We start from the raw sequence: 72,089 nt of genomic DNA, 5'->3' as shown, positions 1-72,089 counted from the left end.
CACGCGCTTTTCTCCCCACCGACCCGGCCGACCGCGGAACCCTACCGTCATTTGCAGGCGGCTGTTTATGTATTGCATCGGTGCTGAAAAATCTATTCTATCGCGTACCTCTACCAGGAACGACCGAGAAGAAGAAGAAGATAACATACCTAATTGTAAGGCCGTCCAACACGACCCGCGGGTGATGGGCCGCGGCTAGACGACCTTTAAGAAACATCGCAGTAGTTTTCTACGCACTGAAAACCATCTTATGCTGAAGACTTCAACACCTTAGTACCTTACATTCCTGAGTCGCTCTGAGTTCTATCTCAGCACGCTAGTTTCCCTCGACCAGCAGCAACCCATCGACGGCATAAGCCACGATGTGGCAGCCGCAGGGCATCCGTAACCGCTCATCAAAGAACACCGGTATCCACGATCTAGTATTCAAATCCGTCTAAACGTAACTGCCTTTACTAGAATTTCAACCTTAGAACTCTCCACTTCGAAAGCCGTCTTATACCCTTCTTTTCTTTCTTTTCCCCTGTTTAGCCTCCGGTAACTACCGTTTAGATAATTCTTCAGAGGATGAATGAGGATGATATGTATGAGTGTAAAATGAAGTGTAGTCTTGTACATTCTCAGTTCGACCATTCCTGAGATGTGTGGTTAATTGAAATCCAACCACCAAAGAACACCGGTATTCACGATCTAGTATTCAAATCCGTGTAAAAATAACTGGCTTTACTAGGACTTGAACGCTGTAACTCTCGACTTTCCAAATCAGCTGATTTGGGAAGACGCGTTCACCACTAGACCAACCCGGTGGGTCACAGCTTACCGGTCCCAAATTAAGAAAAATATACTTCCAGAATATCGTATGAAAAGGAAAACATTTAACGTAGTTCTAGCATTTCACATATCAGTTATCTCTATAATACAGAGTGATTCACGAAGTATATAACAAAAAATTTGGACGTGAAATACTGGCGAAAATAAAGAAGAAAATTCATACGAATATATAAGCGGAAACGCTTTTTTTTTTCGACCGCATTTTTTGTATTTTACCTCATTTTTCTCGAAAATTACTAAAAAATTGAGTTCTGGGAAGTATTTTCAGGTCAAATTTAATATAAAACCGCAAAATTTACGCCTTAATATAAGCCTGAGGAAGTACAGTCTGGCATTATTTTACCGAATATGCAGAGATAGTGGTGAAAACTTTCGCCAGCCGACACCCGCTAACGAAGAGTTTCCGAACCTATGTTCATAAGAACTTTCACTTTATTTTCCTCAGTGGAACATATGCTAGAAGTCTGCTACTCTTTTCGTAAATAACCCTTTATAAAAAAGAAACAAGATAAATAAACAGAAATTTGTAAAGATTTTATCTAATTATCCCGTGTGTGCGCTGCCAGTCCCAAATAGATAACTATATACTAGAAATAGATGTACAAATAAATAACGATGGACTTATCGGATCAACACCGCGTTTTTGTCAGTCGCTCGACCAACCCCCATCTCTTAGAATATATTTCAAGATAATTTTTAACCTCTTTGCCCCGGTGAGGCGGATCTCCTTCTTGTACAAGAATTAAGTTCTCAATATTTTCATCAAGTTGAGGCGTTAGCCATTCACTTATCATGTCGAGATAAATTCCTTCAGTTACTGTGTGTTTCGAGAAAGATGACGATTCGTGTATTCATTTTCGCAGGAAGCGTAAAACATTTTCACGTTAGGCGAATCGCTTATATATGCACAGTTTCTCTAGGGTTTTCTGTTCCCGTATTCGAGCGTCGTGTCAATTGAACTTTATAATATGAATAGTACACTGGTCAACAAAAATTAAGCTATTAATCTCTTCTTTTTTTTTTCTTTTTCCTGTTTAGTCTCCGGTAACTACCGTTTAGATAATACTTCAGAGGATGATATGTATGAGTGTAGTCTTGTACATTCTCAGTTCGACTATTACGCTATCAATCTGTATACATAAAACTTTACGAAAAAACAATTATGAAAAATGGTGGCTATTTAATATTGTTTAGAGCTAATTTCAAAATTAGCCTGAAGTATTCTTAAAAGTTGCGGTCGCATTCTAATTAACAGAATATTTGAGGAAGAAATATTTATCAAATTTTATTTTTTTTACTGTTGCACTGTAGATAAATTGTTTAATCGGTACTATTAAATATATAATACGGAATTAATCAAGATGTAATGGTAGCATCTCGGCCTTTAATCCGGAGGTCCAGGGTTCGAATCCCGGTCAGACATGGCATTTTTCATTCGCTAAAAAATTCAATTTTCATATCCCGCACACAAGCTTCAAGATTTTGCGGCGATATCGTCAAACCAAAAAGAACCGTTGTAGACATTAAATAATATTAAACGTGACGAATGAGAGCCGAGCTTTCTGCTTGTATTCCTTCGCGACCAAATGATAATAACGGGCGATTCAAAACGGATTTCACAGCAAAGCATATAAATATTTATTTAGAAATTTACAGATTCGGTTGAGGTTTAATTTCGTAGAAAAACACATCAAGTTTTGACTCGCGTAGTTCATTAGTACCGAATTCGACCACCAGCGGTGTCACCAGTGTTGTTTAAACTGGAAACATTTACTGGTGCGAAACGAGCTTCCTGGGTGTTTTCATTTCACGATTTGCAGACGTTAACTGCAGTTCAACGTAATTTTCGTAGAGAGTACGGCAGGGAGCCCTCCTAGTAGGCGTACAAGTTCCTGTTGGCACCAAACCATCGTTGAAGCAGATTGTTCTGTTAAACGTACAACATCAGCAGGACGCCCAAGCGTCCTTGAAGCTGCTGTGGAACAACTCGGAAAAAGCCTTGCACATAGTCCGAAGAAATCAATTTGATGTGCGTCACGTTAGACTGGAATTCCAGAAACCATTGTTTGGTGCATATTACGTAAACGATTGCACTTGAAGCCGTACAAACTGCGGTTCAACACATTACAGATGACGATAAAGTCGTTAGGGTGCAGTTTTGTGTAGAAATGATAGATCGAATTGCAGACGACAATACATTTTTAAACGACGTAATTTTTTTTGCGGCGAGTCAACTTTTCACATCAGCGGTAAGACGAGCACCCATAATCGCCGAATGTAACGGGTAACGAAAACCCTCAAGAAACTTTACAGCACATTCGTGATAGCCCTAAGGTGAATGTTTTTAGTTTCCTAAGCAAATAAAGACTATACGGTCCGTTCTTCTTCCAGAAGGTAACCGTAAATGATATCGTTTATCTGGAAGGGCTTCAAAATTATTTAATTGCTCAGTTAGACGTTGATGTCGAAGATTTACGCCATTACTATCAGCAAAAGGAGGCAACACCTTATTACCGACTAGAAATCCGAGATTTTTTTAATACTCGATTCCTAGGTCGACGGAACGGTCGTGTAGGTCCGATTGCTTGGCCACCTTACTCCCTAGATTTGACCGCTAGATTTTTTCTTGCGGGGTTTTATTAAATATCCGGTTTACGCGCCACTCTTGTCCGCTGATCTTGTTGAACAAAGACTTCGAATTAACGCCGTAGTTGCAGAGGTTACGCTCAACTTGCTGGTTACAGTCTGGAATGAATTCGACTTCAGGTGGAATGTATGTCGGATTGAAAACGGAAACCGTATCGAACCAAACAAAATGTCGGGTGAAAAACTTGTGTGTTTTTCTACGAAATTAAATTTATTTAATCGAAACTTTAAGTTATTTCAATAAATGCTTTTTATAAGCTTTAAAAGTTGTGAAGTCCTTTTTTAGTCACCCGGTATTAGGAACGCTAACTAGATGGCAATAAAACCGATTAAGAAATTTGTTATTAAACTCATCGGCATCGTTTACTCCAATCTAAATTATTTACTTAAACAATGTATTATAATGTTGAGTTTTTACCGGTTCATTTTTAAAAAGTCCGAATTATTAGATTTTCTTTTCAAAATTTTAATAGTTTATGTCTAAAGTAAATTAAACTGAAACTTTGTCAAGTTTGACATAAGTAAATAATTTTTGCATATCTTATTTGCTATATATATGTATATATTACAACTCGTAACTCTTAGCGTTACGAAATCATTCACAGTTTCAAGATGGTGGCCGTTTTGACTTGCGGTAAAAACGAATCATGTTCCTTGCCGATATTCAACTTTACTATGGCTAAACCATTGATAAAATCGAATTCGGAGGCAACTTGCAGTATTTGAAATTAAACTTCTACAAAAAAATTCCTTTGTTTTTTCGTTACATCGTGCAGGTATCAATAAAAGTACCTTTAAAGGTGCGACAGTGTACGGCACGGCGCGGCAGTTCAATTAACATACCCACTGTTACTGTATGTGCGACGCGACTGGGTGCACCTGACTCGGTTAATTGACTAAAAAACATAAAATAAAATAGAAAATGAGATTTTACGGTCGCCGGCTATAACTGGTATTTTAATGTGGGGGGCCGACTATTCAGAAGTTCACTAAAGGTTTCGAGGAAGCTAGTAATTAAATATTATGATAATTAAAGTAAATAATATCAGTTGATTCAGCCGTTTAATTTATAGTACAGCTGAAAATTAGTTGTGTATTATTATTGCGAAGGCAATAATTAGTGTTTGAACCGTTGATTTCATTATTAACTGTTAAGAGTTTTTAATCGGACGACATTTTGAAAGTAATAAATACGTAATAAAAAAGGTTACAGCAGGGCGTTTTATTACCTTCTTGATATTTCCGTTTTTGCAAATTTAATTCCTTTTAACTCAAAAACCAAGGCGTTTATCGAGAACCGGTTTTCGCTATCGTTTTTCTCGTGAAAATTTACAATAAAATCCTGCGTCATAACGTCCGTCTTTTTATTATTTAAAAGCGACAAAAAATGTTAATTCAATATGGAGGATAAAAATGTCAAAACACACAATAAAGTAGTAATTTTCTAATTAGGTAGATCCGAAAATCGATGTGACACTTCAGGAGTTACAACGGCTTAAATGAAAATGCTAAGCAAATAAATTTTTGTTTTCATGGAGCGGTCGCGTGATTTAATTTTATATTGTTCATCTTTATAGAACACAGCATGTCCTAATGTTAATCAAACTTCTGTCAGGGCTCCGGAAAAAGCAGCGTGAATTAACCTCACCGCGCCTACGGTGAAGGGAGAGTTTCTACCAAGATTGACAGATAGGTGTATAAACAAAACGTCACGGAAACGATGTACCTTGATGTGATCACTCGATTCTAGCAAACTTATTACGCGAGGAAGAAACGCCTTTTCGATTAGCTACCGACAAAAACAGAACTGACAAGCCTGAGTATACCTTTTACGTAGTACGAACCAGTTGTGACTTATTAAATGCTCAAGATAAAGCATCTGTTTAAAAAAGTTAAGTTGAAACCCGTGTAGATCATATAAAACCTGCTATGACTGAAATAAACTATTATTATCTTTATTAGTTCAAATATTTATTTACCGAAAACAAAGTGAAAATTTTGACGTTATTTTTAGCTAACAGTCTCTAATGGATTTTATTCTCGGATATATAGCCGAATGGTCTACTTCCAGAATTTATTCTACCCCGCAGACCGAACTTTGAGTTTGTCCGAGAGGCTACCAAAAAATCGAGAAACACTGTATTCGGTAAGAAAAGAGTTTGTTGTTTAACCGAAATGGTTTTTTCACTCTAATGTACGCTACAACTGCTAAAATTTTACAATAAATGTTTTAAAAACGTAAAAATAAGTTTACAAATTTTATTTATTTGAGGAAAATAGTGAAAATTAAATTAACTGATCAACAGTTATAAAAATATTAATTTGAATTTTATATATATATATATATATATTATATATATATATTTGTACGACCGGCATATTTCAAAACATGCGAACAAACGAAATTAAGTGTAAAATATATTTATTATAAAAAAACATCACTTTCTTAATGCGAAATAAACTTTTCTCTTAGTAAAAAAATTGGATAATTTGTTTAAACAATAAATCTAAGATGTTATAAATTTAAATTAGATTTATGTTGTGTTGCGACGTTTTAACCAACGACCGCAGATATAAAATTATATATATATATAGCCCGAGTTCTAAAATTTATACAGGAATAAACTAGGGTGAAAAATTAAATGTATCCTTTGGAATTTTATGAAACAAATTAACTTAAGTAAATGTATTTATATTTCATTTATTTATTTATTTTGAATAAATATATGAGTATAAAAAATTAATAAAATGCCTATTAATTTTTGTTGATGATAAAAATGTAAAAATTAAATGTCGAGTAATGAAAATATATAATTTTCATAAAAAAAGAATTAATATTTTGTAGTAATCAATTTTTGACAAATATTTAAAAATAACGATAAATCTCTCTTTTTGTCAATGTGTAAACGACAGAAATTTAAAATATATAGATTTTAATATCTAAATTGAATTTCAGGTTAGGTTATAAATAATATTGTTGTAAAGTATTAAAATTTTGTTAATTAAAGTGAACGAAGAAATAGGGAAACAACTGCTCCCTTGCTACTTATTTTTAAAAAAATATTAAATAAAAAAATTTTTCGCGCAGTTCTGCGCAAGAAGACCGATTTTTCGTTAATTTAATTTGTTTTAACATTTTTTTTTAATGCGGTTTAATATTGCGTACAGTAGATACCGCAGATAAAAGAAACGTCAACGTTCCGACCTGCATCAAAACAAACAACGATTCTAACTTGCCCCGTTCAAATATTTTTAACCTTAAATTGAACGTAACTCAAGAAGAAATCAACCGATCTTCAAAGTTAATGGAATTTTTGTATCTCTCATTCCTAAAAACGTAAAGAAAGTTCACTTTCATCCCCCTCAAACTACGTGACCTAAAGTAATACTGTACTTTTCTTCGAAAAGTCGATAAAAATCTACGCTTACCGAAATAAATTTTAAGAGAAGAAAATTTTCAAACTTCGTTTATAATTTTTTATTTAAAATCAAATCGCAAGATGGTCATTTCGATTGTTAAAACAGTCATCATCAGTAGATACTAATGAAATACCGCATAAACCGGTAAATAGATAAAAGAAGAAATAAATATTAAAAATTAATACCGATCTTAGAGGAGTGGTAGTATCTTGACCTTTCTTCCAGAGGTCTTTGGTTCCAATCCCGGTGAGGCGTGGCATTTTTCGTGCCTACAAATTCCGATTTCCACATTTCCAAGTACAAACCTCTTTGTAAGTTTCTGCGATGAATTAATTCGTCGGTTAAAAAAATGTATCATATCATAGGCTATTTTTTATTTTGTGTCGGTTTAAAAATCACAATGTAAAGCTATTTCTCGGGCGAAAGGGGAACTTTTATTTCTTTCTTTAGAGAAATTCAATCAAATCGAGGACACAGGATCCTAATTAAAAAAGTTGTAATAGATTATTTTAGATCTTTGAGATAGTTGTTCGGTCGTAAACCTTGCAGACGAAGTATTGTGCATAGTATAGGCATATGTTTGTTATGAATTTTTTCCATTATCTTCGCGAGTAGAATAGGTTTTGAAAGTCCCGGAAGAAATTAGTGATATACTCCATATATATAATAAATAATTGTAAGATAATAAATAAATATAATAAATATTTATTAATATATACGTTAAATATTATATAAATAATATAATATAATAAATAATTGTGAAGATAAAATTTTATTTGAAATTCAATGCGATTCAGTCGTATCGATTCTTTTTTCTACTATCGATGAACGATTTACCACACAAGCTTACAAGAAGTTATTACAAACGAATGTGAAAGTGGAAATTTTTAGCGTAAGCAAAATGTTACACCTGACCGGTATTCGAATCTGGGACCTCCGGATGAAATGACGAGACGCTACCGCACCGCCATGGTGATCAGAAGATTGGTGGTACGCTTAATTTATTATATCGGTATATTTTTTTAAACCTTTGTTCGATTTCTAAACGGTTTTTTAATTTAATTTTTTTAATATTAATCTATTTTCTTTATTAAATAAACCATTATTTAGCTACTTAATTTTTTTGTAATAAATCAAAGTATTTATATATAAAATTAATTTTAAATTATGTTTAACACTTTATATTAGCAGGTAGTTTTAAATAGACATTGAGTGTATCTGAGAGGGTGTGCGCACGTGTGTATTTGATAATAAAACCGTTAACTATACGTTAATCTATATTATATAAATTAGCGTCCTGTAATCATACACCGAAGATCTCCGATTATACGCGGAGATTGACGATCATGTATAATCAACTCGGTCGACCATCAGTCCGCTTACTGTTACGGGCAGTAAGGTGTACGTAATGTGTGTTTTTTATTTATACAAAATAATCGTGTTTATTTTAACATTTTGGTATGTTTTCTTTTTTGCATATTTTGTTTTATCTAATATATACTTATTAAAACATAAGGATTTTAATTTTTAAGTGGTCATTTATGTTTCGCTTTTTAATTGTATGGTTAATACAGAATATAGTGTATTACCTTTTTGTATTATGTTATAAAAATAGTATTGAATAACATGTTTCAAACCTGGGGTTGTAGTGTGTGTGTGTGACCTAATACTTTATAATAATCAAATTATAGTTGAATTTTGTTTGTATTTTTGTGTGAGTTTGCGTGTGCGCGCACATCTGTGTATGTATATGTGTATGTATTTAATTTATTTTTATAACTGATTGGATAAAAGAATGGATTTCGACTTTTTTTTTTCATAAATCAAGCATACCTTAAAACACTAATTATGATATATTTTTCAGTCAACCGGTTGTAAATTATAAACCATAAAAATTAATTATTTTTTCTTATCAAAATTTGGAGGTATTGAATCGACTTAAAAAAACATATATTGTTTAAAATTTCGGTTTTTCTACATAACGTAGGAAAACAAAATAATTATATATACCTCGCCTCTTATTTTACACAATACGTCACCCGTGTGTGTAGTACAGGGGATCGTAAAAAGAATAAAGCTGATAACATAGTTGTAGGACTTTCCCGACACGCGGCTGAAGCCGCGTTCCGGTGAAAGTCCTACAACTGTGAGTTGTTTCTGATGCACACATACACACAACTTTATTTTTTTATTATTTTATACAGATATAGTATTAAAATTATAGGTAGTTCTGAGCAATTATTCTACCCAAACTCAATTTTTACGTTATTGCAATATGCTATATTAGAGGTCGACATGAAGACGAAACAAGCGAAAAAATTTTCCGGAACGTTAACAATATAATTATAAATAAAATCTAACCAAACTTATCATACGCTCGATTCGCTCGCTAACATTGATTAGAGAACGCAGGTTAAGTTTGGTTAGATTATATTTTTACTTTTAAATTTATTTATTATATATATATATATATATATATATATATATATAATAAATATAAATATATATATAATAAATGTGGCTGGATATTTAATACAACTTGTTCAATATTGACTTTCAATCGTTCAAGTGTTCGTGGTTTGTTGCTATAGGCTTTTTCTTTGAGGTAACCCCGTAGAAAAAAATCCGCCGCAGTCAAATCTGGAGATCTTGATGGCCACAAGCGTCGACCGATAACACGATTACCAAAGAATTCCTCGACGAAATCAGAAGTTGAACCTGCGTAGTGCGATGTCGCACCGTCATGTTGTAGCCAGCAGCGTCTGTCTTCCTCTTCCAAGAGTGCGATGAACTGAAATAAAATATCCTGATATCGTTCTGCATTAATGGTGTACTCGAAAAAAATAGGACCGATTATTTTCTTCCGCGATATCGCGCACCACACGTCCGACTTCTGCGGGTGTAATTGTTTTTCGTGATAAACGTGGGAATTTTCAGCGCTCCAAATTCTACTGTTTTGGCTGCTTACGTAGCCATCCGAATGAAACCGTGCTTCATCTGTGAAAAATAACGAATCCATGACATTAATTCCCTCGTGCAGAAATCGACGGAACCGTTGACAATATTGTAGTCGTTTTTCTTTGTCGGGCTCAAGAAGTCGATGATTCGTTTGAATGCGATAAGGTCGTAATTGTAATCTTTGGTCGCCCGATGAACAGTCGATTTAGACAAATTAATTTCAGCAGACAAACGTCTGATCGATTTATTTGGCGAGGCGAGTAATCGGTCTTTGATTTCAGTGACTGTATCTGTATTCAACACTGACGCATATCTTTTGTGTTCCTTGTTATTAACAGAACCGGTCTCTCTAAATTTTGCGACTAACCTTAAAACTGATGTTTTGTCAGGAGCCGGTTTATCTGGGTACTTATGGCGAAACAAATCTTGCACTGCAACCGCTGATTTCGTACTGAAGTACGACTCGACAATGAAAACACGTTCGTCTAGCGAAAACACCATCTTGTCTCTAGTAATACACTGAACGTTATGATTGCATTGTTGTTACTATCGGTAGGGTTCTACTGCGTCGCCGCGATGTTCAGATGTTGTCCATTTCAGAAACGAGTAGGGGAGTAAGCTTGACTTTTGAAATTTCATGGATGAGTGATTGATGGGTTGCGTTATATATGGGGCAACTTGTATGTATATATATATATATATATATATATACATACAGATAACCATATATATATATATGGTTATCTCATAACCGAACATGAACTTTGTGCCCTTTTCGTTATTTTCAACTGCTCATTCACGTTATCTACGAACGTTCCTGCAATTTTTTTGTCTTGTTTCTTTATGTTGACCTCTAATATAACGTATTGCAATATGGGAAAAATTGAGATTGGGGGAATAATTGCTCAGAAAATTACATATTATGTAACTAATGTAATTTCACAACTTACTTAGAAAAAAATCGCCGGTACGGTCGACAGAGTGAGTGGTTTATCCATGAGACTTAACGCACTAGGTACCGAGTCAACCGGGCATTCGATTTAAAACACCCCGTTAGACCGAGTTACATTTTACACTTTAAATATTATTCATTTATTTAATTCTACCGCTCACCTGTGACGTCAGAACAGAACAGTAAATTAGAGCAATTTTTGTGGTGGGCGTGCGATTTTAAAAATGTTTTTTGCAAATATTGTTATTTTTTAATCGTTAATAAATGCGCCTAAGTAAAATATGACCTTAATTAGGCGAAATCTCGAGACTTAGGGTGACCTTGCTTCACAGCCTCATCCCTTTTAACTTTTAAGTTCAAAATTTAACGGCATGCGCCTCATATGAAGAAGTAATCGGATCAAGTTTGGTCTAAATCGGTCCAGTAGTTCTGGTATAAGGTGATTTATATGCCGACATCGAACACATGTTTATACGAACATTAACATCCGGAAAATTTCCATTCGTTTTTTTGGATTCCTTAGGCGTCAAAACATTAAGATCCGGTGAAAACCGTATATGCCGAAATTGGACCGATTTCAACACTTTCTATTGCTGTAGCGCCATCTAAACGGGAAAGTTAAAGGCAATTTAGTAACTCTTCTTTGCGTTTGTACTGTTAAACATTGTGTGACGTATAATAACTATTTTAATTAAAAAGGTGCGCTTACAAATTTACTTATAGGAAAATTGCTCTATTTATGAAAAAGATGCAAAATATAAATTTAACTGTCTCTGGCTTCTGTATATTTTATGTCCACATTTAATAATAAATTTGGCAATTAAGTAAGTTACGGTCTCGCCTCTGATTTTGATGAAATTTGGAATATAATTTACGTAAAAGAAATTTATTCGTTACTATTAAAATTATTCGTCGGAAACGCCTTCGATCGAGTTATATCTCTTACAAGTTACGCAGCGCTCTTACCGAAATTTCGAAATATTACAAGTGTAAGATTATGTGAAAGTCATAGCTTTAAATTAAAAGTGTGTTGTTTTTACTAATATTTTCTTATGCGTGTTTGTACCTCACTCTTTAGACCACACATAAGACAAAATTAATAAAAACGTCAAATTTTTAATTTGAAGCTACGCGTTCAGTTTTCGGTCAAGGTCGCAGACATAACGTTGTTTGAGAGCCAACAGTCGACGTCGCAATACCGGGCTGGAATAATTCAACAAACCGTGAACGGTTTTATCATAAACACACCACCGATTACATCATCGGCGTAACGCAATATTATTTATTACTATATCAATACTATTCAGAGTGGGGAGTGTTATAAGTCTTCAGTACTTACATAAGTTGGCCTTCAAAAATCATCTTTGTCGTTAATAAATATTTCATTAACACTATAAGGTTTAGAACATCGCGTATTCCACTCTGTTTATAATGCAGTTTTAAATCCTTCTACAGCGCCTCGCTGATTGTCAGACCCTTTTACCCTAGTTCCTTCTTTATCCAGATGATTTACATAGCAAAAAAGTAGCTTGTTATTAACTATAAATGTCTTACCCTGTTGGAGAGATTAAAGGTATATGTAGCGATATAACTGTGAATGTTCTTTATGTCGGTGTGAATGCTTTTTTGCTTCCCAAATTATTCTTCAGTTAGGTATGTCTTTTTAATGAAAGTACATTTTTATGTTTTTGCCGTACGAGCTTGTTTGTTCAATATAATATATACAGGTGCAGTCGAAATACAAGTATTACTCGTATATGTTAGACGTTTTAAAAAAACTACTTTTTGGAGCAAAGACTAAGTTGAAGCGAAAGTACTATTATTTATACGCAACAACGGGTCGGACACCTCGACCGGTGGGGAGACACGAGGAATGTCAACACAAAGGCATGTACGCACGCACGCACGTGAATACGACCAACTTATTACTTGTTTCCCTTTATTAATCCCTCTTAATATTACGTCCTTAATCTTTTAATTTTTACGTCCGATTTTCTTAATATCTTTGTTTAATTCTGTGTTTATTTTTTGGGCAGACTGATTACTTATGGGTAAATCGTTTCGGGTGTTTCATAATAATTCTGTTTCGTTTTTAAGACGTGCTCGCATAACTGTTAACAAAATTAAGCCGGCAGTACAGAAAATGTTTTCTCAGATGTTTGTTTAATTATATTTTTCTGACCCGATACATATTCTTCGGCAACTTGACTTTATTTTCGTCCAAGTCAGCTTAATCGGGTCGAGCGGTACGGCGGCTATCTTAATATGTTGTGATCGCAATCCTGTATTTTGTTGAATTTGTACTTTTCATAGCGGTTCTTATTTAATCGCAGTAGGAAAAAAGAAGAAAACCCCTTTTCTACCGGTTTTTGAAGGTTACTCGATTTTTCGTGTGAAATACCCATAAAAAGATTCTAAAAATACGTCCTGATAACTAATCTTTCTCGTTTTCCTAGCTAAATTTAGGCGCTTTTAGACCTAACATTTTCCGAACATCGGCTATTTTAGTCAGAAATGGCTATTTAAAAAAAATAAAAATACTTTACTTATTTTTTATAAGTTGAGGAAGCGTTTTATAAGCTAATTGATATTTATAAAAATCCATTAACCGATAACGCTAAGCGTTAAAAAGTATCGGTTATTTTAAAGGTAGCGTATTTGATTAAGGCTTGGACCGGTTAAATTTAAACTGCACATATAATTTCTTTCCCCGATCAAATGTAACAAGTAACCTAATATAACACACAAGTAAGGGAAGCAAAGGAGGTCCTGTACGGTGTTAATCGCGTCTCCATCGTGTAACTTTTCAAATGACGTCCTTTACCTTACTCGTTTTCGTACTTCCGCAGAAGAGTGAAACTTTATTATTCAAGAAATAACTTAAACTGTATTTTTACAGTACTTATTAAACCTAGCAACTTGCAAATTTTATGTGCATTTAGGTGCACATTTAAAAGTTTAACCAACGTAATATGTTCGCGCGCGCGCGCGCGCGCACACACACACACACACACACACACACACAGAAATTCTCACACGAAACTGAAATAACATATTAAGAAAGCGTAATAATTGCAAGTTGTTATTACGATCAACAAATTTTAAAGATTAACTGACAGAATAACAGCGACCACAGTGACTCACTCAAGTGAGTGAATTTGCTAACTCTAATTTGCTAATTTGCTAATTTTAAACTCTATTTAAAACTCTACTCTAAAAATAGCTGAAATATTACTTTGAAAGTTATAAAAATACTACGCTATCTACTGTTCTTAACAAAAACTCGATATTGATTATTCGTTAAAAACAAAATTTTTAAATAAGATTTTTATAATTTTGATTATCTCTCGTATTATTTATATAATAAGAGATTTTTTTTTTATTAATAAGCTGGAAAATCTTTAAGTTAGAGAGGAGTTACAATTTTTTTACAAACATGACTCGTTATCTAAAAGGTGACATTGAAGCGAGATTTGTTTTGAAATTTAATAAAGAGTAATAATATAATGAAATAATTAGACTATACGTTTCTCGTATGATTGTGTAACATTATCTTACGGAAAAAGTTTCGCTTAATTTCTGTGTCCAATTGTAACACCCGGATTACCAGCAAATATGCAATTTAGTCCAGTTTTTGAACTTAATTTATTACGGACCGTAATCGATATTAAACCACACATTTTAATCGGTATTTGTTGATTTATTTTTAAGACTAACTATTACGGAAGTAGAAATTTTGTTACGAGATAAAATTTTAAAAATAATCACTTGATTTCTGATAATAAGATTCGCTAATATATATTTTAAAAGTTAAATTCTCAATCCCGTATGTATTTTTTAATAAAATTTCAAGCCTTCTCTTCATTAAAGGGACCGGTTTCGATACTTTTTTATTTTATAAAGGAAATTTCCCATTATAGTTTTCCCCTTTTAGTGGAAAAATGTCTAAACGGTAAGTTACATTTTTTAGATAGATGATGTGGAGATATTATTTTTTTTTATAACCGTATTTTCTTACGATTATCATCATATTGTTTCAGAGTAACGATAAAAACCCTGATGTCATACTGATATAAATAGCGCGAAAACTCTAGAAACTTTATCGGAGACGTTAGGGTAAACACATTCCACAAATTGTAGCTTACGCTTGTTAGAATTTTATTATTAATTTCTTTGTATTTGTTATTTCTATTAAGACGCCGGTTTAGGTAAGAGTAAGTGTTGCTATATATACGCGTGAGGTAGAGTAGAACGTGAAAAATTTTACTTTCGTAAAATGTTGTGTTATTAATGTATAAAATACCGTAAAAATTAAAAACGGTAATTAATTAAAAGCTATTAAAAGCGGAGTTTCAATTTGTTCTTTGCCGCGATGCGGAAAATTTAACGTGAAAAAGATCTACTTGCTGCTAAATAACACAGAGTTTGTCATAGAACAAGATTTTTCTTTTTTGTCTTCAGTCATTTGAGTGGTTTGATGCAGCTATCCAAGATTCCCTATCTGGTATTAGTCGTTTCATTTCAGTATACTCTCTACATCCTACATCCCTAACAATTTGTTTTACATATTCCAATCACAATTTCACAATTTTTTCCTTCTACCTGTCCTTCCAATATTAAAGCGACTATTCCAGGATGCCTTAGTATGTGGCCTATAAGTCTGTCTCTTCTTTTAACTATATTTTTCCAAATGCTTCTTTCTTCATCTATTTGCCGCAATACCTCTTTATTTGTCATTTTATCCACCCATCTGATTTTTAACATTCTCCTATAGCACCGCATTTCAAAAGCTTCTAATCTTTTCTTCTCAGATACTCCGATCGTCCAAGTTTCACTTCCATATAAACCGACACTCCACACATACACTTTCAAAAATCTTTTCCTGACATTTAAATTATTTTTTGATGTAAACAAATTATATTTCTTACTGAAGGCTCGTTTCGCTTCTGCTATTCGGCATTTTATGTCGCTCCTGCATCGTCCATCTTTAGTAATTCTACTTCCCAAATAACAAAATTCTTCTACCTCCATAATCTTTTCTCCTCCTATTTTCACATTCAGTGGTCCATCTTTGTTATTTCTACTACATTTCATTACTTTTGTTTTGTTCTTGTTTATTTTCATGCGATAGTTCTTGCGTAGGACTTCATCTATGCCGTTCATTGTTTCTTCTAAATCCTTTTTACTCTCGGCTAGAATTATTATATCATCAGCAAATCGTAGCATCTTTATCTTTTCACCTTGTACTGTTACTCCGAATCTAAATTGTTCTTAACATCATTAACTGCTAGTTCCATGTAAAGATTAAAAAGTAACGGAGATAGGGAACATCCTTGTCGGACTCCCTTTATTATTACGGTTTCTTTCTTATGTTCTTCAATTGTTACTGTTGCTGTTTGGTTCCTGTACATGTTAGCAATTGTTCTTCTATCTCTGTATTTCAACCCTATTTTTTTTTAAATGCTGAACATTTTATTCCAGTCTACGTTATCGAATGCCTTTTCTAGGTCTATAAACGCCAAGTATGTTGGTTTGTTTTTCCATAATCTTCCTTCTACTATTAATCTGAGGCCTAAAATTGCTTCCCTTGTCCCTATACTTTTCCTGAAACCAAATTGGTCTTCTCCTAACACTTCTTCCACTCTCCTCTCAATTCTTCTGTATAGAATTCTAGTTAAGATTTTTGATGCATGACTAGTTAAACTAATTGTTCTGATTTCTTCACATTTAACTGCCCCTGCTTTCTTTGGTATCATTACTATAACACTTTTTTGAAGTCTGACAGAAATTCCCCTTTTTCATAAATATTACACACCAGTTTGTATAATCTATCAATCGCTTCCTCACCTGCACTGCGCAGTAATTCTATAGGTATTCCGTCTATTCCAGGAGCCTTTCTGCCATTTAAATTTTTTAATGCTCTCTTAAATTCAGATCTCAGTATTGTTTCTCCCATTTCATCCTCCTCAACTTCCTCTTCTTCCTCTATAACACCATTTTCTAATTCATTTCCTCCGTATAACTCTTCAATATATTCCACCCATCTATCGACTTTACCTTTCGTATTATATATTGAACAAGATATTAAGTCTATACTGTACTCTCCTACCGTCATCTTTTTCACATACGTAGTATACATATTTTTGCGTTATTATAATATTCGTGTAATTTCCATCGCGTTATTATAATATACGTTCACTTTGTATTCTTTTATTTTGAAAATGTTGATCCGATATCCCGAGCATTAAAAAATCGCAAAACGATACATTAATTAGAAATTCATGAACATTAATCCAGTCGATGCGAGCGAATAGTAAAGTTTTGTTGTGATCGAGGAATAAATGATATTAGTGAAGATTACAGCGTACACAATTAGACTAGGACTTGCAAAACAGGAAGGCTGCAAAATGTTCTGTTTTATATGTATAAATTTAAAAAATATATCTTATATTTATTTCAAGTACATAAAATAATTATATATCATAGTTAGTAAATGCTATTAGGAATGAAAAAAAAATCTTTAGGAAATAGTAAAAAAACCCAAATACGTAACGCAAAAGAAAAAATATTAAAATAATAATTATAATGCAAATCTAAAATCGCAGCTTTTAAGTGTAATTTGGTTTTCGGACGATTCATGTCGAAAGTGAAATCAGCTAAAAACAGTCTAAAGCGGTAAAACTTCCGAATGAGATTGCCCGACCGATGGACTGTGTGACTCGGGCGATGAATGATTCTACTGGAAAGCGGGTCGAATCCCCGCGTAGGCTCACCGTGAGGGCAACTCGCCCCACCGATGCTCGTTCGGTGGCCTACATCCGGTCAGACGGATCTTTGATCGGTGTAGACGGTTTTTAAGCTAATTTTCCATTCCATTGGATCGATCTAAACAATGCTTAACGCATTTTAGTCGCAAATTATTGCGGATAATGATTTAATCCGTCGCGCCGTTACTGTAATAACCTCCTGCGATCGTTTTAACTATTCGGATTTCGAATAGAGTAGTACTTATGAATACGATAAAAACGTTTTCTAGAAATTTTTTTTATAAAAATTCAATATCTGAAACCTAAGAATAACTTTATTAAATGAATTTGAATTATGAGAATTATCTTTCTTTCCGAATAGTCTTCTTTAAGTTTCGCGATTAAAATACACGCGGTCTCTTTTTTAAAATAATATCGACCTTGACGATAAAAAAAAAACAAAAAAAAACAGTTTTTCCGCAATTATAACATTGATATTTCTTGAATACACTTCAAATTTTACGTGTTACCTACAACCCTTGCGTAACTTTGTTTTGAAAATATCTCAAACCCTTTAAAGTGCAAAATATATTAAAATGAAAATATAATTGAAATTTTTTAAATAAAATTTAAATAAAAAACAAAATGCAGTTTATTTTTTGAATTTCTAAAATGTTTAAATACAGAAATTACGATATTTATAGATATTACGAAATTATAGATATTTATTATGATTGTACTTACGAAATCGTCAGTTTAAGTGTGTACAGGGAAGCAGAATTTTTTCAAAATATTTTCTTGAAATTAAAAAAAAAAATTTAAAGTAAAGCGATACAGGTAATTGAAGAACAAACGTTTCCTTTTAAAATTGGTATTTTTGTGAATCAAGTTTTAAAGAAGTTCTTTTTCTTTGCAAAAATATCCGTAAAATAATACATTTTCTAGTCTCCTTCCAGCTTCACGTATTTTCCAAAACGTTAAAGCTGATTTTTACACAAAAACTAGTGGATTTTTATAAAAACAAGAAAACCTTTCCCGTGCAAAATCATCTCATGTTTTCGCGTTAACAGTTATATATTTTTTTAATCAATTTATTTCACTTTTGGGGGAATTTGTGAAAACCGGAAAACACACTTTTTCCGCAATTTTTTTTAAACACGACCGAATTGTGCAAATATTTCAAAAAAATTTTATTTCTACGTTCGGGTGAAATACTACCTGTTTACAAAAATTTGGTGGTTTTTTAATTTGTATGACGTTAAAGTCGTTGGGGTCGGACTAATCCTATCATAATTTTTGGACTTTGATTAAATTTTTACCTCGCTGACAATCGATATAATAATGACAGGCGGAGCTACGTTTGTTTAGTGATTTCCGTTTGGAAATTTAGTGAGGATTTATTAAAATCCTCAGCGATTAACCGCAAACAGAAAACATCTTACTCCGAGCGAATTATAACTGTAGCGATCTCTGCAACGATGTGATAAGCGTGTAATGTTACACCGGGTATCAAATTCGAGATATTTTGGAATCGGTCGGATCGGTAAAAAAAGTTCTGAATATTTCATTCTGAAAAAATGTAAATATATATGACTATAGGACTTAAAGAGTAGATTTTTTCGGTATTATAAAATCGTTGTGTAAGTAAAGAGAACGTTTTTTTACTGATCCGACCGATTCCAAAACATCTCGAATTTGATACCCGGTGTAGCCTTAGACGCTTATGACATCGTTGCAGAGATTGCTACAGTTATAATTCGCTTGGAGTAAGATGTTGTTTACCGTTTTCTGTTTGTTAATCGCTGAGGATTTTAAGAAACGTCATCTGTTTTCTACGTTTGAATAATTTTGTTATAGTTTTTGTTTGATTTTACTGTTATTTATTTGAAAATTAACAGTAAAAAAGCAACATCTAAAAGAATAAATAAAAGTATTAAAAAAACCATTTACTACCTGTAAAATATACATTATTAAATTCTAAATTTAAAGCGCTTAAATAATCGTTTTGCTTTTTACTTACACTTAATCCGTTTAATAGTTTTACGATAATCTCGTATATATTTAGTTTTGTAATTACGAGTTAACAGAAATCTTTTTAAAGAATACTTTTAATTAATCTATACTTTAAATACGACTTTCATCGTAATATGTTCGAAAATAGAACGGCACATTCGAATTTAATGTTACTTATGGTTAAAAGCGGTGCTGTATCTGACGGTTTAGTGAGGCCGCAATAAATAATTCAACAATATTTTAATGTTAGCGATGATACGATGCAGTTTATAGATAGCACAGCATTGAGGTCAATTGTATTGTTATCATTAAAGGTCTATGCTTTGTAATATAAAATTGTAGTAGATAATGTTATAATTTTAAGAACGGGTAACAACAAGTAAACTTGAAGCGGAGTTCGGTTGTATACTTAGTCGTGTATTTTATTTTCTTCTCTTGCAATTAAGATTGAGCTCGATTCAGATCCAAAAATTCAAATTTTTATTTTCTTTTTCTTTATTCGACTTGAGCCGTCTAAGCGAGGAAATGTAAAAAAATTAAAAAATTTCTACAATTCGAAGCAAAGTTTTTGACAAAATCGAACGGTCCTTACAACGTATTCAAGAATAACGTTTAACGAAAGGTGTTCTTCAATATATTTATATTTCATCGATTTGCTGCTTGTAAAAAACATATTTGGAGACATAAGTCCGTACTGACTTTCTTATGACTGCATGTCTTGTGACATGCAGTCATAAGACAGAAAAGAGAGTTTTAATTGTCATGTTACACGTGTCATGTTACGTGGTGTGTAAGAGGAACTTACAGTGGGATCCTTGTCGCCATCCTTGAAGAGCAATTTCAACACACCACGTTTCCAACATGCTGGGAAGCGCCCGGCGAACAACAACCTATTGAAAACCCTAGTCAATGGACCAAGAATCAAGTTGCGAACAAGGAGCTCCACCGTGATACTATCATATCCGGGGGCTCCTAGCCAGGCTACAAATTACTCGACGGACTTCCGGCTCAGTAATTTCTGAAGACAAAATCTCAGAGCGAAAAACTACAACTTCCCTTCGGACACGTCAATGATACGAGGACTCACCAACCTCGGTATCATCTGGAAGTAGATCGTCCATCAGATGAGTGAGGACACGATCTTTATCTATAACAACACCATCTTCGGTCGAGAGAGCCGATATAAGAATGTCTTTTTTCCGCTTATGACCGAGAACTCGATAAACAACACCCCGCGGGTCTTTATTCCCATGCTCTTGAACAAAAGAGCGCCAGGAATCTCGTTTAGAAGATCTAATCTTATGGAAATTGTCGGTCCTCTTCCGACGATAATCCGCAATCAAGTCTGCACGCCGATCAGGATCATCCGCACGCTGTGCGGCTCTCCTGAGCCGGCCCACAGTCCGCTTCATCGCAGTCAATTACCGAGTCCACCATCCAGCTACTCTCTCTCTCGACTCGTACTTCGAGGGATAGAGTGTTCAGCGACTTCAGCTACCGCAGAAGAGAAATTTTCTACCAGATCGTCTAATGGGACCTCGTCCAGACAGCGACTAACAACTGGCCGCAAGAATGTTAGAAAAGTTAGGTTAATCCGCCCGCCTGTGCAGGAAGCGCCCCTGCTGAACAGGAACGTTCGCCCTAAAGACATCGCGCTGCCCACCTACTCAATCAAAGACTATTAGCCGGTGATCGCTTTCGCAATCATCGACTATCGACCGATTTAGAATCCTACCGGGAATATCCTTACCGATGGTAACATCAATGTTGATACCGTGGAAGGCAGTCCCCAAACCAACTGCAACAGCAAAGGTAGCCGACGACTAGCCGGCTACGTTAAAAACATCAAACTGATGCTGTGCGATGAAACCTTCTATTAATTCGCCGCCATCGTCCGTGATCCCACTGTGCCAAAGAAGCGATTTGTCGTTCGCATCAACTCCTATAAGAATAGGACGACCCGCTACCGGCCTAACAGTTCTAATGAAAATAGAATTTCTCGTTCTGTTTTAATGCGTATTTTTGCATTTTTTAAACGATTTTCATTCTTTCTCCTCGATAGGATTTTTCTCTTACAAAAGCCTTTCTCGTCTGAAAAATATTTCTTGTACCGAGACCTTATTGTCCCGATATGCCTTAATACACACATGTGAACATTATTTAAAGCGAATTTATAAATACATTTATTTTATGAAACCTTTCAGTGCATTATCAAGAATGTGTGCTACGTAAATACCGGTATGTAATGTGTATTCTACATCATTATACACATAGGTTTTTGTAAATGTTTTTATTTTGTTACACGTAAAGTTATTCACTAACTACCGCAGTGTATATTACCAGGAACGGCAAATATTATTTCTTAAAAAATAAAAAAAAAAATGGTATAAAAACAAATCTATTCAAAATACAATTTTAAATAACTTGCAGAATTAATCACACGTAGAAAGGGTTTCGTCCCCCGACTAAATTAAAAAAATAGTCTCCTAAAGATTACGTTTCACATTTTCTCGTTTAATTTTTCTTAATCTGAAACTTTAATAAAATTAGTTCTGAGCAAGATATGAAAAATTCTTTCTTTGCTAAAAAAAGGAAGGGGATGAGGGTCAGAGCCTATTTCAAATGTTTCAACTATCTCGTTGTGTATTTAATAAAAACGATTTCACGTATTTTATTTATTTTCTTAAATAATATCGAGTAAACAAAAAATTGGGAACGCCCTCGATAAATACTTTGTGTCTAAGGATTAAAAATTTTATCTCGTAAGATAGAATCGAGGTTGGGGTTACTTCACCCTTAAAGTTTCATTAAAATCATTTGCTCTGTTCGAGTGATAGGAAACGTTATGTCCATTTTCATTAACGGTACAATTTTTTATTAATCGTTAAAGGTTTTTAGCCGCATTATTTCTTTTATTGGATTTCGTTTGCGTTATTCTTGTTATCTTATTAATTTCTTTAAAGAATTTTACGTCGGTTGTCAAATTCAGCATGTTTCTGGAAAAACTATTTTAGTTTGATTTTTTCTTTTTTAATCGGAATGTTTTTTTACATTGTATATTTACTGTAGTCGGTTGTGGTTAAGTTCGTTTTTTTATCTGTAATTTTTTATCTCTAGTGTTTTATTCGCGACCGTTTATCGATTGATTATCTGGTAGTAGGACGTATGTTTATTCTACACTAGAAGAAACGGAACGGGGAAGTCAAGACTATTACCAGGATATTTAGATAATCCCGTTAAACATATTTTATTTTATACGAGATAGTGTTACGACGTTTTGTTCTTTAAAACGTTTCACTGCTGTCGCAGCAAATATGCTTTATATTCCTGGGAATACAAAAATGAAATTTAATTTTTAAATAATTACCTTATTTAAATTATTTCTTTAATCGGTTTGACCGTTTCGGATTTGCGATTCGAAACTTAAATTACATGGGCGCTCTCTCCCCCCCCCTCTCTCTCTCTCACACACACACACTCATACATATATATATATATTATCAAATAACAGTACAAAGCACTATATAAAGAGACAAGTTCTTTCGTATTTGTATCCCGATAATTGCGAAAACTAGAGAACCAATCATTATTTTAACTGTAGCTTTTTTTTGACCCCCTTACCGTTTACCACAGTTCTAACCTCACCAATCTCACTACTATATAAATCATAAATAAAAAAATAAAAAAACGTATAAACAAATAACCTAGAAGTTTTTATTCCATATAATTATATGTTATACAATTTACATATGAGTATTTCTAATATGAGGAATCGATTATCAATAAAGCATCGCAGAAAAAAAAAAATAGATATTTTCTATATCGATCACTGGCTATGTTAATATCATTGACTTCTTGACTGTGTGTGTGTGTGTGTGCGCGCACACACACACAGAGAAGAGAGAAAACGTCTTAATAAAAATTTAATTTTTAAATAAAATCCGTCCATTTACTTTGTTTAAGTTTAAATGAACATATATATGAAACATTTAAAATTTTTCGATTTGATTGTTTATTTCTTTATTACGATTTTCTATTATTCCTGATTCATTTTTCTGTAATTCCAGATTTATGTTTTTATTTTTTTTTATACCACTTGCACAACTGAAATAAATGTAGTCATATGTTATAACTTTTTTATATTCTTGATGTATTGTAATAAATTTTCTATTTGCCACATCAATATAAAATCACGATCGCATTCTTTATTATCGGACTTAATTATATGTATAAAACTTTATTTCCAAATTTATTATTTCTACTGTTATTTCGAGTCATTAATTTTATATTATTATTTTTTTCAGTTCTATTTTAAATAAAGCTTTATTTTATTCTATTTAAAGCTCTATTTTTCGATTCGAATTTCAGCGACCGTCATCTTCTTTCATTCAAAATAACGACGGTTTACTAAATAATTTAAAAAAATAAGGTTTTTGCAGATGAAGTTTTGTGGAAGTTTTGTACCTTTTGATGTTAACGCGCAGTATCCCAAGATTTTCGACAAGGAAGCAGTGGAGATCTGGAAGGATCGGTCGATAAACGGTAACTATTATTGTAAATAGAGGAACTCGTAACCGGTTCTTGCGTAAGGCGTTACACAGTAAGTTGAGACCAAACAATCGAATGATGATTTTATCAACGAATCGATGGATGGAACAACAGTAGATCTTCGTTCGCATTTCTAGCCTATTTTTTCATCGATAAGAATGAAAGCTAAAAGAGAATTTCAATATTTTACTCGCGTTCGGTTGAAATATATTCTTCTGTTTTTGTTTTCATGATATTTTAGGTTTTTGGATCGTTTGTAATCAGTAATTTATAGTTCGCCCTCAAAAATTAGTATTGTTGGTGGTATATCGTACGGAATCTAATACCTGAGTCGCAATATTTTTATTAGGTCTGAATATTGCTTATACTGTATGTATTTTTATTCGCTTAATATTTTTCACGTCAGTTTTATGTCATTCTCTTTCGTATTAACCGAATATATTGGCGTACGAGTTTAGCCGGCTGAATAATTGTGTAGTGAAAGCGAATGGGGAGATGTAACGAGAGAGAAAGGAAACGACAATAGCTGTGTATTTTTCATACGTTAAATTTAATCGATAGTTTTATTTGAGTTGTTGCGTGTTTTATTATGATGAATTTTATTATGTTGTCGAGTTTTTATTACTCGGCAACTACTCCGTATACTAGACTTGTTTTCTACAATTCCCGTTGAAGAGGTATTCACAAAATTCTGTATTTTACTGTAATAAATTGCCGTTCGACTCGCTTGAACATCACGATTAGGGTTTTGATGCCCAACGCATTGTTCAAATTACATACTACTCGCGCGCGCATACACATATACACATACACACAATCGCCTTCCTTTTCGCTCTCTTTCTTCCTTCCTTTCTCTTACCGTTATTCGTTCGATTAAAAATAAGAGATAAGCAAAATATATAAGCTTTGGGTTATACGTAGGTGGGATCCTGATCTCTTATTATTTTACTAAATCCAGTTATACCGCTCTGCTCGTTGCTCTTCAGCGATACAGATAAATACAAATAGAGATTCGAACTGTGATTTACGTTTGCGAAAAGCGACTTTACTGTAGTCGGGCTTATTTTAAAGACGTATTATTTTAGAGTTTTCCAGTATTTTTATGAAAGTCTTTCTTGCCTTCGTAACCCTTTTTCCATCTCGTTTTTGAAAAACTACCTAATTAACGTAACAGTGTCGCTGATACACAGAATTTAGTCCAAAAACGATTTTCATACCTTTATTGAGGATCTAAATAACATTATTTTAAACTTCCGCTAAATTGGCGCCTCCGTCGGAAAAATGTTAAAAATAACTTAACGGTAGTCGAATTAAAAGAATTCGAATGTCGTTTAATTATTTTATGTTAAGGACTATTTTTTTACGTAATCTGTTAACGAAGTTGATGGAATTCCTTTTATAATTTATTTTTAGAGAATTAGCGAAAAATTGTACGGTTTTAATGGTAATTTACAGTTTTAGCTAGGGGTTGTTTCTGTATTAAATAAAATTGAAAAACCGCTATTCATGTAGGAAAAAAACAAGATCTAATACGGTGTAAAACTCATTTTATTCAACGGTTTTCTTACGTTCGAGACCGGTAAGCTGAGTTCTTTGTATTTTTTGTGCCTGTAGCGTTATAACATTTCCTGAAAGTTTTTAATATTTTTCTTGAATATCTCTTTACATTCCTGTCTTTGGAAGTTATCAACTTTTATTTTCTTCTGAAATTTTTTTGATTAAATTTTTTCTTATCTGAAACCGTAAAGAAAATTCAATTTCAACCCCCGCTCCCACCATGTAACCGAAAGTATAACCTTAATTTTCGTCGAAAATTCTGTAAAAAATAGACGTGTTTGAAATCCAAATTAATTGTTTAAATGCAAACGCATGAATTAATGTTAAGGTATAACAGTAAATATAAAAGATTATTACAAAACGAATCGTAATTTCGGTATCAAAAATTATTTTGAGCATATCTTTTAGTATACGTTGAACGGGATGCCGATGAATCTTGTTTTTTTTTTTTTTTTTTAATTAATATTATTTAAAAATTCACGAAAAGAGTAATATTGTTCCCGTAAAAGAAATTTATTTTATTGCATTTTAAATAAATCGGTTAGAAAATTTTCCAAATGATTTGGCAGTTTATTAAAACGATAGCATAATATGGCCCTTTCTCGTAAATATAGTATTGAGTTATAAATGAAAACAGTCCCGTTGTGTGGTTTGGTAAAGATGAATATGGTTATTTTTTTAAGTATAAGTGACCGTTCTTTTTCACAAAAATTGCACATTCATACAGAAAGTAGAAAAAAAATTAGAAATATGGATTAGGAGATGTAAAATCTAAACTGAGTTTCCGATTCCTAGATTAGCGTCTTTTCTCATCTTAAAATTATATTAATCGGTTGATCTCCATAACTCCTTTAATTTTTTAAAATTTATTTAACACTTGATTAATAATTAAGAGCATTCTGTACCTACCCGTTCTGAAAAAGAAAACATGTCAAGACGCATTTTTCAATATTGTGATAGACATATTAAAATATTTTAACCGATTTGCATGAAATGAAAACAGTTTGTAATGAAATTATTGGCTTATTAGATTTGCTTTTTGAAATTGCACTAAATGTATCTTGAAATTATTCATTTACTGTCAAAGTTAACAAAGTTTGCGAATAATTCTCGTTAGATAAAAAAAATATCAAAATTTGAAAAAGCAATCTAGTATATGGACTTTAAAAAATAAATTTTTAAAACCAGAGTGGAACAATATTAACTCCGTAATCTAGGACCCTGTAAACGCTTGCAAATCGGTAAATAACAAATCTTTTAATCCATTTTAGCGCCCATAGTGAGTGTGCTTAGTACTACCTTAGTACTACTTCACAAGTTTTAAAGCGTATAAAAGTTTGTTTAGATAACTTACAAATTCGATTGAGGTCTCATTTCATAGCAAAACATATCAAGTTTTGGATCGCATAATTTTATTGTACCGGATTCGGCCTCCATCGTTATTAAAAATAGATAATTACTGGTATGGAACGTGCTCGCTGTTCGTTTTGGTTTCACGATTTGAAACCATCAACTGCAGTTCAATTTAGTTTTCGTAGAAAGTAAAGGGAGCATCCTAGGTAGGCGTAAAATTTACTCTTGGCACCAAATCTTCATTGAAATAAGTTGTTCTGGTAGACATACTAAATCGCCAGGTCGCCCACGCGTCTCTGAAGCTGCTGTTGAAAAACTCGGAGAAATCTTTGCACGTAATCCGAAAAAATCAACTCGACCTGCGTTACCAGAGAATGGCATTCTACAAACGACTGTTTGGCGCGTATTACGTAAGCGATCGCACTTGAAGCCGTACAAACTGACTCGATTCAACACATCGCAGATGCCTACGAAGTTGCACGGCTGCAGTTTTGCGTGGAAATGATGAATAGATTTGCAGACAACGATACTTTTTAAGACGATGTAATTTTTAGCGATGAGTCAACGTTTGACATCTGCGCCAAGGTGTACACCCCTAACTGCCGAATATTGGGTAGCAAAGGCCCTCATGAAGTAGCCAAAGCTACTTTTGTTGATCCGAGATTAAAAAAAACCGCGTTTGACGTAGAAGAAAATGCAAAAAACGGATAACCGATGAGGTTAACAAATTTAATCGATTCAAAACGAATGGACGTCGGTACTCGGCCGTAAATAGAAATCTTAGAACCTCAGACACAACAAATCCTAACGATTGTCTTTGGAGTTTATTTGAAGAAAAATTACGAACGTGCAAACAACAACTACCCCTGGAACAACCGGAATATTGCAAATACGACGGTATTTGGAAATGCCACGCTTAAATAGACGGAAAAATTTATTTGGAATTTTGGGAGTTGTATAAAAATGCATTACCTGAATTATACGAGATAAATTTAAAATACTCCTGTTTACCTGCAACGTCACTTCTCTCAGAAAGAGTGTTATCCAAGGCCGGGCGAAATAAATTTTTTAAATTTAAATTTTTCGCGGAATTTTAAACCGATATATCTTTTATTACTTGTTTTTTCCTGTTATTAAGTTTAATAATTTTTAAATTCAGGAAAAAAAATTAAAACCGTAATCTAATAAGTGTTTTTGTGAAAAAAATTAATTAAAATATTAAATAGATTGTAAACTAATTAAATATATATATAAATGACATTTGAAATTGATAGAGGACATTCCTATTTTGTTTATAGCGTGCACGGGGTTCGGTTAAAAAATAATGTATAAGGGAATAGGTTACAAACGCAAAACGAAAGTATCGAGCGATTACATCTTCCGTTTAACTGATTTATAGATATTTTTAACGTACGTGAGAAGTCGTTTGAAAATAAAAACAAGTGAATGACGGTTTTATTTTTTATATAAGCAAAATAAGAACCATTTACATAGGCGGCCGTAAATTGTTTAGAATTTCTCTTCGAAAACCTTTGAGTTAGCTAATATGTCAAAATATTTTTTATTATTGAATAAAAGAAGACGGTTAGTATGGATTCATTTTTATATCGTGTAATTTATAAACATTACAGATCGATTTATGTCGGTTTTGTTTTCCTTTTATTATCAAACAGTCTTGCTGACAAGTAAAAAATTATCTTCCCACACATTTTCTTATTTCTTCACTTAATGTTTAATGATGTGTGTGTGTGTGTGTGTGTGTGTGTGTGTGTGTGAGTCTCTCTCTCTCTCTCACTCTTTCTCTCTCTCTCTCTCTGTATATATATATATATATATATATATATATATATATATATATATATATATATATATATGTATATATGTGTGTGAGTCTCTCTCTCTCTCTCTCACTCTTTCTCTCTCTCTCTCTGTATATATATATATATATATATATGTGTGTGTGTGTGTGTGTGTGAGTCTCTCTCTCTCTCTCTCTCACTCTTTCTCTCTCTCTCTCTGTATATATATATATATATATATATATATGTGTGTGTGTGTGTGTGTGTGTGTGTGTGCAAAACAGTTTAACCTTTGATTTTTTTTGTGAGATTACGCGCAATGACTATCGTCATTTAGCCCCGACCGAAATCTGTAGCGTATGAAAAATGCCATACCTGACCGGGATTCAAACCCGGGACCTCCTGAAGATTTATCTGTACATTTTTAAAATTACAATTGGGCTTGAATTTGGGGGTAATAAAAGTACGGTATATCTATATTGCGATTCTTTGTTTAGCGTAAGTACTGAAAAAATAATTATGTAAATTAATTTTTAGAAATTTTTCCTTTAACTTACCTAACCTTAAAAATTTTAATTCGATAAATTATTGTAACTAAAGTTTTAATTTATCGACTGAATATTTTTTTTCTATATGATTATTTATACGAACAGAAATGAATTTGTTGTTTAAATAGTCCAAATTAATGATGCTATCAAAACTCTACATTTTATAGAATTTTACGATACCGTTCATCGGAATAAAATGGTGTTCGTGTGAATTCTTAATTTTTTTACCGATAAGTAAAATATCGAATTCGTTTAAAGTTCCTACTATTCATCGGGTAAGGGCCTAAACTTATATAAGTAAAGTCTTTTGATATCACCAACCGTTGGCCCAGGGGATGGAAAAAATTGGGTTTCGAAGACAAAAAAATCGTACCTCCCTTAATAGGCACAGTGTCAAATACGTTTAAGGCGGTAATTAGTCGTCTAAACGTGCCTAAAACGTTTGTCCGAACCAGTTTTTTCTATCCCTAACCCTTAGGTAAGGGATGACCAATATGTTGCTGGAATTGTAAGATGGGGCTTGTGGTAAGCTAAACGCGTGAAACTTTTTTCACATGCAACCGTTGTCGAATTGAGTAAATTTGAAGTTTTCTTAACTTTAAGGTGGACATGTTTTTATCCCCTCCTTAGCAGCGGCGAAATCTCTTTTTTTCAACTTTTTTTATTTAATTATATTGATTTATTAATAATTATTAACCGCTGATCGTAAAAAAGGTTTACAATAAATAATTATTCAATAGTAACAAAATATATGAAAAAAGAGCAGTAGTTATTAGTGAAATAAAATTTTATGTACTTTTCATTTTAAAAAAAAAGGAAATGAAATCGGATTCAATCCGATGTACCTTCCCCTTGTATAAGCAAAATATTTCATCGATTATAATTTTATTTGGCTATAACTCTGGAACCGAGGAAAATAAGTACCGCTTATGACATAACGTTGAAAAGTTATTAATAAGGGCTTATTACTGCAGTTAAGAAAAAATCCAAATTATTTTTTGGATTATGTGCTTTTTCGGAAGTCGATGCAATCAAAAGGGGAGGTGCATAATTAGATGTTACAACAGTTCTAAATCCAATATTTCAACATTCTACGCCTAATAATTTTTGAGTTATGCGAGGTACAGACGTCACACCGAAACTAGTCAACATGGATTCAGGGATGGTCAAATGGAAATTTCCGTTGCAATATAAAAACCGGAATTTTTCGCGATTACAATACTTCCTTCGTACAAGGGTGTAAAAATCTATATTTATAAATAATAGTTAATTATTTTAATTCGTCCCAAATTATTTTTATCGATAACTGGTCCCTGTTTATTGAATTCACTGCTGTAACAATTCGATTTCGCAGATCTTGAAGAGTAGCAGGCTTAATCGGGTCGGTCTAGTGATTAACTCGTCATCGCAAATCAGCCGATTTCGAAGTCGAGAGTTCTAAGGTTCAAATCCTACCAAAGGCAAGAATAACATTTTACGGATTTGCATGCTATATAATGTTCTTTGGTGGTTGGGATGCAATTAACCATACATCTCAGGAGTGGTCGACCTTAATCTGTACAAGACTACACTTCATTTGCATTCACTCATATCATTCTCATTTATCCTGTGAAATAATACCTTACGGTAGTTCCGGAGGCTAAACAGAAATAAAAGGTAATAACCCTGAAGTAAAAGGTTACATATGTATATATATTTTGTTTATATTCTAATATCGACGTATAAAATAGAATTATAAACGAGTGTTCCGATCTAAAGTAATAAAAATATTATTTCATTTACTATTTAAAAATTAAATAGATAAAACATTTAATACCATGTAATAATATTAAAAATGCCTATCTTATAAAAACAAAATTTACAAAAAAATAAGAATAATACACGTGTAATGACACGCTTATAACAAATTATTATATGAAAAAGCAAGTTTAAATTTAATATTTATAATACAATACAAATATAATATGGAAGCTTACACTCTATATCAATGCATCACGTAGTATTTAAATGACTTGAAAATAATCACGTGATATTTAATAATTAAAGGTCCGATGTTTAATCTAATTAAAAGTAGGTCGTGGTTTTAAGTGGACTTTTATTCAAAATCGGTAAAAGATCTGTAATAATTAAAAATAAATTATTGTTTTTAATTTTACGTAAAATATCTATTTTAAAAACCGAATTAATTATCCAATTTTAAGGAAATTAAATTGGTAAAACCCCCCAAATTAAAATAAATAGTTTGTTTCATTATATTTTTGGACGATCAAATGTTTTAGGTAAATTTCATAAGAAAGCTACCTATTGTAATGGTACCGTGATTCGACTTCCCGGAAATTTCGACGTATCTTCGCCTTTCACACGATGTAAAGGATACAATTTTTTTAATATAAAAATACACGATAATCCATAAAAATTACACACAAATAAATGGAAATGTAGCTTAGTTTGATTTTGGAAGTCTATGAATGAACGATTCTAATATTCCGACATTAAAAACCACATAGGTATTTATTTATTCTCATAAAATGAATTTATTGTACGTTCTCATAAATCTATGATTTTCACGAGTACATACATGACATAACTCAAGCAAAGGAGTAACATTACCTTATTACATTAGATTGAAAATAATATTTGTATTTAACAACTTTTAATATAATTAGATCTAATTAATTAATAATAACACAATTAGAATTTGAAACTTTTATGAGCACAATTTTTATACAAGTTAGCTTTCACATTACGTAGATAATATGCCTTTTTCTTTTCTTTTTTTTTTACCCTGTTTAGCCTCCGGTAACTACCGTTTAGATAATTCTTCAGAGGTTGATATGTATGAGTGAGTGTAAATGAAGTGTAGTCTTGTACATTCTCAGTTCGGCCGTTCCTGAGATGTGTGGTTAATTGAAACCCAACCACCAAAGAACACCGGTATCCACGATCTAGTATTCAAATCTGTGTAAAAATAACTGCCTAAGGCATATTAAAAAAACTGATGTGGACACCACATGACTTCCTTTTATGTCTATTAAATTACATATATATATTTTTTCTTTTAAATGAAAAGTATGTAAAACTTTATTTCATTAATGACTTCCTATATTTTTTCATTTTTTTATTGTAATTATTGAATTATTATTTATAGCAAAAGTTTTTTTAACAATCAGAGGTTAATAAATAAATCAATATACGGGTATTTAAATAAAATTAAAAAAAAAGTTAAAAAAAGGAGGTGAATTCCGATTCGAACCGATGTGCCTTCCCCTTGTAAGATGCAAATATTTCATTAATTAAAATTTCATTTGGCTATAACTCTGGAATCGATGAGAATAAGTACCGCGTATGATATATCGTTAAAACGCTCTCGGTGAGGGCTTATTACTGCAGTTAAGAAAATTCCAAAATCCAATTTGTTTTTGGATTTTAAGCTTTTTAAGACACTTGTTCACTTGTGTGACGCCGGTTCAGTCGACTGCAATCAAAATGGGAGGTGCACATTTAGATGTTACAATAGTTCTAAATTCAGAGTTTCTACATACTACGGTTAATCGTTTTTGAGTTATGCGAGATACATACATACGTACGTACATACATACACCGAAATTAGTCAAAATAGATTTAGGGATGCTCAAAACGGATATTTCGGTTGAAATCTGAAAACCGAAATTATTTCGCGATCGCATACTTCCTTAAAATATGTTATAACTTATGTTACACTTCAAAAATATGTTACAAATGTAAAGATATGTTATTACTTCCTTGTACGAAGTAAAGGAAATATTGTCCTCGCGAAAAAATTCGGTTTACAGATTTCAACGGTAATATCCATTTTGACCATCAGTAAACCCAATTTGATTTGATTATTCGGCGTGACGTATTTATGTATGCAGTACGTACGTAAGTATGTGAGTGTGTATGTGTATGTGTATGTGCTATGTGTGAGAGTGTGTATGTGTGAACGTGTGTACGTGTATTTTTGTGTGTGTGTGTGTGTGTGAGTATGTGTGAATGTATGTTTGAGAATGCGTGTGTGCATGTGTGAGCGAATGTGTGTATGGTTTTTGTATGTGTATGTGTGTATGCACATCTGTGAATGTGTGTGTGCGTCTGCAAAAGTGCGAAAGTGTGTGTGTGTGGTGTGTGCGCGCGCTCGCGCGTGTGTGTGTGTGTCTGTCTGTCTGGCTGTATAGATGGGTATGGGCGTGTGTTTTTGTGTGTATTTATTCATATGATTGTTTATGTGTGTGTTTTTTTGTGCGTGTATGTATGTATGTATGAGTGTTATTGTGTATATATATATATACGGTATGTTTGAGGAGTGAGAGTGAGTGATAATGAGTGTATGAATGTGTTACGTGTATGCGTGAATGGTTGCGCGCACGCGTATGTGTGATTATGTCTATGAATATTTGTATCAGTGTGTGTATGAGTTTATGTGTATGTATGTATGTTTTCGTATGTGAATGTGTGAGTATATGTGTGTAAGTGTTGTATCTGTGTGCGTGCGTGTATGTGTGGTTACATATATATATATATGTGTGTGTGTGTGTGTGTGGGGGGGGGGGGGCGCGCGTGTGTGTGTATTATTGAATTATTATTTATAATAAAAATTTGTTTGTAATTAGAGGTTAGTAAATATTAATAATTCAAAATATAGATTTAAATTAAAAGGAGATAAAGTCTGATTCGAAACGACGTGCTTTCTCCTAAGATCCAAGTATTTCATCGAGTAAAATTTCATTTGGCTATAACTCTGGAACCGGTGAAAATAAGTGCCGCTTATTATACATCGTCGAAAGGCCGTCATCCAAATCGTTTTGGATTTTGGACTTTTTTGGACACTTATGTTTCAGTCGAATGCAATCAAAGGGTAGGTGCACAACGAGATTTTACAGCAGTCCTAAATTCAAAATTTTAACATACTTCGGCTTATCGTTTTTGAGTTATGCGAGATTCATACGTACGTACAGAAATCACGCTGAAAGTACTCAAAATGGATTCAGGGATAGTCAAAATGGACATTTCCTTTGAAATCTGAAAACCGAAATTTTTCGTGATCACAATACTTCCTTCACTCGTACAAGGAAGTAAAAATCAAACTGAGCGCGAAACGTAAGATAGTTGTAGGTTATCAGAGTAAATTGATTACGGGTTTCTTTGAAAAATGTATAGGCTATTTTTAAAATTTCGAAATTAATATTTTTTTTTGTAATATTATTTTTTTTTTTATCTCTACTTGTTATTTTATTTATTAAATTTTCTATTGTAGAAAAATCATATTACAAGTAATTACAGACGGTAAATAAAACCGATAAAAAAAATCTTTTTCTCTTCTGCCGATTTAAATTTTGTAAGAAGATTGATATTTAAAATAGCGCCTCTTTGTATAGATAAATAAATAAAATTATTAACAAATCGTAAATAAGACATTAGTTTAAACGTATTATTTCATTTTATTTAATAATATTATTTAGATAAGAGTTAAAAACGTACTTTCAAAAATTGAATCCAGTAAACAAAAATAGACGGACGCGAATGGAGTATGAGGACAGTGGATATAACACAAAATTTATTAAGCATTTTATTTTGAAGAAAATGACACCTCATTTGTAAAATTCCGTTGACAAACAATCGAGTTATAGCAGACAATTAACCCGGCAGTACGCTTTTGCTAGCTGATAATTTTTTGTCTGTTTCTATTTTCTCCATTAATTATAATAAAATTTATTAATAACAAATAATAATATAAAAAATTAATAGTAATATAATAAAAATTATCAGCTTTTAATACTTTATTCCTTCTACGTTGTATGCTTGGAAATGCAAAAGTTTAATAATATTTAATCAAGACACATTTATAAAATTATTATAATAGTTCGTTCCTTTAATTCTGCAGTCGAAACATTTTATTTGCTTTTTGCCTATGTGTGTGTGTGTGTGTGTGTGTGTGTGTGTGTGTGTGTGTATGTATGTATTGAAACATAATGGACGCACACTTATATCACAGTCACAAAAACTAAAAGAGAGAATACGAAGAGATTTGTTAGTTATTTATAATAATAAATCGTTTATATTACAGAGCATGCTTACTCACTTTTTATCTCTCTCGATCTCTCTCACTCTCTCTCTCTCTCTCTCTCCACAAATATATATATATATATTTTTACTGGACAGCTGTCATTATTTTGTCTACTATTTTGAATGATTTATGGCTTTTAGTTGTCTTGCAGTGTCACTTTGTTTTTTAACGGTAATGTTTTATACTCTCTAGTTCTGCAGTTGCTATGCTATATACGTTTCTTTTCTAATGTACTTTAATCAGTTATATTCTTTCTAATAAATAGAATAACATTTCTTTAAAGATATATTCACTACCATTTGAATTATTAAAAAAAAATCAATAAAATTATTCTTTAATCTTTTCTCTATTTTTCCTTTAAAATATTTTTTTTCGGTTCTCTATTACATATACACATTTTTAAAAGTACATAGAATTTTATTTCACTAACACTTCTGATTTTTTTTTTCATATTTTTTTTATTGAATAATTATTTATTGTAAAATTCATTTTACAATCACGGGTTAATAATTATTAATAAATTAATATATTTAATTAAATTTTAAAAAACATGTTAAAAAATGGAAAAGGAGATGATGTCTGATTCGAACCGATATGCCTTTTCCTTATAGATCCAGATATTTCATAAATTAAATTTTCCTTTAGGTACTCTAGAACCGATGGAAAAAAGTACCACTTGTGATATATCATTGAAAAGCTCTTAACGAAGGCCTATTACTGCAGTTAAGAAAAAGTCCAAAATGAAATTTGTTTTGGATTTCGGGCTTTTTTGGACACTTTTCATTCAGTCGATTGCAATCAAATGGGAAGGTAAACAACTAGGTGTTACAGCAGTAATAAATCCAAAATTTCAACATACTACGGCTAATCGTTTTGTAGTAGTTATGCGAGATACGTAATTCACCGGTGCTAAGTAGGAGATAAAAAATATTTCCTTCTTAAAGTCAAGAAAAACTTCATATTTACTCGATACAACAACGGTTGGATGTGAAAAAAGTTTCAGATATTTAGCATACGAAAGCCTCATCTTACGTTCCAGCAAAATTTTGGTCATCCCTTGCCGAAAGGGTTGGTCATATCAAAAATTGTTGACAAAGGTTTTAGAGGACTACCGACCGCTATAAACCGATTCGATACTGTGCCTATTAAGGGAGGTAAAATATTTTTTATCTTCGATACCCCATTTTTCCCACTCCCTGAGCCAACTCCCTGGGCCGGTGATATAAAAACACCTTACTTAAATAAGGGTTTGGCCCTTATTCAAAGAACAGTAGGAATTTTAAATGAATTCGATGTTTTACTTAATAGGAAAGTTATAGCGATATTTTCTTTTATCGAAAAAGCCCTCCCCCATTTCCACCCGACAGGAGAGACTTTTGTTATCTTTTTAGAATGTCAATAAAGCTTTAATACTGTAATTACGATAAAAATTTAAATATTATTACGTTACCCGTATACGAATGACGGCTAAAAGGTAATGCACACTGGAACGTAACGGAAAAACAAAAAGTACCACTAAGCGACCGATCCGGCAATATTGAATTATCATCCCCTACTTCTAACATTCCAAAACTCATTGATCCACACCCTTTCATTTTGTGTCAGTAGCTATTGTTGCGGTGTCGAGCACGCCTGCCGGACAAGTCTGCTCAACGCGTATAAAACAATGTGCGGTAAAAAATATTGTAACAACGGAAAAATGAACGCCAATATAATTTATCGTTGTGTAAAAGCCTTTTATGGTGATTAAACTGTTAATCCAAGCGATGTGAGTAGACGGGGGATAAAATTTCACGCGTTTTGAAGCCGGTAAAATGAAAAACAAAGATGAATCCTGCAACGGTCGACCGGTTTCTGTGACCGATGAGGAACACCGAAACGAGTCGGAAACACTGCTGTTCGTCCTTCTAAAACGCCTTAGCAGATGTGTACGTCGTTTCGACAATCCACGGAGCCGGTAATTCTGCAATTTGGAAACGCTCGACTACCAAACATCGTGCGCAACCGTAGAGACTTTCGTGAAATTGAAATTTTTATGTTTCATTAGTCCAACCGAATTACACTTAGAGAAAAAAATTGTTACCTGGACTTTTATAAGTGGAAATGGTAAAACGGATTATAATAAACGTAAAAAAATAAATGCGTGAGCGGAGGTGGTGGAGGGATGAAGAAAATTTCCCCGTACAAAAGTTGTAGATCGTGCAAAATCTACAAGTTTGGTAGAGATCACTTTGTAACATAACCTCAAAATTTCCGAGAAAAAAGTGAAAAATCTTTCTCTTTTTTTTTTTTAATTTCCGCAAAAATCATTTAATTTTGACTAATCTTTGTGAAAGTGTGCCTTTCTGTGTCTTAAATAACCACAAATTTTTTTGACGTCAACTTTCGCCGGAAATCGCAATAATACAATTTTTCACCCCTTTTCAACCCCCAAATCAGCCCGCTACCTACCCCCTTCACGATTTTAACTTTTTTACGTTTATTACAAGCCCGTTAACATTTCCACTTTTAAAAGTTCGGGTAATAATTTTTTCCCCCTCTAAATGAGTTATTTCGATCGGTCGACTTATTCTCCTTGCTTATCAGATTTTCGCTTCTTTCCGCTATAAAGAGGGATATGGAGGGTATTCGTATCTTCACGGATGATGAACTGAAGGAAACAATGCGGTTGTGAATCAAGGAAAGACCGCCGGTATTCTTCATCGACAAAACGAGAAAGTTAGTTCACCTTCGGGAGAAATATGCAACTGTAAATAATGATTACGTAAAAAAATAAATTTATGTATTTGTAGCAAATAAAATTACGTCACGAAAGCGCATTTTGTTTGTACTTTTGTTTCATTCGATTATCTCTTTTCATTTACGAAGTACGAGTGAGTCATCATCACATTTAAATCGGTTAAAAAGGTGTTAAAAACAATGAGCTGGCGGCGTATTATATTTTAGCCATCCCGTTTAAATTACACGATTGTTTTAATTAAGTAGTAGGAAACAAATACGCGTATCTTTGTCCGTTTTTTGTTACCTTAACAACTATAACTTATAAATAGATTGTACTATTTATTAAATCGATTTATTACAAAATAATAACGGCTAAAACTCTTTTTATTTTCGTTATCACGAAGCTTGTTAGAACTTCGTCGGTAAGAGGCGACGAAGTCAACAACTACGTTTACAGTTCTTAACATGATCTACCCTAAGAGTGAAATGAAAATGGAAAAAAGTACTAGGTAGCGTACAAAAAACTTCTTAATGTACTTTAAATAATAAATTTTAAAAGAAAATATACTACAGCTTGTTTTAATAGTAAATTCTGTTATGCAAATGAAAGTATCGAAGATGAAACAATTTCTTCAATTCTCACCGCATTAAAAAAAATAAAAATAAAAATATTAGCTTACAAGAGATTATATTAGTTTTATTAAAAAAAAAGAAAAATATGGTATCAAGTGAACGATATGATTATCGACAAAATAAATTGGCCGTGGAATTCGATTTGTTTGTTTTAGAAAGGCGATAAATAATAATAATAATAATTCTTTATTCCATAATACATATACAAAAAATAATGTTTTTACAATATACAGTAACATATAACTATGACAACTGAAAAATATAAAATTAACATTAATAAACTAATTTACAAAATTTCTCTTAAGTTAATTAAAATCACAATATCCTTAATTACTAGTACATTTAAACTAATTTAATTAATTAAACGTAGCGTTAAATGAATTTCCATTAATAAGTTTAAATTCTTAAAAATTAACATTAAATTCTTAGATTTGATCTAATAAAAAAAAAATCTAAAAACAAAAACACACAGTTTAAGAGACTAACAATAAAACTGAGATTAATGCTTTGTTATTTATTACCGTTAATTACTTAAAAAACAAAAGTATATGTACTAAAGATAGGCGCCTCCTTAGCGCATAGCTGTGTTGAGGTCACCATCAGTTCTTAAATTAATCAGTTGAGACGGATGCTAACAAGTTTCTCTAATAAAAACAAAGATTCATTTAATAATTATTTATAACCTAAGAAAATTACACATAGTAGAACTTTACCTTCATTGTTTACACGATTACTTAACGACTTATTTAACACGTACTTACTCGTAACTTAATTACGATTATTCAATGACTAATAAATTAGTGTCGCTCGATGAAAAATGAAAAATTTAGTTTGTTAATTAAAAAGAAATTGAAAATCCTGCAACGTCAAAAGCCATAGTCTCAGCCTTTTGGAGAAGATCGGTAGAGAATTTGCGGATGTTATAGAAACTGGAAGTTTATTAAACAACTTTGGGGCACAATAAATGAAGAAGCGTTTATAAGCCTCGTTTTTCGGAAACGGAATAGCTACACGGTTCTGTGCTTGTAGCCTGCCTGAATAAACACTATCATTACCGCTCATATAACCTCCTCTAATATAGAATATCCGTAAAACCCGATAAACATAAATATACCTTAACGGTAAGATTAGCAATCTTTCTAACAGCGGGAAAGACGGTTCAAATCTATTTACTTTAGTCATAATTCTTACGATCTTCTTTTGAGCAATCGTAACAGGATTGAGAGTAGAAATATACGTACCTCCCCAACAGCAAATGCCGTATTGCAATTTTGAATTATTAATCGAATAATATATTGTTTTAAGGACAGAAATTGGACAAATATATTTAAGATAATAGAATTTTCTAAGCGCTGAATTCACGTAACCCGTAATACCAGTTATATGAGCCTTCCAGTTGATAAATTTTAGTAATAAATCCGTAAGAAAACAATCAGCAATTCATTAAAAAAAAATTAAAGAATAATCTAACAAAACGCAGCGACATCCAAAAAAATTACATTGAAATTTAAACCGTTAGGTAAGAGTCTCGCAGATATAATTTCTTCCTCTTGGGAAACAAAACTTTCTGAAATACAAATAAAAGTGTTTTTTAAAAAAAAACGATACTGATATCAAAAAAAGGTACGCTACATTTTTGTTATCAAAGTCTGTTATTAATTTAGAATCTAAAAAAAAAATAGACGTTAAATATATGTAATAGACAATAAATGTACAATTATAGATAATAAACGATGTTTAAGCGTTTTAAATAATAAGCAAAAATATAAAAATTTGTTAAAAACTTCTTATCGGTCCGATTTAATTCACGTGTGATTCATATCGCATTTACAGATCTTATCGTCGTACATTTCTTATCGTCGTTTAATAAATGAAATCGGGCGGGTAAGAGTTTTGTAACAAATTGTTTTTTTTTTCTTATTATATTGAACGCTTGAACATCGTTTATCATATATTATTGTATATCTGTTGTCTATTAACATGTATTTTTTTTAAACAAAATTCTAAATTAATAACAGATTTTGATAATAGAAATGTATTGTCTTACCTGTTTTGATATCGGTATCGTTCTGTTAAAAAACAGTTTTATTTATATTAAACTTTAATTTTCATTTTCCGTTTAGGAAAACGTTTCCGGTATGACGTTTTCGTAAACACATTGCGGTACGTAAAGGAATTAAATCAGAACTTAGTTTAAAAGACTTCTGACAAAAATTACAAACATAATTTTTTTCATTTAAATGAATACTAAGATGTCTGATTAAACCACTTCTGAAATTAAATGACTTTTGACTAAAGTTACAAATTACATTTTTCTTTGTACTTCTCTTGATGACTCCCTTTATCGATAGTAACCTATAAAATTAAAATAATAATTAAAATATAATTATGAATTAATGTAAAATGATATCAATTACAATAACATTAAATGTTATATCTTGTAAAAAGCCACTAAATATACTTTAAACATATATTCATAATCAACATGGTTTTGAATATTAATTATCATTATAATAAGGAACTTTATTTATTATATAGTATGTGTATACACTTAGCTGAAACTTTATTATCATACACATGTTTTCGGAAAGATAACAAAACTATTACAAATTTTAAATAACAAATTATAACAAATTTTTAATAACAATTAAAAACAAATAACAGAATTACAAACAATTAACAAATTTTTAATAACAGATAAATATTTTTATTACTTCTATATCCATGTTGATCAGATCTACAAACCCACCCACCCATGATTTAAAAGTGATTGTCAGTCAATTGAAGATGACTATTGACCAGGAAGGTCTTCTCAACTTCAACTGATGACACCGTGTTCCAGTTATTTGAGTTTCACCTTAGACACTGCTTCTGTTAGCATCATTGTTGGTTGTTAGTGTTATTCCACTAACCTACTGATGTAAGTTGTAAACTATTCACACTTTAGTCCAGTAAGTTTTCTTCCTTGAGTTGTGTCTTTCTAAAATGGATTACTATAGTAGAAGTTAATCAGCGTTTTAAAATCATTTCAAGGAACACATCAAATACTCACTGAAAATTTTCTGAATGCCTGTATCCTAGCAAAGAGTACAATTCACAATTAGATTAAAAAATGGCATACATTGGGGTTGATTACAAATTGCAAAACAAAATAGACATCCTTCTGTTATGATTATATAAATCTTTTGGACTGACAGAAATTCTTATCATAATAAAGTAGTGTAAAATACACATCTTACCTTATGATACTTTACGATTTAAATTTGAAACCGTAGCATGTATCAACTTACGAGAAAAAACTGAAACATCTTAATTAATATGGACAGCTTCTCAAAAACATTTTTAATGAACAAATAAGACGCAATACTGTTTTTTGTCAGATGAGGCATGGTTTCATTTATGTAGGGGAAAACCCTCACCATATGTTTGAGTGCCCACTTCACAATGAGAGAATCAAGTATACAGTGTACTGTTCTGGTAATCATATAGTGTGGTGGAGCGCCAAATTATTTTTTACCATACTCTCAAAAAAAAAAGTGTTCTGAACAATTTTCAAAGAATTCTATACTTGATTAACAGATCGTGAAAAAACTTTTGCTTCTTCCAACAAGACAAAGAAACAATGTGTTGTACACCAAACAATTCATTAGCACATATTCATGGGGCTTTTACTATGAGCAGAGGGAAGTGACCACCTTGTTCCTATGATTCATCTGACTGCAATTTTTTCCTGTAGGTTATTTAAAGAATTAGAGTTTATAAATCGAACTCTTACACTCCTGATAACTGAAGGCAAACATTCACAATAAGAAAGTGAAGTCATTGACAACATTTTGCGTCACATGACTCTCAATTTGAATGCTTTAGGATTGCTGCATCAACTGTGCAGGGTGCTCACTTTGAACATCATTTGTGAACTCTGTCAACAAGTTAAAATACAAACATTCTAGTTATCACTCAAGTTACAAAACAAATCTTTTGCCCTCACATATTCACACACACCTTAATATGTCGGTATTAATTAAACAGAACTAAATAGAATTAAACATTTTTTCCTACAGAACACATTGAAATAACACACACACACACACACACACACACACACACACACACACACACACACACACACACACACACACACACACACACACACACGAGCGCACACACACACACACACACACATACACACATGCACACACGAGCACACACAGTAATAAAACTGAACAGACAAATCACGTTTGTTACAATATGCAAAAACTAATACTTACATGACCTGGATAAAATCCGATCTCTTCTTCTGTCTTCACTGTGTGTAAATATTTATCATTTATTTGAAGTTCGCATGAAAATAAACAAGAACAAATCAAAAGTAATGAAATGTAGTAGAAATAACAAAGATGGACCACTGAATGTGAAAATAGGAGGAGAAAAGATTATGGAGGTAGAAGAATTTTGTTATTTGGGAAGTAGAATTACTAAAGATGGACGAAGCAGGAGCGATATAAAATGCCGAATAGCACAAGCTAAACGAGCCTTCAGTAAGAAATATAAGTTGTTTACATCAAAAATTAATTTAAATGTCAGGAAAAGATTTTTGAAAGTGTATGTTTGGAGTGTCGCTTTATATGGAAGTGAAACTTGGACAATCGGAGTATCTGAGAAGAAAAGGTTAGAAGCTTTTGAAATGTGGTGCTATAGGAGAATGTTAAAAATCAGATGGGTGGATAAAGTGACAAATGAGGAGGTATTGCGGCAAATAGATGAAGAAAGAAGCATTTGGAAAAATATAGTTAAAAGAAGAGACAGACTTATAGGCCACATACTAAGGCATCCTGGAATAGTCGCTTTAATTTTGGAAGGACAGGTAGAAGGGAAAAATTGTGTAGGCAGGCCACGTTTGGAATATGTAAAACAAATTGTTAGGGATGTAGGATGTAGAGGGTATACTGAAATGAAACGACTAGCACTAGATAGGGAATCTTGGAGAGCTGCATCAAACCAGTCAAATGACTGAAGACAAAAAAAAAAAATTTGAAGTTCATTTGTTTTTATATTAAAATTAAGCTGTGATGAAACTTCATCATTCAATGAGATCTCAGATTCCTTTAAAAAAATATATATGTAGAAATAACCTTACAAAATATGAAAACTAATTGATATTCAATAAATATTTTTTTTTTTATTCTCACAAATTAAATAATAGCAACATATATATAAATATATAAAAAATACATATCATCATAAAATAAATTACTAATAGAGAAACAAATAATAAGATAAGAAGTATCTATATTAACTATTTATATAAAACAGAAGAAATAATGTTAAATATTTAACATATAAATGTAGCCTCGAGGTAAAGGACATCATCTCCATGTTTGCAATAGAGCAGTTTGAAGTTTTGAAATTCGTTTTTTACTAATTTCCATCATAACTTTTTATACCAAAATACCTTATTTAGGTCTACTTTAATAGATGCTATTACATATTTATTAGTTTTTATTTTACATATAAAAAATGTACATGGTGTCTTATACCTTTATGTACTTAATATTTTTTTTTAATGAATTCTAATCTCATGTCCAGTCATTTGTGAAAGAAAAACAGTAAGTCTGAAGAAAATTATGTTTTATTTTGCAAAAAACATATTTTACGAAAAAATATCGTTCATAAAAGATAATGTTAGTGCAACACAACTTCCTGATTGTTTTGTCCAAGAGACAAATATACTGGGCGATAAAAAATGATTGTACAATATTGTTAACATTGTTACAGAGAAAAGAAAAGGGTAATTAAAAGATTATTATTATTATTATAAAATTATTTTGCTTATATAAAAAAGTGTGATACAAGATAATATTATTGCTATGGACCCTCAAAAAATATTTACAATGAATTAAAAAATGTAATCATTTCTTCAGTAGTAATATTATATACTGTACAATAAAAATTCAAAATTAACAATAAAAAATTATTAAATAGTAGAAAATCTACAACATATTCAAATAAAATTTATTAATAAAACTAATATTCTAAACTAAATATTTCATTAAAACTAATTATTTCCTCTAATCTTCATCGCTTTCTTTGTCAGGGAAATCATTTACTTCACTAGGGACATACGGCGCATCCTAGGAAATGACAAGAATGCACTAGACCAGATATTCTTACTTCTAAAAAGAATTAATATACTTAAAAAGATCTAACCCACTAAAACTTTGATATTCTTTTGTTATTCATGTTTCATGTATTATCGTAATTGTTACGTTTATTTATTACTCCAATTTTATTTTATCTCTACTATTATCTTAGTTTTCTTCACAGTTTTAACCTGTTTTACTGATATTTTATTATCTGAGAAGAAGCTTCTTGTAATTATTTGGACCAGGTAATGACAACGCAAAAACATTTTTCACTCCCCCAAAAAAATAAAATTTACTTCACTTTATGTATGTTGCAATAAAAGAGATGACACTCTGATGGTAAATACTTAAATGAGTTAACAGGTCTTTGTATTTTAACAGTGACATCGGTTTTGGATAGACTCTAATGACATCAAGTACATCTGGAAACTTGATGTCATTTTTTCCCAAATTAACTGAAATAAATCCTTTGTCAACATCAGTTTCATGTTTATAAAAAATTCACCAATATTATCTTGCTGAACTTTAATGTGAATAAATTCTGACAGGAAGATTGGGTGCTTATTAAACGGTCATATCTTACCATACAGTGATTTAAAATTCTTGCAATCATGTAATTTCATATTGCAGACATATTCCTTTCCTGAACAATGGCAAACCAGCTGTTATCAATCCCTAGGTGTCAATATCTGAAAGTAATTATTCATTTTCTTCTTGTTCTGTTCTATCAGCACATGGACAATGTCTGCTTCCATAAGTGTCTTTTAATATGAATTTATGACCAATACACTTTATCTGTGGATATCTGTGTAAAATGTGGAAAAAACACATGAAAATAGATAAATTTTTATTCTCGCCATAGCAATTGTCTGAGCCTAATACTATTTCTTCAATTTCTGAATCGGGAATGCTTTGTTCAGCGACCTTAGAATGCAAGAAGCTATTTCATTTTCACTACATCCTGCATTATTTTCATCTCAGATCATACAGAATGAAGTCGATCACTGGAATCATAAATTGTGAAATTAAACATCTGCAAAATCATGCAGTAGAAACTTTCAGTGTTTGTTAACAGTGGCGTTGGTAATTGTTTTTGTAAATCAGTTGTAAACATTTTTACCATTTGGCTGTTCTTTACATCTTGAGTATCTTTACTTTTTTATCCATACCACTTCCATGAAACCTTAAGGTGCAACTCATAATTACTTTGAATACATTTTTTACCATCTGAAGTAAATTCACCCTGTAATTTTGCTACATATGAATCACACAGGTGTCTATTGTGATACTTAAATAAGTTGAATTTTTTGTTGAATATATATAGGTAGAGTGACTTTTTTGCTACTTTTTCTTTACCTATTTTATTTTCAGCACAGAATTCTTGATACAATGAATACAATTTCTCTAGATCTAAACGGGACTTAAAAACTGTTTCTTAATTTTCAAGTATGAATAGTGGCTCTCATATTTTGGGATAACATTTCAAATTATTTCTTTGGGTGTTTTTATGACAGATGTATGCCGTTCTCTTTTGTATATTTCTACAATCTCTCCAAATTCTTGTTTTTTAATTGTGTTAACAACTGCATTAGATATAGGTTAATGTGTTTATAAACGTCACTACTTCACTCACCCTTATTTTTATATCATTTATGTTAAATTATAATGAAAAGAATTTTCTTTTAGTTACATACCATCGGTACCTCTACATCATTCTTTTGGTCTTACTTCAATGCAGGACACAATGTCTTTTTAAACTGTGACCCTTTCCTGAATCCCAGAAGTCTTAAAAAGTTCATTCCATTATAATTCAGTAATTTTTTGGTAACACTTAATTTTACACATACATGGAGGCTTAATTTCTTAATAATGTATTTTAGTAGAAAAAGTTTGATGGAAAGAAGATAAAACATAATTTTCTTCAGACTTACTGCTTTTCTTTCACAAATGACTGGACATGAGATTAGTATTCATTAAAAAAATATTAAGTACATAGAGCTATAAGACATATCATGTCCATTTTTTCAATATAAAATAAAAATCAATAAATATGTAATAGCATCTACTAAAGTAGACCTAAATAAGGTGTCTTGGTAGAAAAAGTTATGATGGAAGGATGGTGATGAGCCAAGGAAATAAGAAAAAACGAATTTCAAAACTTTTAACTGCTCTATTGTAAAATTGTAAAAATGGAGATGGTGTACTTTACCTCCGGGCTACAGACATATGGGTGGGTACTTTTTCATTTTATGCCAGCCAAAATTTTTTACCTTTTTTCTCGTCTAAAAACTTTTTTTTTTCAACATAATAATTATTTTTGAGTCGAATTGGGCAAGAATTTTTGGGTGGTATTTTTGTTTGAGTTACAGCTAGTAAAAGATTTTGCTCAGAATTCAGCTACCCCGGTGAAATCAGATCGTACTGAAATTTTTAGCATGTTAATTAACAGCAGAATTAGTGATTTGTTATGCTTTAGAAAATTTGATTTAAAAAAAGAAATAATAGAAATTACACAATAATTGTAAAATAAAAATCACTTAGATAATATTTTGTTTATTAATGACAAAAACAAAACAACAATGCGCAATAATGCTCTGTTAGTGTTTAAATCATTCTGTTTGGTACATTAAGCAGTCATCAGCAAAGGTTTTCTGTGAATTCTACTTTGAATGTTATTTTCGTTTAAATGGTGAACCAATCACATTCAAACTAAAATACTTTGCCACTGAAGTAATACCGTACTTATGTCCAACAGAGGAATACACTGATATGGTATTCATCTTGGGTGTGTAAAATAGTAATTTTACAGCTACTGCAGTAGAATATGAATTAAGTTTTCAGAATCACAGGATTCAAGATCCCAAAACAATTAGCATGACGTTTAGCAACTTTTGAGAGACAGGTTCACTACCTAATATTTGTACCAGCTACGGATGATTTGTCCAACCAATGCTGGTATTGATGAAAATATTATGACAGTTCTGCGCAGTTCAGGCATCTGTACAAAACGTCCTTCTAAGCAGATTGGAGTTTCTCATTCAAAGGGGTAGAGTACACTTAAACAAAAATGTTTTCCCCTTATCATAAACAGCCAATTTAAAATCTAAAAACAGGAGATTGTCAGCTTCACTTAAGAGTTCTGCAACTGGTAGAATACAAACCAACTCTACAAGTACGTTTTGTTTACAGTCAAGAATTTCACTCAAGATGGCATCAACAACTTATGATATGAGCATACAGGGCAGAAGTAAGGCCTCATGAAATGATAGAAAGCAATTTTCAACACTGATTTAGCATCAATGTACAGTGTAGCCTTCTTCACAACAGCTGTTTGGACTGTCTATATTAACTTGCTGCCTTAATGCTGAGGTATACTAGCACTTTCTTCAGGAAGAATTGTGGCAGCTGCTTTAGTTTGTCTAGTGCTGAGACACAAAGTATACCTCCAGCATCATGGCGCACCTCACTGCTTCTACTGTGCCGTTTCCACTCGCTTAAATCATCATTTCTCTGAGAAATGGATCGGTCGTTGAGATCCACATCCTAGCCACCAAGATCACCTGATATATAACACCTTTAGATTTTTGCGGCTGGGGATGGATGTAAAATATTCTATATAAAACAAAATACATTCTCGAGAGTAATTATGTATCTGCATTATGGATGAGGCTCAGCACTGAAGAATTAAAAAGTGCAAAAAATCAATACAAAAGCGTGCCAAGGAGTGTGTAGAAATTGCAGAGTCATTTTTGAACACTTATTATAAACTGTTACATAAAATGCACTTAGATCTAGTGGTCTGTTTCTAAATAAAATTCAAATTTGTCTAACTTTGCTTTGCTTTGTTTTATTTAACTTATCTTACATCATTTTATTCAAAATAAGATTTTCTACAAGTTTTGTTTAAAAGTTTAAATGTTCATTACCCATTTAACAAAGTTATTGTTCATCAAACATAAAAAAAAAATGATTCTCACTCTAGATTTCTCGAAAGATACTGCAAATATGGTTCTGGAACATATTTTATTTGATTTTTGAGATCAAAAACCATAAGAAATCAGTAATCCTGTCTCTTAATTAACATCCTAAAAGTTTCAGTAAGACTTCATTTCCACGGGATAGCTGAAATCCGAATGGAACTTGTAAATAGCCTAACTCGCAAATGAAGAATTTCAAAACAAATTTTATATGAACTTTTCCGTTATTGTCATGAGTAGAAATAGGTTATAAAAACTATGGGAGAAGTTTGTGATACGCTTAACAAATGAATTGTGTGTAACACCAAATTTTATTTTTAATTTCTATTTTATTCCAAATTTATTTTTAATTTTACAGAAACACATTTTTTTTTTTTTTTTAATTTTGCATTACCCACTAAACATTAGAATGATTAGTCCAATATAAATAATAATCCTTTTTAAGTTATACTTTCCAATTATCTAGATTTGACCTTGCAAAGGTCAATCTGGATAACTGGTGTTGCAATGTATGCAAAATCTAACATCCTTACCACTTCACTTTCAACTTTTAAATTTTCTGATTTAACTAAGGTGGTCTCTTCAATTGCTAAAGGATCTTCTGGAATATCACCATTAATAATATCAAGCAGTTCCTCCTTCAGTCGTACTAAATCTACTTGCTGTAACAAAACAAAAAATGAATGCTATAAAGTAAATATGTTCATTATTTTTTGTATTACTTATATTAGAAAGATAAATTTTATTTCCAATTCAGTCATGGTTAAATTATTATTATTATTAGGTAACTTTAATGTGCCATTTTTTATATGGGAAAACCATGAAAATTTTTCTTTTGCTAAGTGCTATCATCTAAATTTAAAAATCTTGCTACTCACCTTAGAGATTTTTCTATAAACTGGCATCTTTTACAATCAAATAATTTGTTAAACTGTTGCAATAATTTTCTTTGGTTTTTTAGAACCTTACTGACATTAATGTTAATATTGTTTACGACAAAATTATTTAACTGTGATAAATATCATTTATCTTTGGATAACGTTACCTAAGATTTTGAATTCTAATCTTATAAATTCATATTAGATTATAAAAATATAAATTTTGTAAGATTCAACATTTACTAAATAAGAATATGATTCTAAATAATAGTTATTTATTATAATTATTCATTTTTATTTATTTTTTTTATATCAACACATACGCTTGAAGCTTATGCATGAAAGATAGAAACTGAATATTGTAGTCCATGAAAAATGCCATCCAAGGTATTAAAAATATGATTTAATATATATTGATCATGACACAGAAACTTTTGCTGAGGAATTACAGCTATGCATTAATAATTTTGGTATAAATAATAATCTTATCAATACAAGATGGATAAGATCTACTACTTTTGTCATTTTTATTAGCAAGTTAAAAAAAAATCTTTGGGATCATTAGATAAAGATTCCTTAAATTTGAACAGTATAATTTAATAATAAATCTTCACGAATACGAGTATACATAAAATTCACTCTTAAATAATTCGTAATAATTCAATATATATTATTTTTGAAGCTCATTGAACTTTAACATGTTTCTCTAGTGAACTTATTAATTTTAACGGTTTTTAACTAAGTTCTTCAATTGTTACTTAAATAATGGTGTTTTTCCTAGTGGTGACATTCAGATACCAATAATTATTGTACTATCAGCAAATGCAAGTTTTTGCCAAACTCTTAACATAAATTAGGTTTTATGAAAATTACACCTTACCTAAAGAAATTTATAGTTCTGAGCATGGTTTTTTTGAAAGTTAAATCTACGCAAATGAACTCATGTGTATATATGGATGATACTATTCATGCACTAAATGATTGTTATTATCTTGATGCAAATTAGACTAACTTTCAATGTTTGATGTAGTTATTATTATTTCAACAAGTTTTTGCAGCTTACTACCAAATCTTGATGCGTGGGTGCATAAGCCAATGCACTGCTAGTAGCTTGCCAGCCCTGTAGCAGAAAATGTAAATGTACCAGTAAACATGTAATCCTGAACAGATGCAGGTCGACCACTCCTGAGACATGTGGTAACTGAAACCCTACCACCAAATAACACCAGTATCCAAAGTGTAAATACAAGATTGAATTTCTTAAAACTACCACGATAAATATAGAATGAATCTAAATGTACTTTACTGCACTATAAAGAAAACAACAGTTTTCTGTGTTTTCCTAAACAACACTTAAAAAAAAAAAAAAAATAAAAAAAACACTTTTTTTAATCAGGGTTTGCTACCTTGAATTATTTTTATGTCAAATTTGTAAAAAGCTTATAAAAATTAAAAATATATATCTTTTAGAAAATTTTTATGTAAAAAGAATTATAATTTAATCTTAAAAATAATACAACAGACCAAAAATTGTTTAAAATATACAAGAAAAAAATACTTATTTAACACAGCTAATTAATGTAATCTTACTTAAAAGTGGGAGAGGGCTTCCTGAATCTTATGATGTTATTATAGATTGGGAGGGATAAAAAACCTTAAAATTTTACTTATTAAATTCAAAAATGCATCCTCATGCTGAATTTAAAAAAAATATTTTATTACTTAAAACAGTTCTTTTTAGATAAACATTAATATAACAACAGCCATAGAAAATGTACACGTAATTACTTACCACAGAAGGTAGAGCCGTTTTAATAGTTTGTTTTCTTTGATCAATTGCTTTCTTCATTTCTCTAATAGATTTCAATCTTTTTTCATCAGCGTTTATAAAATTTCTTGAAAATTTACTCTCTGAACCATTATTTTTTTTATCTATATCTGAAAATTTGTTACTATCAAGAAAGTTAAATTTTTCTTTAGAACCAATAATTTTTTTTAGGGAAGACATTTTCATGTCTTTCATTAACTGTAGTTGAAAAATCAGAACTGTCATCAAATTTTGTAATTTTTCTTCCACTAAATTCATCACAGTCTTTCCAAACATTACTAAAATTTTCCAGTTTTGTTAGAATATTACTGTTACTTTTACTATTAAAATTAATTTTAGATAAAGTAGAAGTTTTAATATCTTCTATTTTTACTGACTCTTCATTATTTTCAAATAAATCACCATTATTTGATTCAAAGCAACTATGTGGCATCTTAGTTGCATCATTTGTCTTTCCAGAAATGTTATCCTTAGCAGCTCTTCTTTCATTTTCTAATTCATTCAATATACTCTCTTTTGCAAATTCTACGGTTATTTCTTTTCCAAGCCACTTTTTTCTAGGTAATTTTTTTAGACCTGAAACAAAAATGACACACATCAGATTTTGGTCTTCTCATGTACTTTTAAGACACAGATAATTTTTTCTTTCAGAAACAAAATCTATTAAAATATTACCACACAAATAACTTATATCACATATTAAAAAACCAATTAACACATTAATTGAAAAACTATATTTCATTAACTACAATTTTTAATTTTGCTAGAAATGTACTTAACTTTCATACAGATCTTCAATAACCAGAAAATCGAATGAAATGATATGAAAATTAAAAAAAAAAGATAAAACTTTAATTTCTCTTTAAACAATGACATATGACAGCAATAATACCAAATCATTAATTGCTAGTTTCAAAAGGATCTTTGTTCACTGAAACAAGCAGTTTCAAAAATATTTTATTAAATATAATATGCTACGCTGAGAGAAAAAATAACCATCCTTCAAAACCTGATTAAAAATAGGCAGGTAAATTGTGGGCTAAAAAAAATTCATATAATTGTAGATAATTCACATTATTTTACTTAAAAGGATATAAAATAATCAAGATTGTTATTAACTACAATTTAATATTATTAATTACAATATAATTAGGATATTTAATTTTTCTAAACAAAGATTTAAAACTGCTGCATAGAACTGTTTGATCTTAGTTCTTTTATAAAAAAAAATAATTGTAGAAATAATTATCGAATGATTTTTGGAATATTCTCAGAGATTTTAGATTATAAAACAGAAGTAAAAAAGCAAAATATGCTGTTATCGCATTTTATTTCTCTGAATTCATTTCAGCAAAAATAAATATTTATAGAGAAATATAACTAAAATAACTATAAATGACTACTTCATTTCAATATCTAAGGAACTAGCAAAGAGAAGGCTAATATCATTATTTAGCTTAAGAAATCATAAACAAAATTATGTTAGCTCATAATAACATCAGTAAGATCAAGCAAAGTCTGTTCTGTAAAACCTAAAATACTAATTTTCAGATTTCCATTTTTCCAATATTTTTTATATAGAGATTAGATTAATGACACTCTTGAAGAGCTATCTATAAGAAACTGGACAAGAACAATGCCAAAACTCTAAAAACCAATGATACAATCTTGATTAGATTGGTTTTATATAATGGTATTCAGAAAAGGATTGTGTATGGTTAAATATAATAACTTCCCAACTAAGTATGCTTGTTGCCAATTATTATGCAGAATAATTTTAAGTAAAAACAGGATGATCACAATATTGGCACTTGATTTATAAAAATTATTAATAATGTGTTTTAATGTCAATAATATTAAATTTATAACATACATACATGCTGAAAGTGACTCTTGAGAACCTTGCAGATTTACAAAAGCAAACGTAGAAATTATCTCATTTTGATCCAAACCACTATAACAAAATTTAAGTTCAACGGATAATACTTCACCATATTTAGAAAAGCGACTTCTTATAACATCTTCATCAATTTCATGTGGCAGATTGCCAACAAAAAACCGTTTCTTTTCCATGCTAATCTATCTGTGAGTAACAAAGAAAAAAATATTCTGATAAGCAATATACATATACCGGGTGATACTATGGGTGATAAGTATGGAAACAGCTTTATACTGTGTACTGAGAAGTATCTGGAGTCAGAAAGAAATGGGTTTCTACATAGGTAAAAAAAATCTGCGTTATGGTGCGTTTGTAATTTTTATTTACTATATTGAATCAAACTTAACTTTTTTAAATAGGAATGTAGACATATGACACATCATTCTGATTTAAAATTTTACAAGAAAAACAATGGTGAAACCTGTTTTTCTGTTATGCCTTTGTTATTGGGTTATAAGCATTCAAAGTTGAATGCTTATGTTTTTCTTATTATTTTTGTTTGTCTTATAGTGTTAACAAAAAAACGAGGTAAAACGCACTGCATGAACAATTTTATTGCATTTTACATTCATCATGCATACAATAATGAACTTTAAACAGTGCTATAATATTGATAATAATAAACAATAACTAATAATTAACAACAAAACAACAATTTAAGTGGCTATATAAACTGATATTATTTACTTTACATATTACAATATTTATTTTACAATTTTAAATAAATGTTTTCGTAAATTACTGATGAAATAAATTTTGAAAGCATACCATTCAACAATAAACGTTCAAAATGCTTCACCTCTACAGCTTGGCAATGTGCTAAGCTCAAGTAATATCAGTTTATAAATTGTTGTATCATGTCTGGTGGTAGACAAGCAAATTTGTCAATTATTCTTTTCAATTCATCAATGTCTGCAGGATTTTTTTGTAAACATTATGTTTCAGGCATCCCTAAAAAGTAATCCATAGAAGACAGGTTTGAGGACCTGGCAGGCCATTCTATGGCTCCTCTACGACCCATCCAGAGATTTGAAAATTGTTTGTTTAAAATTTCCCATGCCCTGACATAATAATGAGGTGGTTTCCCATCTTTCTGAAACTATTAGTATTATTTAATAATTCTTGTCCAACATTTTCCCGGATGTTTGGTAACATCCTATCAGCTTACAAGTTGCAGTAAACATCTCCTGCAGGATTGTCATCTAAAATAAAAGATCCTACAATACAATGACCAAAGATTCCCACCCAAACATTCGCTTTTTGAGGGTACTAAGTATGAGCCTTCATTTTCATCTGGGATTATGATTGCTCCAATATCAACAGTTTTGCTTATTCACATGGCCATCTATTTAGCTTAAAAAACACTTCATCAGTAAATATTAATGAATTACAAAAATTTGCGTCTTTATCTAATTTTTGCATTATAATATTACAATACTCAACTCAGCGATCTGAAAGTACTTGCACCAGATGTAGCTTTAAGGGTGAAATTTATTTGTTTTAAGAATTTTTAGAACTGACAAATAAGTTATGTCATGTTGGACAGCAGCTTTCTGAACTGATGAATGACGGTCTTCAACAAAGATCTGCATGCAATACATCTAATGACTTGGCATCAGTTGCGAAAGTTCTTGGTCTAGCGGTGCGAGAACAATTATTTACAGTATCAGCTTGAAACCCCTGTACTGTCTTGATCACAGTCAATTTACTTATTGGTTCTCTGTTTGGAAATCTATTATTAAATAAATAAATCCTCCTGTAAAGACCAAACTCTGTCACCATACTCATACATCAACAGATTTGTTCTTTCAGTTTAACTTAAAAAAGGTATTGTTGTTTGAAGATTTAATACAACTAAATAAATGAATGAGGAAACTAATAATAAAACTTTCACCAAAAACAATAATAAAAAATTTGAACCACTAGGCCTACAACTTAATTTTTACTAGCACTCTCAAATTTTAGCATTACAAGTATGTTGAGGTAAAAAGGAGAAATGAGGAGTTAATAAAGTTGCATTATTTCAACGTAATACAAACTTTCTTTTTTCTGTTTAGCCTCCAGAACCACTGTAATGTATTATTTCAGAGGATGAGTGAGGATGATATTTATGAATGTAAATGAAATGTAGTCTACTCCAGAGATATGTGGTTAATTGTAATCCAACAAAGATCACTGCATTGTTGTAAATTAACACATGCTTTACTCAAATAAATTTGTAAAACATTTTTTAAGTAAGTATTTCCAGCTGATTAGTTTCATTTATGAGTAACAAATATCAGCTTATATTAACACTGGATGTTAATTTTTATTTAAAAAATAATATCGGTTGATATATAGCTAGGTGTGTTTTAATTATTAGTTATTGTTTATTATTATTAATATTATAGCACAGTTTAAAGTCAGTTATTGTAGGTATCATGAATGTAAAATACAATAAAATTGTTCATGCAGAATGTTTTACCCTCTTTTATTGTGAACATGATTTTTTCTGTCATTGCAACTTTAAATGCTTATAACTCGATAATGAACGCATTAGCAGAATGCGTTCACATTTAATCTTCATATTTAAATAAATTAAATTTGATTCAATATGGCAGACAAATACTAAAAACCTTCCATAATGCAGGTGTTTTTTAAACAATGTAGAACTCCATTCCTTTCTGCCTCCCAAATACCTCTTAGATATGCAGTATAAAGCTGTTTCCATACTTAAATATCACCATGTGTATATATATATATATATATATATATATATATATATTTGATACATAAGGGCATATATACACACATACATTTTATATATATCAAGAACCATTCAATAATAAAATTTTAACTTGCCCATATACATATTTCATTACCCTTAATTATTTTGATCAGAAAAAACACTAAGAATACTAAACATTAACTCACTTCAGCAACCATAAAAAAAAGAATGATATGCAGCTAGTATGAGATTTGCAACAAAAACCAGCAAAGCATATTGCCTCTGAGCACATAGCATTACATCACTATATTCAGGTTCTATTTTAAAAGTTAGATTTCTTTATGGCAGACCTATTTGAGTTAATAATATAATCAGTATAGACTGTAGAATCCAGTTTATAGAGCATGAACATCTTTTAATGATATATTCCTTTCTAAGATTGGCAGTTCATTTTTTAAAAATCTTTGTATAATGGTATCAAAACTTGAATTTTATCAGTAACTGTTCTGCTTTATGTAAAGGAATACAATTACATACTGCATTAAGCTCTTTTTCGCTTTGTAGACAAAGGACCTCATAATATCTAACAGGTCTTTTTATTTAGTAGTTACAGAAAACTTGAATATGGATAGTCTTCAACTACACTAAAATCAGTTTCTATACCAATAAGTTTAAGCAGCTTTGATTTAATATAAAAAAGAACAATCAATGTTAAAGATTGTAATATTGTTTTTAAAAAAGTATATTTTGTTTTCCTGATACAATGAAAAATTTGGAAGTTGTCTGTAAAGGTAAATCTAAAACTGGACAGTAAGTAATTTACTTAAAATGTACGTAGTGAACAGTCTAATTATTAAAAAAGAATTAATTTGCCTACTGTAAAATAATAAAATTCTGTATGAAGAAAAACTTAAAACTAAGTAAATACTGCCAGTTAGCTTACTGACATAAGCTAAATAATTGAGGTTTTATTATTTAAAAGATACTGACTTAATGTTTTTAACAAATATATACCTTTAAAGTAAGAACTTAACCAGCAAAGGTACGGTATGTTGTGGTGCAAGCTGAATTTGAACTTTTGTACACTAGGTTAGGAACCAAATTATTTGGCAACTTCAACATCGAAATTATATTTTTTATACTATAAAATAACACTGGTAAATTATTAAATAAAGCACATATACTGTACCCTTAATTCAATATCATACCATATTATTTATAATTCGAGCAATCTACCACGTGCAAGTAAACCACATTCATAGTACGTAACAAATATGTATTTCAAATTCATTCCGCAATGTAACAACTTAGTAAAATGTTTACTGTAACAGTAATGAATAGGCAACACCCACTTTAACTTCTAAAATAAATACTAACTTACATAATCATAATATTTTCAGTGCATTTAAACTAACCTAAGCGCATTCTTAGTGTTGCACACAGTCTATCTGAACTACTCTCAATGTACATTTTGAAAAAGTAATCTAAAAGTCGTACGGTTAATTTTTAAGAGTGATTTTTAACTAAAAATATACGTTTATCAGATGCCCTTTTAACATTTAATACATTATACTTTAGAAGACCACTTTGGGTAACATAATTTATTTAAAATTGTAAAGTTTTGAAACGACTGCTTTTTCAAAAATATAAGTTTTATTACCGAGCATCGCTGTCAAAGAAATAGGAAAAATATTGTAGTTGATCCTCATTTGCTAATAACTCAAGACTAAATAGCATTGATGGTTACGAATATAATGTGAGCCCTTAAGGGTTCTGCGAGCTCTGTCAAACCACGTGCCGTATTTCCATCCTCTCACACAAGGTGATCATAAGCAAGGGCTGATCACTTTCATTCCTTGTTTATGACGACAAATCTGAAGAGTTCATCACAGTTGTCACCATGGTAGACTAAAGACGATTCTCCTGCCCTTCTCACATCGCCATTGTTTGTGAAATAAGATTTAATAGCGTTCATCACCTATGTCTTTTGCAGCTGCTGATCAAGATTTAACACGAATTCTGTACTCCAGCTCAACAGACGCACAAATCAACATTCTTTGTTTCTAATGCGGGTGTGGAGTTGATTCCTTTCAGAGTATTTTCAACTTGAGGAACAACCAGATTCAAAAAGAATAATGTCGGTCAAGATACATAGCACCAGTTTAATTATCTATCTTGTATGCAGCTCAAATGTGGGGTGCTTCGCTGCAAATAAGAAGAAATTTAGAAAGAGTTACTATAGTTCATCGTAGGGCCTTGCTGGGAGTTGCCTCGGCTTATTGTAGAGCCTCATATGCTGCATTGTGCGTGATTACATCAACATCGCCAATAGAATTAGGAATGCAAAGTTGACGGGAGTTTACTTCTCCCTACTTATCGCAGAACCTGGACAGAGTTCCTTGCTGCTGGGTCATTCTAATCGGGCTTGTTTTTTTTTAAAGGGTTACGTTATATAGCGGGTCTAATTTTCTCAAGTTTTGGTTATTTTTATTTAGTTAATTTAAGACGGATTTAATTGCATTCCAATCCGTTGTTGAACCAGCGTTATCGAACCCATTTTATGGCCGACCGCGGAAGGCTAGGCTTATGAAGCCTGTCCTCCCGACGCAATTCCCCTTCAGACCGTCTACTCAAGTCCTTTCGGTGCTAACGCTTAATAGGCTAGCAAGAATACGCCACAACGGGGCACTAACTGTAAGGAGGGAGCAATGCGATCCCTACTCCGGAGGAGTCGCAATTGCTGGTTTATTTTATCTAACTTGTAAGTTTTGAAAAGGAGAGGTTGTGTAGAAGCTCTTCATCCGCTTCTGGTATAGCTGCCCACATCTCTGCTGGGCTCTGTTCCGGACTCCAGTCCGTGATGTTGAGACGAGTGGTTGGTCTTCCTTCTTCTTCATCTTCTTCTCCCTCTTCTTCTTCCGAAGACCTCTTCGTTCTTCTTTGGCCTGCACTTTCCAAGAATTGGTAGTAACCGAAGTTACATACCATTAACCTTGAAATTCCCGAGGCCCCGAAGGGCTGAACGGGGGAAAGTGCAGGTTTCTTCGTTCTTCCGTGCTGTCAGTGGCTGCTGGGCAGGTGACTGCTGGGCTGATGACTGCTGGCTCGTTCCCTCTTTCTTCTTTCTTGAAAGGAAAGGAAGGTAATAGGGAACTTACAAAATGGTGATACCTATTCGCGATCGCGGTTTTGGGGCGGCGATTTTCTTAGAAGAAGTAAACAGAAATTATTCACTCCACGTAATTATTAACCTTCAGACACACGTGTGTCTGAGAAGTGGTTGGGGGTACCGCGTGGCCGCAGTGAAGAAACCATTTGTTTTTGAGGTGGCTGTTGGTATCTGCAACAAAAGAAGCAGAACACACACACGAAGAAAAAAAATAAATAATAAAAATAAATAAATAAAAATTTGATTTTTACTTTCCTTTGGACTGGCAGGATGAGAGGAAGGAAAGGCCGTTTCCCAAGACGGCACGACGAGTCGTACCACATCCACGTTTCTCCCGTTTCTGAAACAAGAGAAACAGAACAAAACACCCGCGGAAAAAAAAATTAAAAATTAAAAATTTTGACCGCGTTTTTGTTTTATGCGCGACTTATCGTATTTTGCTGTATTTTCTTCAGACTGTATACCTCGCGAAAACTATTCACTCGCGACCCCGGAAACGCGTCTGACGCGCTATTCCGTTTATGGCTCATGCGATATGGAGGCCCCTAAGCCTGGTTTGTCGATTCTCGGCTCCCGCACCGCACCATCACGGTGGTTCGTCCAGTACGGCGTGAGGCCGCTTCCTTACAACTGTCGGGGTTGGGTCCTCTCGGCAGATGTCCCGAAGATGACTGTGTTCGGACACAGCCGCTCTGCGCGCCTGCGCCACCCCCACCTCGGACACGGATTGAAATCGGATCATCAGATCGGAGAATGGCGTTCCTGACGAACCACGGAGCTCCAAAGATCGTCCGCAACGCGATGTTTTGGACGGTTTTGGACAGCATATGTTAGAATCGGCAGTACGTACAGCCGAAAAATGAGAAGCTTAGTTGCCAGTGGGTACGGGCTGGCACTGTTCAGCACTGGGTATAGCGAGGCTCTGGCGGCCTTAGCCCTCCGGGTCGCATAATTTACATGTTCACCGAAGGTAAGCCGCCTGTCCAACACCACCCCCAGGTACTTAACTGTTTTCTCAAATGGGATTTTCTCCCCTGAGATGCCACGAAAACCGGCCAGCTGTCTGGCCGGTTTTCGTGTCTTGCATGTGAACATCACGGCCACCGATTTTTCACCGTTGACCCTGATTCTCCACATGTCGAGCCACGGTTCCACTAAGTCCAGCTGCCTTTGGAGCCTCCGGACCGCGTAATCCACATTTGCGGATTCGTAGAAATATGCCGTGTCGTCTGCGTAAAGGGCCGTTTTGACCCTTTCCGACAGCGGCATATCGTTCACGTACAAAGTGTACAAGAACGGGGAGAGCACTGCTCCTTGGGGAACCCCAGCGGCTATTTCTCTGGTAGAGGAAATCGTTTCCCCTACGCGCACGACAAAATGTCGGTCTAGCAGATATGACCGCATCAGTCTGACATAGCGTTAAGGGATCGCCGATCGCGCTAGCTTATAAAGCAGCCCGCTATGCCAAACTTTGTCAAAGGCCTTGGCCACATCCATAAAAACGGCTGCAATCACCGCTTTCCTGTTCAGGCCTCCGACAAGGTCATCTATTATTTTTCAAATGTCATTACTTGATAGAATCGCGTGGTAAATAGTACGTATTTTGTGAAATACTTATTATTGCTAGATAAAAAAAATATAAATATTTGAACTAAATAAATAAATGAAAAACACATAGTCGATTAACGTTTGCCATGGAACACACATTAGATAACTCCTTTCTTTTTCTGTTTAGCCTCCGGGAATTACCGTTCAGGTATTACTTCAGAGGATTAATGAGGACGATATGCATGAGTGTAATTGAAGTGTAGTCTTGTACAGTTTCAGCAGCTCCACCATTCCTGAGATGCGTGGTTAATTGAAACCCAACCACCAAAGAATACCATACTTAGGGATGGGAATATTCCCACCCCTAAGTTCGATCAACTGAGAAATTTGTACCAAATTTTTAGATCCTATGATGTCTCTACAAAAATTAAAAATGTTTGAACGGCGATACGTATCCCACTCCTTTAAATAAATTCAAAATTTTACGTTATCAAATTCCTTATATTTTTATATGTAGATATACTGCAATATTTGAGCTAAATTTCAACTTTTAATGGTTATCGGGGTCACATTAATTCGGCATTAAGCAGGTAATGAAAAAATTACAAAAAATAAAATTATAAATAAATAATATATATTTTTATTATTTTAAGTGTGAATAAGTATATCAAAGATTAAATTCCACGGAAAACTAAATGAACTGTTCCGGCATTTGCCCTATTGTATCAAGGAAAACCGTGGCAAAACCTTGATAAGAACAGCCTAACAATATTTATGTCTATGGTATATTATCAGATTACAGGCATATAACATAGTAAAAACAACTTATACATTATGATAATATTACAATTTTAATTATAATAAATCTTCACGATTTATAAATTTCTTCCACATCTGATATCCATCCTTTTTCCCTGAAAAAAAAGAAATAAAAATTATTATAATAACGATCTACAATCTCTTATCAATAAAATATATCGAAAAAATTTTTCATCTGTTACACCCATCTTCGGGATAATGTAGAAAGAATAGTGAAAAAAAAAAAACATTATGTGTCACGATGGTTTATTACAAGTAACGAGTATATTACTTCAGCTCTAACAATCGAATATGAATACATTTTTGATAAAATATTAAAAAAGGCTTATATAATATGAAGAAAATTATAATGAATGTAATCGATATATGAATTAACAGAATAAAAGTTCTGAAAGTACTTTGAGAAATGAACTCAAACATAGAAATTTACAATTATGTAATCTATTCTGATCGGTTATAGATAAAAATCTAAACAGTATTCTGGTCCTGTGTACTGATATTTGCCATATATAAAAAAACAAAAATCAGTTATTTTTCCATTATAAATAAATTAAAAAATTATTGTGCTTTAATCTTATGCTTAATTTACAAAATGTATAAACAAAATTGCACCTTTCATACGAGTGATGTAAACAAATAAATCGATTTCAACTTTTGATGAGGGAGATAATTTTTAATGAATCAATAGTTCTTTAACTAATATTTCTTCTGTTACCCCTTTAGGCTATCTAATGATGGCATGTAGACCCCAGTCTGGTCTTTGGAATTCTTGCTGATTGCAATCTTAGTTAGCAGTCATTTTACTGTTAAAGCTAAATATTTAAAACTTATATTTAGATATAAAATAAATAATAGGGTACATAGGGCTATTAGTCCCTAGTCAAATGTACGTAGACTACTCTCGCATCGATTTAAAATACCAAATTTGGCCTTATAATTGGTACAAAAAAATGAAGTTAAAAGAAGTCAGGGACGGACCCTTTTATAACTAGACTGATATGCCCCTAACAACTCCGTTTTTGTCTGTACTACAATCGATGCGGTCGATGTCTGTACACAGTTATGGTCACAAGTATGAATTTAGCGGATGGCAGGATTTACCTTCGCAAAAAATCTACTTTGTTGGCTATAGTTGAATGAGTCGACTGATTCCCATACATTCAATCCATCACAAAATCATATTTTTATAAAATGAAAAATTTATGTAATTAAACATATATATATATATATATATATATATATTTATACAAAATAAATTAAAATTCAAAAATTATTTGATTACATATTTTTATATATATCATTGAGATAAAAAAAACCCAGGGTTGTTTTTTAATTTTTTTATTAGTATTGTTTAGAAATCGACAGTTATATCGTTAAATTTATAATTGTATTTTTAATTTAAGAAAAACATGTTAATTGTATTTTAAATAAATTGTTAAAAAGGATATTTTTAAATGTTAGGTAATCTATTAAAAATAGCAAAGAAAACACAATAAAGTGTTTTCTTAAGCCAAAACATCATTGAGTTACAAGATGTAATAAATTGATTATGTTTATTCAACCCTTTATAGGTCCTTCGTACCTATTTGTACCACCAAACATTAGAGGTCATATTGTACACAAAATTATATATAAATTAATTATTATTGTTCATTTAGATTGTATAAACGCTCTTTGGTACTGTCACATACCACATTTTAATTTTCCCGCTTCTATGGTTACTAGATCGCTGTTGATTTAAAAGCGGTCCCCTACTGCACCAGTGGCTTTGTTATGTGGAGAATTACGTTCATTTTGTGGGACCGTGTTATTTTTGATTGTACGTCTACAATATTTTCTATTTTAACAAGGTAAGTTACTAGATGACAACAAAAATAATATATTTTAATTATTGTGTATTAGTTTTTAAGGATTCAAGACATTATTTTACTTACGGATGAATAAATACAGCACCATCAGATAACCTATAAATAAGGTACTGCTTACATGCGTTTGAAATGCAATTTACATACATAAAGTACTAACAATTTGAGTGTTGTAAATTAGTTCAAAGAATCCTTGAATATTCTAGTTTGAAGTGATATAAAGAAATATATGGAGTTTTTTGTTGAGAAGATGTTATAAAACTTAAATCATGAATCTGCACAAAACTTAGATTATGTTACTTTTATGACGGTCAATAAAATCAGTTCTTCTGCATTTTGCGATTACTGAAAGAATTTATAGAAACTTAATAAAGTGGAACCTATATTGTAATATTCTTTTTTAATTTGATCTGATTCAGGTTTAAAAATTTATCATATTAAATTATATGCATAAATTAAATCTACATGATGCTTATAGGCCTTCAAAAAATTATACCTCTATTTTGTTCTTATTGTAAGTGACATGTTACTAGCAACTGTATATGCTGATAAAAAGCTATTTTATTTTATTTTAATGTACAAAAATTCAAAATATAATTTTGTAAAATATGAAATCACAAATATTCTACTTATTTCTTCATGAATGGTGAAGTTTAAGGGGAGAAGCTTCTTGTAACAATACATGCCAATGAAGCTGATAAAAAGGGGGTTCAAGATATGGGTTATAGCATGTGGCACAACCAGTATTAACTATTATGTTATTTCATTATAATATACTGTACTTTCAAAAATTTGAATGTATTAAGAATTAAAATTATCTATGTCCCGATTTGTTTGAATTTGTAATGTTTAATTATATATAATTTTTTGTTTTTAATTAAATGTGAAAGTCTTTCTTCTTTTTTTGAAAGCGTTATGTATTATTTTTTTAATTTATCCATTAGGTTGAATGGATTAAAATTTGTTACCAAATTACAGTTGATTGCAAACATATTTGAGGGGATGGGTTACTGCCTCTTTGACAATTTCAAATATTGAAATGATTAAACAATGATAACAAAAAATATATTTATCTGCGCTACAATTAGACAGACTAGAAAACTATTCCCTGAAAATCTTGTAAAAGTTGATAGAAAAATGAAAATGGGTGAGATGGACTTTGCTATGTGGGGACATTGTGGTTTCAAAATGGAAAGACGGAAGAAGAAAATTTGTATGTGTTGTTTGCACAATGCCTATGAGCAAAATCAAGTGTTATGTATAAACAAACGGAGAGTACGAGTCAACAGATATGTGGGTGGTGTTGATCAGTTTGTTCAGCTTCACTCTGTGTATAATATAGGTTGTAAATCTCATTGATGGTGGATGAAGTTATTTTATTACTTTACTGTTACATCAATTGTAAATTAATTTTTATTGTATAAGAATATGGCAAAAACTACTCAACTAAAGAGCAAACACCTCACACATTTGAAATTTCAGTCTCATCGGCAGATGAGCTGATTGGAAGTTTCTGTGTGGAAGAAACCAGGACCATCAACTCAAACTGGAAGAGGGAGAAAGATAAATCGTCTTGATGGGCGGGTCATACTTGCAAATGTTAAAAGGTTGGCTAATGTTGGTAAACACTTACCAGTGACTGGAACAAGAAGAAGATGCGCATATTGCAGCACAGCAAAGGAAAAGAAGAGTATAATGTGTGTCAGCTGCAAAGTAGGGTTATGTATAGAATGTTTCATTTCATTTCATGCATCATAAGTTAGGGGTTTTTATATTTTATTTATGTAATGTTTTTGAAATACGTAATATTTTTATATATACAATATAATATTCTTTCAGCCTACGCAAAGCACAGAATTAGAGAAATATTCTTACCTTTTTGTTCATTCAAGAATGAAAAATTATTACAAAATTATTAATTTATCAGATTTTATCTTGTATACCAACTTAAATGATTTTAATTAAGAATGTTCCCATCAAATTCTGTTTGCAGATTTATATGTCTAATTTTATATATATATATATATATAATTTTTCTAAATATCCAATTTCCAAAAAAATGGGTTTCTCAAATTTTACTGACCATTTGATAAATAATAATCAGGATATGACTAATTTAGAAAATAATTTGGAAATAGTTGGAAAAATAAATATTGAAGATGAAAATAGTAATAAAAAATTGGAAATTTTAGAAAAATTGTATATGTATTATACACATACAATTATCTATATATTTTTATTATATATATATATATATATATATATAATAACTGTACATATATATATACAGTTGTAAACGTGAATTCTTATTTTATTTTTAAACAAACAATTTTTTTACAAAATGTAAAAAGCTAAAAATTTTATTGTGCGATTGTAAACAGTTTTAAAAATTATAAAAAAAACATCACTGAGGATGGGCTTAGGCCTGAAAGCACTTAGATGGAATAAAAGATTAAAGGTAAGAATGTTTCTCTAATTCTGTGCTTCACAGAGGCTGAAAGAATATTATATTGTACATATAGATATTTACATATAAGAGAAAGAAAAAATGGACTATAGAACGGTTAACCTAATAAATTAATAATATTTTTATGGGTAAGAGACATTTTGTATTAGCAATTTTCTTGTTCTTATTTTATTTTTAAAATAAAAAAAGAATATTTGATAAAAAATTTTGTATGGTATTCATATGTACTACTGCCCACATGGTAAGTGGTACATATATGTATATAATAGGGCCTAACTGCCACAGATTTGGTAATGGATGTCCAATTTTGATGGAAATATATTATTTAATGCCTAAATCCACCAGCCAAGTAAAAACAAAAATATTTTTTTTAGGCCCCAGAGTTGTGCCCTATGAAGTGTTAGAGAGGTGAATGAATCTCAGTCATTTAATTCTTGGGTTGAGATATAATGATAATCAAAATGAAAAAAAATGATGTTATTGGAAAATCCGTAAAATAAATTTATGCTAGTGAAAATGATTTTGATGAAGATGACATCAACATTGAGTCTTAAAGACTCATTACAAATCTTATTAAAGATCTTGTACGGCTACTCGTGATATAAAAAAGTTAAAATCTTGCAGTAATAAAATGTAAATTAATGATGCATCAAAAAATTTGCGGATATTTCAAATAACTTTTCATTTATTAAAAATGAATATTTTGTTAATAGTCTATTAATTATGATTCTGGCCATCAAAAAATATTCCGCTGTTACCTGCTGTAAGGTATTTCTAATTTATTAATTTATATTGTTCAAGCTGTAACTTTTTTTTACCCACAATAAAAATATATATATATGACTTTTGTATTTATCGTTTTTCCATAATTTATTTTAGCGTTCTATTATGTTATTTTATAATAATATAGTGTACGTTCAAAAATTGTAATGTATTAAAAATTGAAATTATCTACGTCCCGATTTGTTTGAATTTTTAATGTTTAATTATATATAATTTTATGTTTTTAATTAAATGCGAATGTTTTTTCTTTTTTTGAAAGCGTTATGTATTTTTTTTTTAATTTATCTATTAGGTTGAATGGATTACATTTATTACCAAATTACAGTTGAATTCATAATGAAAGGGCTTCTATAAAAATAATAACTATAAATAAAATTATTGAAATTAATGAATGCTGTAATAAAAGATAATGTTATTTCTTGAATTTAAAAATCAGAAAATCTGTTTACAAACATAAAAAATATGTAATTATTGTTCAGAAGCGATTCATTAGAAAAAAAAAAAAAAAAACTAGAATTTTTAGGTTTCTTAGTACTAGTTTATAAAACTGGAAATGAAACTCTAAAGAAAATGAAAACTGCAAAGAAAGAAAGAGAGGGGTAGTATAAAATATGGAACAAAAGAACTAAAATTTGAAAAGGATTCAGAAAAAATTCTAATTTAAGTGATTATTACCCTGAGCAAAAAATATAATAAACTCAACTGAGTTTACTCATCTCTTACAACTAATGACTTCTAATTAAAAATATAAATACTTTTAGTATATGAAATATTAAAAAAAATCATTTTAATATATGATTTTTTATTCTATTGAAATAGTACTGCAAAAGAAACTTGATTAATTTAGACCGGTTCTAAGCCATGCCATCAGACAGGTGAAAATAAATTATAGTATGTCATTATAAGTTATATTTTACAAACCAGGAATAAATACTAAATTTGTGATATAATTCATTATATTTATTCTTTTGTGCGTATTTATTATTGTTGAAGTTTGAAGAGTTATCTTTAGGAATTCTGAAAATTAAAAATTCACAATTATTATATAAACATTTAGTCTTTCATAGCTGTAAGATTTCGATTAAAATAAAGATGAAAAAGGACTGTACTTCTAACAAGAATTTCTGTTACAACTGTTGGCAATCTTGGTCATCATTTCATAATTCTGGGCAGAAAAAAAGATTTGCCCTAATAAGCATAATGTTTCTAGTGTACAGCTATTCTACACAAACATGGAGAGTACTTATTTTTAACCAACGACAGAGATCGACAAGGGTTTCAAAGAGAAGCTTTTTCTTTTGCAATACTATTAAAAAAATTTACTGAAAAATAAAACTTTTTTTCTACTAAATTTAAATAATATGTACTTACTTATGATCGCAGCAAGATACACTTATCTCGTACAAAAACTTGTACAGCATTAAATAATTTAACTGTAATGTGGTGAAAATTTCTTGCTCATTGTTTCAGATTCCTTTCTCTAAAGTTAATGAACAAGAAATGCTGAAATCATGGCAAACAGGGCTGTAAATAAGAAAGAAGTATATTAAACTCCTTAGCATAAGAGCAACAAAAATTATTTTTTATCAGAATAAATTTTATCTTAATATTGGGAAATTTAATAATAGATATCAATCACCTTACCTGACAAAGTCAAATAATCATTACAAAAAAAAAAAATCACACATTTGGTTTAAATACACAGCATTTTATATTTACCTTTCTGATAAAAAAAAAAAATTGCTTTCTTCACCATTATGTAGATTAAAAAATATTACCATGAATTACACTACAGAAAAATGGTTTTAATACTATATGTTTTTTGTGCGATTCAAACAATTTTTATCCTAGCATTCAATAAAGGTGTTACAGACTTGATTTTATATGAAATTTACTTTTATAAATCATTTAAATACATATACCTCTCTTGTAGTGGTTATATAAAATGAAAAATAAAAAGATTTAAATAAAATTTTTAAAAACATAATACTGTTAAATTTAAAGAAATATTTTAACCTTTTGAAGTCGGCAAATCACAAACAAATAACCGTCAACAACTTGCTGATTCCCACCATTTAAAAAAAAAAATGTTATTACAATTGTATGCATTTAATAAAGTGAATACTATTTTTTGCACGATTTTAAATCTGCAAACCAAAATTAAATCGGTGGGCAAGGTATTTAGTAACGCAAATTTAAAGAAAACCTGATTTATGAATTATATAGCCTAAGTATGAAATTACCTTACCTAATATCTGTTTTTCTTTAGTTTTCTTCTAAATCATCCTCAGGAATATTCCTTTTCATTCTCCAGCAGTAATCGGCAAGCATCTTTAAGCACAATTTTCCCTGAAAGCATGTTTCCATCATTGATGTATCCTGAGGAAATTGTTCTTCGTGCTTGAGGACTCTCTAAACAACCTCCCCTAAGGCAACATGCCTTGATACCCACTTATTGGCATTACTCAGGACATGCTGTTTTTCCTGTGGGACACGCAGGGCGGTGTTGGGGAGTCCTACACATATCACCAGTGGCAGCGACCCAAGAGCCCCTAACCACCTCCATGCATAGGCTATCCCTATTTCGCTTACCTCGCATGCTCCGGCAAAACACATGGTCGTTGGAGCCTTTATTCACAGTGGAACTTCTTCCTGTCTATGTCTATTCACCCATGGAGCAACCAGTCTAGTAGGGGTCTGGGGTTTGATCTACACCACAACAGTGAGGGAGGGAGTCACTGTCTACATCCAGTGTTAGTAACGCTACAGATCTGTTGGAAACAAGCACAGGTCATTGTCGGCCCCAAGCTGATGGGTTGGAGAGTCCTGCACATCTTGACAATAGTGACGACTCCAAAGGGGCCCCCAACCACCTCCTTGTACAGGCTGTCCCCTCACCATCCCTCGTGCAATAATTCTTCTGTCATTTTGGTTTTGAGGGATATCCTCTGTCAAGGCGACCACTTCTCACCATGATGTTTTGCTGGTCAACATTGTCTGCAGCAGATTATCTGCATCAAGCCTACCAACAGCAGCAAAGCACCAGGCTCTCTTTCATCACCAGTTTATACTTGGTTACTAAAAATATTGAAGGTTCAGTTCTTCAATTTTTTTAATCTAGCTCATACTAACTTCACTATTTTTTCTTCCTTTATTATAAAATTAATACATGCAATAAACCTTTGTCAATCAGATAGTGTTATTTAATTTCCCTCCATATGTGAAATCTGGTTTTTTTAAGTCTATTGGTAAGCTGTAATGAAGTCTCACTCATGTTTTGCAGTGTTAGTTCAATGTATATTGGATTGAATTTTTGCATTTTATTGTACGATCAAATGAAAATTATTCTTTGATCCATTTTTGTCTAAACATCAACGCTAAGGTGGTGTTTGATTAGACTGTTAGATAGTCTGAAGATAAGCTGAGAGCAAGTCTGGTTCTAGCAGAGAATACCAGGTCTGAGGTATTGCTTGGTAATGGGATAACGATGAATGAGCAGTGTAGTTTTGTCATGGTTATAGATTCCACAAAGGGAGAAGACTGCAAAGCTCGAGTGTTATCGAGCATTGCTTAAGATTAACGCGGTGACAAAGCTTGACTTGGCAATCAATGCAGTCGGTAATGCAGTGACCGAGGACTGAATCCACTTTTGAAGCAGTAGTCAGTCCCCACCCAGTGAGAGGTCGTCACCTACGCAAAACGGCCATACTGACATTATATCGGCCACACAATTGCAATTAGTTGCTCAGTGCAATTTCATACACTGAAACAATTTTACGCGCCACAATATATATATATATATATATGTGTGTGTGTGTGTGTGTGTGTGTGTGTAGACTACTTAACATACTCCTGAAAGTAATTTCTTACATATAAAGACTGAAAATACCTTTTTAGAGAATTGTACATAATATACTAAAAACTACTATGACAAACACATAATATGCAAAAATAAAACAATAAAATTCACAACAATACAACATAAGCCCCGACTTGAGTACTCACCTACATAATACATGAATGAAAACATGATTAATAAAATACACAAATTACATACATAAATACCAAAGAGCAACATCATGCATATACATAAAAATCAATACACTTAATACATACAGAAACTAATCTTGCCCGACTACATATATACAATACTATAAATAATAATGAAATACACAACAATAAAACAAGCCCCAACCAAAAAAGAGCACTACATCAACTACGACCCATGCAAGGTACTCCTACTCGCTGTCCTGTGCCTCTCTTCCACACACAATAGCCTCAACAATGGCAGTTTTACCCCGCCACGCTACCTCCAAGGCAAGCATCTTAGGGACTACATTCCCGACCCTTAACTCCCCAAACTCATCCACTACTGGGTGCGACACCCTAGCATAACATGTTCTGAGGAGTGAACGACCCCACAGTACTGGCATAGGGGAGAAGCCCTCTTCCCACTTCATCCCAGTTAAACAGAGGCACTGTACCTTCCAGAGCTACTTGAGATACTTGGGATTGCAGTGAAGCTACTTGAACTTCATTGCAATCCCTACTCAGGTGCCCCTCCCATGCACAGTTATAACACTGCTTCCGGTGGTCGACCACAACGAAAGTAGCGCTCCTCCGATGATCTATGGGAGACCCTACAGCAGATCCAGCAGATTTTAACTCTGTGTTTGTCCAGCAAAGCCCCGCAACGGCCACTGCATAAGAACGACCCTCTGCTCTAACCACTAGAGTCCTACTTTGGGTTGGCACCATATCAACTCATTGAACACTACCCTTGTCTCCACCCATGGCTGTTTGCTTAGCAGCACTATCCGCCATCAGCCGGAAAGAGTACCTCCGATTGGCTCTCCTTGTGACATAATCGATAACCTTCTGAAGTCACTTACCCATCGCATTACCATTGCCAAGTCAAGCTTTGTCACCGCGTTAATCTTAAGCAATGCTCAATAACACTCAAGCTTTGCGGAGTCTTCCCTCTTGGTGGAATCTACTACCACGATGAAACTACGCCGTTCATTCATTTCCATCCCATCACCAAGCAATAACTCAGGCCTGGTATTCTCTGCTAGAACCAGACTTGCTCTCAGCTTACCTTCAGACTCTTAACTGTCAGGTACCAAACACCACCTTAGTGTACCCGCTACTATTTCCAT

At 31.8% G+C, this 72,089-nt stretch overlaps 1 protein-coding gene and 1 long non-coding RNA gene across 5 annotated transcripts; both read right to left on the bottom strand.

Annotated features, from left to right (window-relative positions):
* Positions 1 to 49,236: 49,236 nt before the first annotated feature.
* Positions 49,237 to 57,728, bottom strand: LOC142321572 (uncharacterized). Of its 4 annotated transcripts, none has more exons than XM_075359774.1 (4): positions 57,661 to 57,728; positions 53,511 to 53,716; positions 51,598 to 52,209; positions 49,237 to 49,589 (listed from the first exon to the last, which is right to left on the bottom strand). In XM_075359774.1, the coding sequence occupies exons 2-3, from the start codon at positions 53,704 to 53,706 to the stop codon at positions 51,782 to 51,784; spliced, it is 624 nt and encodes a 207-aa protein (XP_075215889.1). In that variant the 5' UTR covers positions 53,707 to 53,716; positions 57,661 to 57,728; the 3' UTR covers positions 49,237 to 49,589; positions 51,598 to 51,781. The 4 variants fall into 4 exon arrangements, with proteins under 4 accessions (XP_075215889.1, XP_075215891.1, XP_075215888.1 ...); XM_075359776.1 differs by having other exon boundaries at positions 57,695 to 57,728; XM_075359773.1 differs by lacking the exon at positions 57,661 to 57,728 and adding an exon at positions 57,488 to 57,654.
* A 3,940-nt stretch (positions 57,729 to 61,668) lies between these two features.
* LOC142321574 (uncharacterized) lies at positions 61,669 to 70,248 on the bottom strand. Its single transcript, XR_012755664.1, has 3 exons — positions 69,179 to 70,248; positions 68,302 to 68,454; positions 61,669 to 61,910 (listed from the first exon to the last, which is right to left on the bottom strand). It is a non-coding gene; the product is annotated as an uncharacterized LOC142321574 (long non-coding RNA).
* Positions 70,249 to 72,089: the final 1,841 nt, after the last annotated feature.

Source organism: Lycorma delicatula, chromosome 3 (assembly GCF_047948215.1).
Source record: "Lycorma delicatula isolate Av1 chromosome 3, ASM4794821v1, whole genome shotgun sequence".
NCBI classification, from domain to species: domain Eukaryota; kingdom Metazoa; phylum Arthropoda; class Insecta; order Hemiptera; family Fulgoridae; genus Lycorma; species Lycorma delicatula.
Note: the sequence above shows the minus strand (reverse complement) of the source record. Positions and strands in the feature narration are given on the sequence as shown.

What these genes read in the sequence shown, in the direction of transcription:
- LOC142321572 (XM_075359774.1), bottom strand. Translation starts at nt 53,706, where the DNA reads ATGGAAAAGAAACGGTTTTTTGTTGGCAATCTGCCACATGAAATTGAT. An exon ending in TCAAGAGTCACTTTCAGCAT is followed by an intron (nt 52,210 to 53,510) that starts GTATGTATGTTA and finishes TTTTTGTTTCAG; the next exon opens with GTCTAAAAAAATTACCTAGA.